Source organism: Tinamus guttatus, unplaced genomic scaffold (genome assembly GCF_059628265.1).
Source record: "Tinamus guttatus ecotype Peru unplaced genomic scaffold, ASM5962826v1 Tinamus_guttatus_pri_ptg000459l, whole genome shotgun sequence".
Lineage (NCBI taxonomy): Eukaryota > Metazoa > Chordata > Aves > Tinamiformes > Tinamidae > Tinamus > Tinamus guttatus.
This window is the reverse complement of record NW_028288993.1, coordinates 213,986-283,271: the sequence shown is the minus strand read 5'-3', so window position 1 is coordinate 283,271 and position 69,286 is coordinate 213,986. Positions and strand designations below refer to the sequence as shown.

Below are 69,286 nucleotides of genomic sequence, written 5' to 3'. Positions count from 1 at the left end.
GTCAAAGAATAAAAATATCCAACTGCTAGACAGGAGGCAGATAGATTTAACTCTCCTTATCAATTGTGTGCATTTAATGTCTGCTGTAAATCTGTTGCTGGCAGGAGCAGGGCCAGCAGAAAGAGAGCATGGGGTTGTCTTGCTGGAAGAGACCTGTAAAATTAATGTGGGAGCAGAACGTGCTGAAGTTTGAAGTTTTCTCTTCCTTTTCGGGAAAAAAAAAATTAAAAAAGTGGATATAGACCTCAAAAACGAACTTTCAGCTGTAACTTAAATTGGCAGGTCTGCAGCTCCTGCGACGGGACCTTCAGAACTGCCTGATGAGCCTCTTGATCACCAATATTTAATCTGTTGAGAAACCTTCATTTCTATCAATTCCAGAGAGCTTGCTTATATATGAAAACTGTGAGTGGTAGCTGTGGCTCAGCCAAGCAGGGTAAAGAGTTGGGACTGATACAGATGCAGCAGGCAAGGAATTAAAGGATTTAATGTAATTAATGCTACCCTAATGGGTGCCCCTTTCAAGCAAACGTAATTATTACTTTTTTTTTTAACACAGAATAACAAAACTGGTGGTTTTATTTACACCACACAAAATCCCCCTGCAATAACATGCCCACACAGAAAGGAAGGGATATATATATATTAATTTTATTTTAACTTGTCTACCTAATAGTGCTCAAAGAAAGGGTCAGCACTAAGTATAACCAAGGGAGCCCTCCTAAAATATTTTTTTCTAAAATTGCATCAGCAGGAAAAAAAAAGATTCAAAAAGACACTGTGAGTCTTGTTTTAGGAGGATAACATGGCAACACCGTAAATAATAGCACAGTGTTACCTGCAGAGCGTGTACAGCCGGGTCGAGCAGAACTGTGTCTGTTGCTATACAGGCCAGTGTAATAAAATTAGATCTGGCAGGAAAAAAAAAAATAGCCAGGTCCCCCTCCCATCTGCCCCCGCAGGATGCACATGACACAGGCAGATTTAAAAGCAAACCACCCCCACGAATGACTGACAAAACCTGACTTTTGAAAGAGCAGGGGGAGCCGGGTGTTTTACCAGGGTTGATGTTGCAAGGATTTTTCATAGCAATGTTTCTCCAAATTAAGTTTTTTTAAAAATATATATATCTATATAATATTACATACATTTTGGGGGATTCATGGAAACTAATCAGCCTACGTAGGATTCGTGGTAATTGCTCTAATTAAAAGGCATCCGAGCAGAGTATGTAGGTCATAGCGGTATAATGCCCGGTGCTGGGGCTCTGCGAAACGGCTTCTCGCAAGGGGATTTGGAGGTCGTGGGGCACGAACAGCGGAGCATGTGCTGCCTGAGAAGGTTAATGTGCTCCCGGGGTGCTAATCCTGCTACGGATGGGAGCAGGGCCGGGAAGGGAGCAGGGAAGAGAGCCCATGGATGGGGCCGAGCTCCGCAGATGCCTCTGCTTCATGGCGGAGGCTCTGTGAGGCTGCTGGGATGATCCATGTTTGTCCAGGAGGTTGAAGAAGGCGACGTTGTGCACTGGGAGTTCCCACAAAGATGATTCTACACAAGGGAAAAACCTTAAATTCAGAATGGAAAGAACAGCGGATTTTTTGCTGGGGGGAAAAAGCTGACACTTGGGAAGTGTTTACCTGGGCGGTGGTCATTTCTCCATCGTTGAAGCAATGGGGACACACAAGTGCATCAGCCCATGCCCTCCCCCTGACTGTAAGTCTCGCCCAGCCACAAGAATCACGAGGAAGGGGTGTCCCCGGCCAGGAGCAGGGGTAGCTGAAAGCAGCTGCTCCAGCGACCGTCCCTGAGGCCTTGGAGATGGGAGAGAGCAGCGCGGATTCCCGATCCCATCGCTTCCCAGCCCTGCGCTTCCAAACTGTCCTCCCACCCGGAGCTCCGTGCTGGAGGCAGCGCAGACAATCCGCAGGGCTCGTTTAAGGCTCGCTCCGAGTAATCCTCTTGTCATCCCGCATGATCCTCCCCTCCTCCTCCTCCTGCAAATGCCACCGGAGACTGGCAAGTGTGAGAACAGCCAGGCCTCTCCTGAGAGCGGGTTTTTATTTATCTCTCTCATCTGATCCTGCACAGCAGAGCCCCTTTCCCCAGCACCAAGGGGAAGCACCGGCAGGCGGACGGGCTGAGCCTGGATGTAATAACAAGGCTGGAATTTGGATTTTGCGAGTATTTTCACAGCCTGTTTCTCAGCAATCCCTGAAACGAGCCTGTTTGGCCCACAGCTCTGCTGTGTCTCACTGCCTGATGCAGATGTTTTCAAGGCAGCTTGTGTAAGTGTGTGATCCCAGTGACAGCAGAGGATCTTTCTCTGAGAGCAACCTGGACAGCCCTCAAATACATAGCTGCAAAAATAAAGAGAAGAAACATTCACCATGTGCATGAGAGAAACTACAGCCTTCCAGTGCCTGGAAACACTTCCCTGGACTGCCAACAGCCCTGCCTGGAAAGCTGCACCCGCTACCTCGGTATTCCCGAGGTCTGCAGGAGCAACCCGTGGGGAGCAGAGCCCGCATTAGGGATTGCTGCCGCCTCATGAGCCCTTTGCCTTCCTACCTGTATTTCCTCATCACACTGGAAGCGCTTGTAGCGAACAGCAGGCTCCGTGATGCAAAGGAGAGGAAAGTGTTCAAGAAAATTTGCACCTGGGAAAAAAGCCAAGAGTAGGAGCCATATTGCAGGACGTGAGGACACTTTCCACTTCAGCCCTGCCTCAGATGATGCTTGCTGGGGTCTCCTGGAGCTAGACCCTTTGCAATCACCACATGCTTTTTATGAAGAAATAGCCAGTGAGCTTCCCCAGAGCATTAATACTGATTTTCCAAAACCAGCTAGACTGATGGTTGCCTAAATTGCTCAGTTCGAGGGGACTGAAGGAAAACAAATCTGCCCAGCATTCAAACGGGAAGAGCAGGAGCAAGGAAGCTCAGGCTCTCAACCAGAAACTAATGAGCCAAAATGGGAGCTGCTTGAAAAGGAGAAAATATCCATGCTGATAAGTATATGGATGTGTGGTAAATGCTTTGCTTTTGCCCGGCCAGGATATATCGCACTGTCTTCCATGAAGCCTCCACGTGACAATTTTGTAAAGAAACTAAAAAGGAACACTATTTAAATAATCTAGAGGAAAAACTGGCTTAGTGCTGCAAATAGCTCTGCAAAGAGGGATTCATCAATAAACCTGCTTATGAGTTCCTCAAGGAGCAGTTCCCAACCTGAAACTAAACAAAACTGAGTTTGGGGGAAGGAGAAAGAGCGATGCAGCCTGGTAGCACCGCCAGGTAAACTGGGAATGGAGAGTGTTTCCATGCAACTGGAAACCAAACTGCAGTTTTTCCTGTCCTGTAACTGATCTTTTTGACCTACCCATCTAGTTTTTACATTCTTCTGTAGGTTAGCTAAATGGAGAGTGTAGAGTGAGAAGATGGCAAGACACTCTTCATCCGGCTACTTTGGGGATCCAGGGAACTGCATGAGAAACTTGCAGGTGTTTTTCCAGTCCTTCCTTCTCCGCATTAATCCTTAATAACTCTTTGTAGCAGGTGCCAAAGCGTAGCACGTCCTGTGGCTCCGTAATCCAAAACCTCCTGCCCTCCGCGTGGGCAGCCTGGCCGGCCGCTCCTGTGCCCTGGGAGACAACTGTCCTGAGCAGACCCAGCTCGTGCTGCTTCTCCAGAGCTCTCCTCATCAAACCTGCAAGATAATTCCAATAACATTCGACATATATTTATATATATCTCCCAGTTATACCACGCTGTCACACCCCAGTGCTCACCCGATAATTATAGTTCCCCAATGGTGCAACGCGCTTACCTCTGTCTCTCTCACACACACAAAAGCTGTATCTAACTCCAGTGAATAATGAATTGATGTGATAATGCCAATGTAAGTGGATCTTCTCTAGTTACACCAGCTGCTAAATAAGAAAGGACTTTGTGAATTAGTTTGTGCATTACCCACCTTGCTTGAATGCTTGAATGCTGTAAGGAAAAAATGAGAGTGAAGATGCTGGAGACGAATCGCTGAAGCTGACACTGGTTCTGACTGTGAACATCCGAAAATAATTTTCAGGAAGCTTAAAGAATTAACTGTCCCTCCTCTGCAAAGGCCTGGGGCAAGCAGAGCACTAACGTAGCTCTTGGAGCTGCGTTCTGCAGAGCCCCCTTCTTAATGCTGGGTATGCGGATGGGCCCGTCCTTGTGGGTGGCACTGTGAGCCCCGCCGCACCGCGGCCTCCTGGGACTGCACACATAAAAGCATGAACATCTCTACCATTTAGATACAGACTGAATTTTCCCAGTGCTGAAGCAACACCAGTGTAAACCTCACTCACTGAGCCCAAATACTGCAGAATAAATAAGGAAGTTTCGTGCTGACAGGTGTTTTATAGCACCTGACTCACTGAAACCTCTCGAGCAAAGAGGTAAGGGTTGACTCAGGTGTATTACAGAGCTGGGGCCTGTTCTCAGCTGTCCACACTGACCTTGTTCCCTGTGAACAGAATCCATCCTTCAGTGCAGCAACCAAAGCGCTTGATTTAGAGCCCTGTTCTGACCGTCTCCTAGCAGAGCCTGGGAGGCGCAGGCACAGAAACACAGGGTGCTGCAAGTAGCGCAAGGCACAACACGCGGGGCAGGGGCTCCCGTACCTCTGAGTACACCTGGGTGCTCCTTGAACTTACCTCAGGCTGCTTTGCCTGCAACCTCGACATTTTTTTAACGTATTGAAGTATTTAAATGCATTACTTAAGGGAAAAAAAAATCAGTGAGGGTGACAGAGCACTGGAACAGGCTGCCCAGAGAGGTTGTGGAGTCTCCTTCTCTGGAGATCTTCCAAACCCGCTTGGACGCAGTCCTGTGCCACGTGCTCTAGGTGACCCTCCGTGTGCAGGGGGCTGGACCAGACGAGCTCTAGAGGTCCCTTCCAACCTTAACGAGTCTGTAGCTCTGTGATTACTGCGCTTGCACGGAGCCAAGGGGCCGGCCATGGCGGCGACAGCCGCGACGAGCGGCCGCCCCCGGGGCGGAGCAGCGCGAGGGGAGGCCGGGGGCGGGGGCTGCTGGGCCGCGGCCGGTGCCGGTGCGGGCGCCATGCGGGCGGCGGGCCGGGCCTGCCGCGAGCTGCTGCACTACAAGACGGCCAAGTTCGCGCTCACGCGGAACCGGCGCGTGGGGCTGCTGCAGCGCGGGCTGCAGCTGGGCGCGCTGGGCTACGTGCTGGGGTAGGGGCGGCCGCGCGGGCGCCGCGGCTCGCGGCCCGTCCGGCCCGCTCGCCCACCCGCTCCGTGCCCCCCAGGTGGGCGCTGCTGCTGCGCAAGGGCTACCAGGAGCGCGACGCGGCGCCGCGCGCCGCCGTGGTCACCAAGCTCAAGGGGGTGTCGCTCGGCAGCCGCCTCTGGGACGTGGCCGACTACGTGAAGCCGCCGCAGGTAGGTGCCCCGCGGGGGTCCCCCTGCGCCCCGGCACCGCCCGGGGCCACTGTGGGGCCTCCGAGGGCTCCTCTGCCCCCGAGGCCCGTCCCCAGCTTGGACGGATCTGGCCCGTCCCCTGCGTCCCCTGGACGAGCCCCTGATGCCAAGTCACACAGCAGGGACCTGCGTCCCTCTCCCTGGGGTGGAGGTGGCTCCTGGACGCACAGGGCTCCTGAAACCAGCACGGAGTAAGGGGTCCCTTGCGCCCCATCTCCTGCCGGCCCAGAAGAGGCAAAGGGAGGTGCCCAGCAGTGCCCGCATCCGTTATGGAAGTGCCTAGCAGTGCCCATATCCTCTCTGGAAGTGCCCAGTGGTGCCCATATCCTTTATGGAAGTGCCCACATCCTTTATGGAAGTGCCCGTTGCCCTGCTCCCAGCCTCGCTCCGTGCCCCGCTGCCACCATCCCACTTGTGAACCGGGAGGCCGAGTCAGGCGCTCTGCCCGCCCTGCTGCTCCCTGGTGCTGCGGATGCTCCGGCTGGTTGTTCTTCCTCCCACAGGGGACAGTTTTCATGGGTACAACTTGCCGTTTAACCCACGTTTTGGTCAGTGGAATGACAAATTTTGTAGTAAACGAGTGAAGTTGCTTATAGCACTTTATGAAAGGAATTGTGACTGCTTCACTATCTCTACTGCCAAAAATAAGTACATAAATAAATAAAATCTAAAACAAAAGGAAATACAGACTGGGATTGAAGGTCAGTTTGTTCTGCTCCTGGGCGGGGGGGGAGGGAAATTACAGTGTAAATTAAAAACTAAAGTGTTTTGTTGTGTGTGTGTTTTTTTTTTTCCTGCCTCCTAGGGAGAAAATACATTTTTTCTGGTGACCAACTTCATTAGTACAATGAAGCAAACCCAAGGCACCTGTCCTGAGGTAAATAGTGCTGTGCTGTTTGTTAGCTCTGTTGTGATGGGATTAATTTTTTAAAGCATACTAATGTGCCTATTTTTGTAGCAGAATAGCAGCTGTGCAGCAAAACTCAGTGCAAGGCCAGGCAGAAGGGAGGAGAAATTTCTATTAAAAAAAAAAAAAGAAAAAAAGAAAAGAAAAAGAAGGAAAACAACTAGTTTCCCTCATTGTCATTGCTCCATGTGCAAGGCCTATGTGTCCAAGTGGAGTGGCCAGAATTGCCCGTGGTAGCCCGAAGGACAAGAGGCACTAGCTGTTGGGTCCTCCTCAAGTCTCTGGGGCTCTTGAGGGGTGGTAAAACTGCAGGATCGTTGGTGCTTTCCTAGTAGTTGGGGTTAAAGGCAGCTCAGGAGAGTTTGAGCTGTGTTGCCCTGTTGTTACACCCTGTGTTGTGGCCTTAGAGCCATCAGCAATCCCGTCTCCTCAGCACTTGCTATTGCCTTTCTGTTTATCTATATGCCATCTATATGCTATCTATATACTGTCTATATCTATGGTCTCTGAACTCACTGTACCATTCGCTTTCCTCTGTTTTGCCAATTTTCCTGTTGCTTTTTCACACACCCAGTTTCACCCAAGCTCTGTGGATGCCTGGGTCGCGTTTCCTTTCTCTCTCCTTCACGTAGGACTAGCACTCTCCGTCCTAGGGCCTCCTTTTAGGAGAAGCGAAGCAGGGTGTACGGGCAGCTTCCCGTCAGCAAACACTTAGTGGTACGTGTTTCCTGAGAGAAATCTCCCCACTGAGGCTGGATTCTGGCCAGCTGCCTGCCTGAGCTCCTGCAGACCGAGCACTGCTTGGCAAACAGCAGCAAATGGGTTTTAAGCTAAACCAATATTGGCCCCTGGTGCCAGAGCCAAGCACTGTTTGTCCTCATGGTCCCTCGGGCTTTCGGTGGTCCCGATGCCTTCTCCCAGCTTGCTGTTGTGCTGCAGGCTCCCAGGCTGGGCTGCTGCCTGAACACAGGCTGCAGCTGGGGGAAGAGGAGCAGTATTTGCTGCTCTGAGAAAATGATACAAATGGTCCTTCTTGAAATGTTCAGAATTCCTAAACCACTGGTACTGGCGTAAACACTCCCAGCAGAAAGAAAATGCCCCATAAAGCGTTTCAGGGCTGTGACACAGGCTGTCCCTGGCATCTCTGGGTGTTTGTTTTGCCTTTGAGGCAAGCTAAGAAGACAGAGAAATCAGACTATTTCCATCTCATTATAGTGCTATCGCATGTCTTGGGCCTTTGCTCAGTGCTGCTCCCCGGTAGCTGCTCCGTGCCTGGCTCTCGGGCACTAGCTGAAATGGCTGTTTGGGAAGTCTTGGAGGTTGAGCAGCACAGGCAGCTTTGATGTTCAGTTATCAGCGTGTTCTGTGCTGGGGACACCAGGCAGCGGTACTGGCTGGGTCTAGGGCAAGTTATACAAAAAGTTCCAATTCATCCATAAGCATCTGCCTGCACAAACATTCCTGGGTGATGTTGCAGTTGGCACTGTCCAAAGGGGACCATTAGGGTAGTGGCCCTGGTCTGAACATAACACAGGCCAGGTTGATTTAGCAGCTGCTGTCTGCCTTGAGCACAGATCTGTGGCACTGCTAAGGCAGCCCTCCTAGGAGGACGTTCAGTCTTGATTCTGAAGACTTTGAACAACTGAAAATCCCCTGTGTCTGTTTGCGAGGAGCCACGGAGGTTAGTGGAGATGATCCAAGGAGGATGAAGAGGTGGGAAGCGTTTGCCGGTCAGTGGGGCTCTGAGCAGATGCTGCCCGTGGGCCGCAGGGGACATTGCTCATAAATGACGGTCTCCAGCACATCCGTGTGTGCCCAGCCCGTTGGGACCAGCTGCTGCTGCTGGCAGTGAGTGTCGCTGCTGTCAGCCCCCAGCAACACAGGGCCCTGACCTTGGAGCATGGGCGGGTTTTGGATCTTGGGAGAAGCCTCATCCCTCCTTGCTCACAGGGTGATGCTCCCGATGTTTTTCTCCAAGTAGCCTTGCTTTGCTTCCCGGCTCTTCTAGCAGATGCTGAGAGCAAGTGGAACAGCTGAGGCTGCACAGCTGTTGAGAGCTAGAAATCAGCAACTGTTTCTGATAAGGTTTCAGAATAATCACCCTGCAAACACCCTCCTAAATGCCAGTGAACTCACAAATTTCCGTCCTGTCCCAAATCTGCAGTTCTTGCATCGGCTCCTAGAAAAATATGCTGCTCCTGCTTTTTTTCCAGATTCCTATACCCTTTCACAATGAAGACAGCTATGGGTTGGAGAGCTCTAGAAGCACAGATCCAGAGCCCTAAGATGCCTTTTAACTGAGTCTAATCTCTTTTGCCTCTCTCACGGTGGGTTCATGGCATGTGTGAACTAGCTCCAGTCATTTCTGTGGAGAATGTCATCACAGACAGATTTCCGAAGCGGATTCCAACTAAGGTAGTAGGGAGGCATGATGAAACCATCTTGACCAGGTTTAGGCTTCCTGCAGCACCATCACAGGATTCAAAACGAGGATTTGTCCATAGGTTTGCAGCTTGCATGCCCTGAACAGCAGGAGGTGTCTGTGCTGGAGAAGCAGCACTGCTACTCAGCGAGTTTCTTATTTTTTTTTTCCCCTTGGGAAGGGACTGCCGCACTTATCTGCAAATACCTGTTTTCAGGGTCCTTCTATAGGCTGAATCCTTGACGTGTGGATATGATGCAGGAAGAGGAAGTCTTCTCACAAATGAGTGTTTCTTCCAGCCCTCTGTGGGCCCTGCAAGCTGCACGTGGCCCGCAGCATGAGGGTGAAGTCTTTAATTTCTCCTTTCGAGCTTGTGTTACACTGTGTTTAGGCCTTTGCAGCCTTCTGCCAGGGGAACCCTGTGGTGCTTCCCAAGGTTGGCTGGGCTCCGCGTTGAGAGCTCCAGAACCCAAGTCGGGATTTTGCCAGTTCCAGCTAAAAGGGTTGTTCTGAGCCCGCAGCCGGGGCTTCCTCTGCTGCGGGCAGCACGGAGGGGAGCGGAGATGTGGGAGAGGGACTGCCCTGCGGAGGAGCCTCTCCCCGTGCCCGGAGGGTGCCCAGGATGCTGCTTTGGATGTGATGGATGCTGCAGTAAGTGACTGGGACGTGCAGATAGGAGCAGCCACACAGAAACGTGGGTAAATGACCTCGTGGCTTTTAAGGTGTTGTGCAGTCAAGTAACAGTGCTGCCCTCTCGCTCTCCTCTTCCTCGCCCTCTCGCTCTCCTCTTCCTCGCCCTCTCGCTCTCCTCTTCCTCGCCCTCTCTCCCTCTTGCTTTCTCATTGCTCTCTATTAGAGCCCCTCTGTTCTCGATGGGATTTGCAGAGAAGATGCAGACTGTCCCATGGGAAACCCAGTGGTTCATGGCAATGGTACTGGATGTTTTGCTAAGATAAATAACATTTTTATGTGCCCGTGCTTGCTAACAAACAGATGCACAGAGATGCTTAAACTGGCAGAATTCAGCATATTTGTAAGCGTGTGTTGAAGGGCTCTGCAGAGATTATTCTTGGCCAAAAACATAAAGCAACCTGTCACTGCAGGGAAAGTTGGTCCTAATGGCAAAAGCTCCTGTCAGCAGCAAATAAAGAGATTGGTTGTTTTTCATGTTGGTTGCTGAAATCCAAACCAATGTTCTTTGCGACTGGCAGGGTTTCCTTTTTTAATAAAACCTGCTTTATTTCACACTGATTAATATTAGAAAGGAGGAGCTTTAGAAGGTCGGTTGCCCAAGCTTGGCAGGCCGGATCCCTCCAGCTTGTGACATTCCCGGCCAGGGAGCGGGTGGCTTCAGCAGCAGGAGCTGCGGGGCTGCACAGGCGGGTGCTGAGCTGCCTGAGGGACCATGGCCACCAACAGCCCTTCGGTTTAGTAAAACAGCCTCTGCTGTTGGCCTTGGGGGAGGGCTTCCCAGAGGAGTTTTGGGGAGGGGAAAACCCTAAAGATGGTGTTTTGCGTTTCCTGAGAAGGCCGGAGCAGCAAGCAGGACCATGGCCAGGGCATTGTACAGGAGGGAGGTGACGGAGCAGCCCCGGAGGAGGTGCAATGTGTAAGTGAGATGCACTGTCCTCTTTTCCAGGGATAAAAACTGGGAAATGTGTGAAGTACAACACCAGCCATTCTACCTGCGAGATCTACAGCTGGTGTCCGGTGGAGAACGGCACCCTGCCCAGGTAAGGTCCAGGGTCGGGGGACAGCCGGTGTCTGAACAGGCTCTGAGGTTGTTGGTTCTCTGTGTGCAGTCGGTGTTCTTGTTCTGCTGGCCAGCAAGGAGTCAGTGGAGCTCAAAGAGGTCCTTCTCTTTGGTCTACTGCTCAGTTAAGCCCAGAGAACTTCAGGCAAGAGCATTTCTTGTAGATAACCGCAGTAGTTTAAGTCTCAGAGTCATGGAAAAGATTGCAAGGCAGGGGGCTATACCTTGGCCACTGTACAAATATTTGAGTTCATCAGTGATTGTTTTCCAGGAAACCTCTTCTGGCTGAGGCGGAGAATTTTACTCTTTTTATAAAAAATACTGTGAACTTCACCAAATTTAACTTCTCCAAGTAAGTATGAAGCTCCTTCTACTGGAACTGTGCATGCAGCCTGGTCCAGCATCTGTGCTGAGCTTGTCTGCCCTGATGCTGAGTGGCCTAGATGTCCAAGAATCAGGATCCCATCAAGGAGAGTCTTGGCTCTCAGTTAAGATTTCAGTGATGCATTCAGGGAGAATGTGGCCTTTCTGACTATGTCTGTAGTGGTAAAAGTGTTGGGACTGTGAAATCCCCAGCGAGGATGATTGCTGTGTTTCCACATGTCCAGAGTACTGTAAACTCATGGTTTGAGTCCTGTTAATTGAGCTGCTTTCCTCTGTCGGGGACCTCAACTCCCCTAGAGCAGTAACTCTGGAGCGGGGTCATGTCTCACAGCAGTGACTGATGCTGTGGGGAGGAGGTGCAGGAAGGAAAAGGATGACACCCAAATGCAGAGGAATTGGGAGAGAAAGGAGCATGGCAGGCTGTGCTGGGAGGTGTTGGAAAGGGTGACGACTCCATCTGTGGGCCAACTTCCCTCCACCCTCCTGCAACGTGAGGACCAGAGGACGCTTGTATTAAATGCATGTCCTTGGGCTGATGGGTGTCCCAGGATGGAGGAGACTGGGAAAGGAGGGATAGACCAAGCCCTGATGCAGGCAGTTCTAGAAGGAGGTGACCAGACCTAGAGACAGCCCCGGGCTCTCTGCAGCCCGTGTGGTCCCGCTCTGTAGCGACATGAGGAGAGGCAACGAGGGGCCTTTCTCAGCAGGAGCAGTAGCGGCCCTGCTGCTTTGGGATCGCGGGAGCAGCAGGAGGTTGTCCTATTGCACCATGCAGCAGTGTCCTGTGACCTCCCACATTCCCAGTTCTTGTGACAGTAGTTGCTGTCTCTTGTTCCAGGGACAACACTCTGCAAACCAATGATTCCACCTATTTCAAGAGCTGCAGGTATGATCCGTTTACCAACCCATCCTGCCCAGTCTTCCGCATCCGCGACATGGTGGAGGCAGCTGGAGAGACCTTTGGCAATCTGGCGTTGCTGGTATTTGCTTTTCCTTTTGAAATGTGAAGGTGACTGGAACTTCCCCTAGGGCATGGGCAGGGACAAGGTGGGATTGTCCCCTGAACTACTAAGGGAATAACCCAATCTATCTACATCAGTAGCTGTGAACGCTTGAACAGCAAAGAACCTAACAAATGTCCAGTCCTTTGCTTCTCCTTGAACGAAACGTGTGTTGATGTGCTGCAGGGGGGCTGCATTGGAGTTGACATCAAGTGGGACTGTGACCTGGACCACCCTGCTGCCCAGTGCCAGCCTCAGTACTCCTTCCAGCTGCAGGACAGGAACTACAATTTCAGGTGCGGACCCCAACCGGGCTGGGAGAGCAGCCACACAGCTCCCTGGAACAGGCACTCGCACAGGGATCGTTGGAGATCTCGGCGCTCCTAAAGGGAAGATGATGCAAGGAGCAGAGGCCCTGCTGCTGCCACCCAGCATGTGCATCGTCCTTGTCCCTGCCTGCTGGAGGAAACCGAGTGTGCACAGGCACCTGGTGTCCACGGCAGCCAGGGACACTGACAGGCCTTGTCCATCACCGTGAATCTTTCTGAGCCTTGTCCTTTGTGTCTTCCTTAGAACTGCCACCTACTACTGGGATCCCCAAAAAAGGCACTACCGGAGCCTGCTGAAGCTCTATGGAATCCGCTTTGACATCTCTGTGCATGGCGAGGTACTGTGTCCCATGAGGTCCCCAAACACATGGTCCCATCTCCCTTCTCATCAGAACTTGTTCCTCACTGCTCTGCTGTCTCCTGAGGCTCCTTTGCCTTCTTCAGGCATTTTTCCTTCATACCCTGAAGAGCTCCTCACCTCTTTCCAGAGCTTTGCTTTCCTCAGAGCAGATTGGGGCGCCATAGAGAGCAGGAAGAAATAGTCTGTCCCATTTGAAATGGAAGTTCTTGGCAATGGCCTGAGGCTTCCTCTGTTTGTCGAGCATCTGACATGGTCACATACCATGAGATGTCTGGTCAGAGTGGCTTAGGGCACCTCTGAGCGACCAGTGTTGGCTGGGAATATACTGAAGAGCAACCTGAACACCTCTGAACTCGAACAATTAATCCTTTCTTTAGTAATTGCATCTCTGGGGAGGAAGGCATGAGCATAATCATGGCAGATGCTACTGTGTGCAGCATCACTAAATACTGTGCAAGATGGGGCCTGCACGGAGAGGACTCGCTGCCCCAAGAGATATTCCATAGCTGGGCTTTCCATAACTGGTCTTTTCACCTGAAGGAAGACAAGCTTGAAAAGCAGGACAGGGTACACACCAGGATGAGGGAGGCATAGAGCAGGAGAAAGCAGCACCAAAAGATCCTTCTCTCTCCACCAGACTCATTTGGGTAGCAAAGAAGGCGTATCACAACAGAAAGGTGTTTGCTGTACTGTAGGGTGTAATTCCATGGAGCTTTCCAAAGCTCCATCTGGAGCTTTGAGGTGGGACGGAGTCTCCAGCCATGCCGTAGAAGTAGGAGGTGGCTCCTCTGCCGCTGAGCTATGAGCTGCCCGATTTCCCTCTTTGAACGTGAGAACAGCCAAGTGCCTAAAACTGAGCATGAAGAAATGACCCTTGTTCCATCCAGCGCTTAACCTTTGCCCAGGACAGCAAACCTTAGGCAAGCTGCACTTTCTGTCACAACCCTCTCACTGCTCGTACCTGCTCTCTGTCCTTCCTCTTCCCCCTCTGTTTTTCAGCAGGCTGGGAAATTCGGCATCGTTCCCCTTGCCGTGAGCCTCGGCACTGGTGTCGCGCTCTTGGGTGCTGTGAGTGCTTTCAGATGTGCCCTTTTCCTCTGATCCATGTGCTGGGGCTTGCCACTTACCTAGTGCCAGCTGGGGACTTGCCAGGAGACTGGCACGAGCGTTAGCTCCTGTTTGTGATCATGAGCAGTGACCACACGACCAGAGCAAGGATCTGGAGAGGTGTCAGGGTCAGGACTTGCCATGGAAGCCACGTGTCTTCGTCTGCCCTGCGGGTGCCACACATTTGCTCTGTAGCCAGGCGGGACAAGTGAGCACTGTCAAGGTGCTGCTGGTTGCTCTGTTTCCCTAGCAGAAGAGGACACATCCCCTAATGTCCTTTTTCTTCCCTGGCTTTTCAAACAGACATGGCATTCCAGGTCGCTGCTCACCCTGCTGCCTGGTGAGGCTGTGACAGCAGTGCTGCAGGCCACCAGCCTGCACCCTCGGTCCCTGCTCTGCAGCTCAGATGGTCACAACTAACTTCTCGAGCTGCACATGGGCCTCAGAGGGCCTGTGGGGCTGCCTGGAGGGCAGGAAAGGGTGGAAAGCTCCCCCTTAGCTCTAACCAGATGGTGGAGTTGAGCTCCAGGACGGGGTGGACTTGGGATGCTGGGCTGGGCAGCTTGGATGGGTGCTGCGGGCTGAGGTCTTGGCTCTCGTGCACGCAGTCTCACCGCCGACGGAGCTACTCCTGACTGCTGTGCTGCATGTGTCCCTGTCTAGGTCACCGTGGTGTGTGACCTGGTTCTGCTCTACCTGGATGCAAAGGCTGACTTCTATTGGAAAGAGAAGTTTGAGGAGGTAAGGAGAAGCTGCAGGGCCAGTTCAGAGAGCTGAGGTTGCAGGGCACTTCTGTGGGGTGATCTGGCTATTCTGCCTTTTGTTTAAAACACATTTCCCAAGACCTCTCATCTGGGGATGCCCAAGCAGAGTGAATCTTTCCTCCCTCTAACATCATTGACCAACTTCACTGGACCTGACATAGAAATTAAACTCTCATAAGTTTAGTCAACAAATGAGTGAGTGAAAGAGAGTGAACCAGATGTGGTCCAGTTTGAGGGAAAAGCCACCTGATTTCAGTTTTCCTTTATACAACAGGGAGCTCGAAAGGAGAGAGCCCCTTGAGCTCAAACTGAAAAGGAATGAAGCTTCCCTGAGTCTCCTGCTTAGGGAAACTCCCTATTTTAAACCTTTCTTGCCTGTACCAACTTCACAATAAAACTCACTCTCTTAGGACTGAATCTGGCCAGACCTGGGTCAAAAAAAAAAAAAAAAGCATCTGTTTTAGATGGTGTATTGGAACCTTGTCAGTGTTCATATCCTAGATCAGCAGTGTGTTTTGCTGGCCTGTGTGATACTAGTCAGTGTGATACTGCCAAGCCCAGGTGTCACAGTCATAGCCGTGTATGTTGGGTGGCCCTTTCAGAGGTCCTTCATGCAGCCTTCCCGTAAGAGCAGGATTCCTGGGACTCAGCAGAGCTGAGCACACGGGGCTGCAAATATTGCCTGGTCATCATGGCCCACCTGACCACGCCATCTATCCAAGTCTCTAGCATGCTAAACAGAGTAACCAGTGACCCTCTGCATTTTGCAGGCAAAACCCCCAAAAGATAAGGCAGAGGTCACAGCAGAGCCATGATGGCTTGGCCAGAGCAGCGGGGTTTTTCAGTGCTAGACCCTCTTCCATGGAGGAAGATGTGGTGGAAGCAACGTGAGCTGCAGCTGGAGGCGACCACTAGCCCTGTGGGCCTGCATGTGCACTGCCGGGCTCTGCCCTGCCTGGAGGAACACCCGCAGCAACAGCAGGTCCTGGCGAAAGCGGCACGGAGCCGGCCCGCTGCAGCCCAGCGCCAGCAGTGCAGAGCGCTGCAGCCGCCCGCCCAGAGCGGCCAGGCCCCGGGGCAGGTCCTGCAGTGCTGCTGCGGCGGCTGCTGTCGCTGGCAGCACGGCTGGTCTGTGAGCAATGCAAAAGGCTTAAAGCGCTTTGCGCTGCTTCGCTGTCTAGTTTGTCCTGGAGGCTTGATTTCACGTTGGCAAGTAACAAAATGCAATAAAGCTGCTCAGACAGTGGGAGGTAGCTCTGCTTTGTCTCTAGCCCTTCGCGGAGCTGTGCTGAGGTTTTGCGGCACTGCTCTTTTCTTGGGGACCTTGTGTCCTTTGCCCCATACAGGGAGGGCAGCTGATTCCAAGAGTCAGGAAGGTACTGAGGTGCCCACCCCATATTGTGCCATCCTGCTGCTCCCATCCCTCCAGGGCCAGAGCCACTTGTAACCACGGCCCAGGGCAGGGCACAGCCTCCAGGTGGGATCCCAGTGCTTTGCAGAGCTTCGTGGGAGCTTCCGAACACCTTGTTCTGCAGCATGGAACATCCCTGCAACAATCCAAAGTGTTTCCTTCTCCCCAGCAAGGGGACACAAGGTTCCCCCATGGTGTCATGGGTGCTGGGACACAGGACTTGCTGCAGTTACTGCAGCCAGTCTGGCTGACTGTGGGGCTGCCCCGCAGTTGCACATCTCAGGAGGCTGCTCTTGCTCAGGAGGGGTGTCTGGCCAGTTTTCCTTCAACATCACGTGCACCCCTTGCTTTTGCTTGCAACACTGCGTGTGTTGCAGCATTGGCTGCGCAGCCCCCACGTCTGAGCCTCTGCTCAGGCTTTGAGAGCTGGGCCTAAGGTGGTGGCCCAGGGCACCCACCTTGCCTGGTCCCTGCACGCAGAGGGCATCCCAGTGGGTCCTACCCTGGCTTGGCTCCTCCATCCTGTCAGGATTCTCATTCCTCAAAGACAAGCGCAGGTCCCAGGAGAGCTCGAGCACCGTGGAGCCCCGTAACCCCCTGACCCCGTTGGGGTTCTGCCGCAGGGAGCCAGCTGAGCTGCCCCGCACGTGGAGCGCCCCGTGGGCACCCACTGTTAATCCAGCCTGTGCTCAGGGAATCCTGCAGGCCCCAGCGTGGCCCTGCTGCGACAAACACGACATGGGGCTGCACCTGAGATCTCGGCACTCTTTAATGTGCCTTGCTCTTGGGAGGGCCCTCAGCAAGGTGATTCCGCCCCATCCCACGGAAGGACTGTTCCTAGAGCATCATCTGCCCTTGGACTCCTGCCTCTTGCTGCCTCGGGTGCCATGGCCTGTCCCCGGCCGTGAACTGCTGCAGATGGAACTCTATGGCGAGCTGCTTGGTCATCGTCCTCAGCGCAAGGAAGGCCGCCGGGATCTCGGAGGCCAGGAATGCCAGGAACAGGATGTGCACGGCCATCTCCAGGGGCAGCCGGATGATGTTGTTGTCCATGAGCAGGAAGAGCAGGAGGGGGAGCTGGATGAGGACTGAGAGCAGGAGGAACCCCGCGAGCTCAGGCACCTGTGGAAGCAGGAGATGGGACCCAAATGGCCTCTCTAGGCACCACCCCAGGGACCCTGGCTCAGGAAATGGAAGCGTGAGGCACGTGCAGAGCCCTGTCCGGAGGATGGGACATGGGGGGGTTTCAGCAGTGTGACCAAGCCCTGTTCCTCCCAGACCTCCTTGGGGGTCTCTTTTCCAACCCAACTAGCTGGGAAACCGTCCCCAGACATTGGCCTATGCAGTCAAGTATCCCGCAACACCCTGTTCCTCATTGGCGAGCTCCAGGCGGGTTCCAAGGAGGCACTGGAGGTGACAGCAGTGTAAGCACAGGCAAAGGGGCCATCTGGAGGGGCCCTGGCTCTCCCTGCACAACCCACTGCCCGTCATGCGGAGTGACGCGGAGCTGCGCTGACCTTCTCCTGCAGGTTCCCTATGTAGCCGAGGAAGAGGCGGAGGCCTTCACCTAGCGAGAGGAGGAGGAAGGCGGCGAGCAGCAGCAGCTGGTAGTAGTGGGGCAGCAGGGTGAACTGCAGCAGGGTGGCCCGTGAGTGCGGGCACGCCACCGCCTGCAGCGCCTACTCACGCGCAGGGACCTGCAACCTCCCCGCGCTGGAAAGGGGGTGTTGTGCTCATCATGGTGAGTGCAGGAATCTGTCCCTTTCAGAGCCTTCCCCTCAGCCCTCCCTTGGTCCAGCCCCTCTGCCCTGCCCAGCCAGGCCGCACAGGCCCGCTCAGCCCGGTACCTTCTGCAGCAGCATCGTCCCCTCGGCCACGCACCAGAGCGGGAAGTAGAGGACGTTGAAGTAGAGCAGCATCTGCAGGGGCAGGCTGGCCAGCACCTCGCGCGCTGGGCAGCGCCCGGGTGGGACGGTCAACCCCAAGGCTGCCTCGTCCCCAGGGCGCCCACGCAGCCCTGGCCGCGCTGGCGAGCTCTGGGGGAGCCCTGGCCACGAGGGCCAAGCCAGACAGCCCCGAGCCCTCCTCCAGTGCCATACCTGGGCGGTAGGTGCGGGCAGAGCCGCTGTCCTGGGTCTTGTTGTTGGCGAACAGGGAGCTGCTGAGGGCGGCCAGGCCCCAGCGGATGTTGTGGGGCAGAGGGGTGTGCGCAGCCATGGCCGGCGCGGTGCTCCGCTCGCTGCCTGCCCGGCTCCCGTGGGATTAGCCACAAGGTGATTAAGTAAATGACAAGAAGGGCTAATGCCTGGGGCCACCCGGCCATTGGCTCCAAGGGGACAAGGCTGGGGCTGGGACATCAAGCTCTTGCTGCCAGGGCACATCTGGCTGCTCCGCGGGGCAGCGTCCACCCTGGTCACCCCTCTTGGTCTAGTTGGTTCTGCAGCCGCAGGCCAAGCCAGCCAGCACTGTCCCCCTCTCCTAACGTCCCTGTGGGCTCAGGGGAGGTGCAGGGCACCAAGCTGCGCTCTGTAAGAAGCGATGGGTTTTGGTTGTGGGGATTTCTGCAGTTCCCCCCAGATGCTGGGGCTGATGGACCCAGAAGTGACAGCTGCTCAGCCTCAGGGGCTCAGTGCATGGTCCTTTCCCTGGCTTCTCCATGCACAGCCTCTTGGTGGCAGCATTGCACCTTGTCCTGCCTTGTAGCCAGGTCTTCACTCGCTCAGCATCCCTAGCCGAGATCCCCTTCACACCGGATCCAGGCTGATCCCCTCCCCCCACCTCCATCAGGAAAGCAGCCGTACACAGGGTTTGGGCGAGGGACGGAGCAGGGAGGGAAGCGCAGCACTGCCTGGTTGGCCAAGTGGCCTTTATTGCCAAGGCGAGAGCTGCTGCGAGGTGCCCCCACCGCGCGACACCGCCCGGGCGTTATTGCTCACTGGAAACAGCCCCGCTGGGGCGCAGAGGTCCCACCGTGCCCAATGACCGCTCTCCACCCACCAAGGCTGCTTGGAGGGTGTGAGCGGGGCAGGACACGCAGGTGGGACAAGCCGGGCCTCGCTGCGGGGCCGGGAGGGCACCCACCGTCCGCAGGGCCTCACGCGCTCCTGGGGACCAGGAGTCCCACGAGGCCAACAGAGCCCCCCTGGGCTGCTCTGCAGAAAGACCGTCCTGATGCGGCAAGGCTGGCTGTGGTTTAGGGGATGCACGTTTTCCGTGGCCAGCTGTTTTAGCGGTGACATTGAGGTGACAAAGGCAGACACAGGACATCTCAGCGCTCCCAGACGCAGCGCGTTTCAAACTCCAGCGCTCTCCACCATGAGCTTCCCACCTGCCAGGCCCAGTCCCACTCCAGGACGCACAGGTGCCCACGCAGCTCAGCTCAGCACCACCACGCGGCACCCTCGGGACTGTCCCGCTGGGCCAGGTGACACTGGAGAGGCCTCTGTGTGCGAGGAGGTGACTGAGCTGGAAGGGAACTCCAGGCAAAGACCCTCTCTGGTCGCCACAGCTGGTCCTACTCAGTGGGCAGCTCCTCAACATCCTCAAATGCCAACTCTGCCTCGGAGAAGACATCCAGGCAGAGCCGCTGCTGAGGTCCCCTTTGTCCAGGCCTTCTGCAACAAATACTGGGAAAGCGTGGACCATAAAACGTGGACCATAAGGGCCTAGGACTGTCCAGTGGTATGAGAAGAAAAGGAGAAGCCTTCTTTGTGATAAAAGCCAAAAGGAAGCTGTGGAGTTCACTGCCACAGGCAGCTGAGACATTGGAGGGGCTCAAAAAGCCTTTAGTTCAATTAATGATGAGGCTACATCCATCAAGGGCTTCTCTGCACAAACAGAGCACCTGTGTCTCAAGACAGAGCTAAGCTGGGTGATGCTAACAATGATGTGGCCTGTTTCTGAGATGCTTCCCTGAGCATTTGCACTTGGTCAGTACTGATGGTACCACAGCATGGCCCTGGACCCAGCTCAGAACAGCCTCCCTCCTGCTCGAACCTCATCAGTGAAATAAAACAAATAAATAATAATTAAAAAAAATGTTGAGCAAATTTCACAGGACATCTAAGCAGGTATGGAAAAATACTGCTTGCTGTAAGTATTGCTCTGTTATTGGATAAGGACGGAAGGATGCTGAGCTAATTAAGGATAATGGAATAGCAGGAAGGGCCACTAGGTCCTTCTAGTCTATATTTAGGGATGTCTCAACAGTACATCCAGAGATTGCACTGGCAAGGAATGAATCATTATTGCGTTAGAGATGGTATTCAACAACAAGCAGCAACGCCAACCACCTCAAAACCTCAGAACTGGCACCAAAAACCCTCTTGTCTGGAGCCGGCTGCTCAGTGCAGGCCAATGCTTTAAAAAGCAGCGCTCAGCTAAGCAACATGCTAGCAACGAAACCGAAAGCACCTGGCTAAAACCTGGGCACCTTGGCTAAAGCTAGACTCAGTGCGGCAAAACATCCAGGCAAGGTTGTTTCTTCAGGAATGAGGCATTTTTGAGGGTCCGGTCACAGGTCAGGGATGGACTCGGAACACATATACATGGCAGAAGAACTCGGTTATGGCAGGAGGATCTCTAAGAAGCCGTTAGGTGCCTCAAAAAGGTTTAACTTGAGGCTAATGCTCACTGCCAACAGGGTAGGCTGTGGAAGACACTAGCTCGTCACAGATTAAGCAGCAAGTTACGGTAGGCAATAAAGAGAAGCAGCCTTTAGCTCATGTAAAGCAGTCAAGAGCAAATGGAGTGGGTCACTCCCAGAGCACAGTTTTGGGAAGGCTGGAACACAGCAATTGGAGCTGCTAAGGATAACATTAAATGCTGTTGGCTGGCCAAGAGCAGAGAAAAATAAAAGGGTCTTAGAAGGATTTAAGCAGCATGATGGTAAAGGAAGCTGATGATGACAAGTCAGAGCAAGGAATTACTCAAATGATGCTTGCAGGCTTTGTGCTAACTGGAGGATGGGCCTAGGTCCATCTCTGCCCAGGGAAAACAGAGGGCCTGCAGGAGGGCTGCAGGGGACAGGGACATCTACATTTGCACCTTGGGGGCTAAAGCAAGTTTGTGACTCTTTGTGGGTTCAGCACTCACTGAAATGCCACAGACCACAAGAAAGACCCTGTGTCACCATGCAGAGCACAGAGCAGAGCTCGCACGGGCACGCGGCGAGCCCAGCCCCATCGCTGCCTGCCAGCGCTGCCGGCTGCACCGCCTGGGAAAAGCCCTGCGCTGCGGAGGGAAGAGCCCGCGGGAGGCCGAACAAACGCCTGGTGACACCGCCAGCCATGCAAACGTCACGACGGCTGGGAAGGAATAGGGACAGGCTGGAGAGAGGACACGAACAGACACCCTGCACAGAGGAGGCACAGGCATCACATGGGCCTCCTTGCCGAAATGCATTACCACTGCCCTACACTGGGTAATAAAATAACTGATAAGGACCAAACTTGGGGGTGCCATCCAAGGGGGTTCTCCTACTGCTGCCAGCCCTGCTGGCTGGCAGAGACAGCGTCTGGCACCGGCCAGACCCTCTTCTGGGCTAGTGGCAAGGCCTTTCTTCCAGGGAGGGACAGAAAACGTGACAGCAGGGCACTGACATGGAAAACCAGCGTGAGAAATGTGGACTTGTCACTGGATGACAGGAAGAGTAAATGACGAATGACAGCAGACAGCCAGAAATACTCCTCCAGTCACCACACTGCTATTTTTTTCTTGAGCAACATTTCAGCAGCCTGGTTGATTATTCAGTAATCTTTTAGGAAGACAGCAATTAGGAGGCTGATTTGAAGGACAGGCGCCAGCCTCCCGAGCTGCAGTCCTGCCTGACAACCCTCCTCCTTGGCTCCGCTGCCTCTGCAGTGATGCTCGAGGTCCCGGGGCACTGGCAGGGCTGCTGCGTTGTCAAGAGCAGCAAGACACAAGCTGGAAATGCACAAGCACAAATGAGGGGCCAGAGAGAACTGGGAGCCTGACAACTGCTGGTGTGCCTAAGCAACATGAGATGGTGTGGCTGGGACCAAGCCCTGGAGAGGGCTCTGGGGTGGTGACACAGAGCCATGAAGAGGCCACAAGATGAACTGCTGGAGTCCTTGCCTTGAGCAGGGAGTCATCTGCACTGGGAGACCATGCAAGTGAGATGAGAAGAGCAATCCCGAGCAGCCTTTTCCATTGGTCCCCTTCAAAAACATGGCAAAGCCTCTACAAATCCTGGGAGGGAATTCTGGAGTGTGTTGGCACGAAGCATGGTGGGACGTACTGGAGGACGGACATACTTTGGGAAGGAGATAACATGCTTGGGAGCACAGGCTGGACACGGGCAGCAATGAAAGGCACTAGTGCTGCTCATGGGATCAGCAGATGTGCTTGGGCTAGAGGCTCTCACCATGCCACCCGGAACATCTCCCCTGCCTGCTTTCACAGGGCCTTCCCAGGCAGGGCAGCATGGAAGCAGGTACCTGCCTCCTTCCCTGGTGTCCCGCAGCCTGAGGAGGTCACAGCAGCCCCTCAGCAGCCATGCAGCACACATGCAGCACGCACGTCGAAGCCCGTTGTCTCTACGGTCCTGCTTTCTCGTGTTCCCACGGGCATGCCAAGGGCAGAGCCCCGGCCCGGGTGGCCGCCGGGACGGAGGAGCCGGAGGCTCTCTGCGTGCAGACAGGAATTGCTGGGAAGGTAACTGCTCAGTGAAAGACACTGGGTTCATCTGAGTCTGAGCAAGGCAACGGCCCAGCTGCATTATCGGCGAGTTGGGGTGAGCCCCAAGTCCTCAAGGGCGACTGCAGCATCCGCAGAGAGCAGCGACATCCCGCACTAGGAGCCTTTTCCAGTCAGCCAAGACATATCTCCGGTTCTAGTGGAAAGACAAAACCAGAACTACTGTGAGACGTTTCCCAGCTTCCTCACAGTGGGATTAACCAACGCTATTGGGTGCTTTAGGATCTGCCACCATCACTAGTCTCAGCCAGCATCAAGTTCAGATAGGCAAAGTGCGTCAGCAACCACCACTCCATTAGTCTCCAACATGTTACTAAAATAGGGAAAAGCATGTATGTGGACATTGGATTCCGTTTAAAACTGAGCTCCAACAGTATTCATTAACTTAAATCAACCCCTCCCAGCATACAGCTTCCATGTGGGAATTGGAGGCATTGCCCAAATGCCTTTGGACAGGGAGAAGAAGGGCCATTATCCCTGTACTCCCAGCCACATGCGCAGACCCCAGACTAGAACGTACTTGCCATGACGGACAAACAGCCTATGAGGTGCCAGTGCAGCAGAAGGAGAGAAAGAGAAGAGGTCAGGGTTAGGTGGCCGTGCTCTGAGTCAGGAGCTGATGTTATCGTAGGAGATAGGGGATCCTAGGGGAATGTCCCTTATGGGTTTCATGCATCCATGGTACTTTCTTGGGCACTGCATGTGGAGCCTGTTTGGTACCAGTGCTTGTGACAGCACAGAGGCCCTGCAGATGGGCAAGCCAAGTCCAGCCCCACTGCACTGGGGCTGTTCAGGAAGCTGGACAGGAAAAAAATAACTTTTGCAAAAGCTTATAAACTAAATGGGCTGAGAAGGTGCAAGAGAAATGAAGGATCATTAGCTCAGTTTAGAGTTGATGTTTAGCCTCCCTGAGCTCCTGCTAATCCCTGTTTGGGAAAGCGGGTCAATGTGTTTTATTTGTGATCGCTTGTCACCTTGTTTTCACAAGCTGGGAAGTACCAGATGAAACAGCAACAAGAGCAACTCGCTGAAACGCACCAGTACCAGGATTTTCACACCCATAGACCACATCTGCCCTCGTGGCATGGAGCAGGTCGCTGTGCACAGGGCTCCGGGCTTGCACAGAGTGCAGTGAACAGAAGAGATCTGGGTCTCCATGACAGTGTTGAAGACCTCCTTTCTTTGCAAATCGTGTGTGCAAATACAAGGGCCAGCAAACCGGGAAGGGGCTGGGGGACACAAGTGGGATGGAGCAGAGCAGGCAAAGGACAGGAAGGGAGGATGCACACAGTGCACAGAGTGGGGAGCAGTGGCAAGGAGCTGCCCAGAGCCCTGGGGGCCCTTGGCTCGCTACAACGTGCCTACTTACTCTACATCACGCTTTCGGATGGTCCTGCCGGCCGCCAGGACCTCGGCCACCTTGGACACGATGGGGTCATAGTTCATGCTGGCCACAGCCACCACCTCGTCGCTCCTAGGACCAGGCAGAGCAGAGCAGTTAGGGTAGCCCCAGGTGGCCACTTCTCCCTCATCCAAAAAGCAACATGCTGGAGAGAAGTGGGAAGCAGAGGAAAAGAGCACTGCTCCAGGGACAGGACCCACACTGAGGTGACACTAGTGGCGTGGGACAAGGGATGGGAGAGGGCCCTGAGCCATCGTTCTGGACAGGCCCCGTTGTGTTCTCACTGCAGAGCCTGTGTCCACAAACAACCGCACGTGGGGTCCTGCATCCCAGGCAGCCAGGACCTCCTGGCTAGACACAGTTTCTGCAACCACCACGATGACGAGGCAGGTGGCACCAGGCTCTTGCCATCCTCAGCCTACAATCTCACAGGGATTTCAGCAGTAGCAGGGTGTCCCCGTCCAGCTCAGCATCATCCTCCAGGATCCTGGCGCTGACAGCAAAAGAGAAGGACAAGGGCTGAATGGGAAACAAGTGGAGCAGAAGGAAAGGAGATGTAAAAGTGCTGGAGGAGCTTTGGAAAAAGGTCATGAGGCACAAGGCAAAAATGAGAAGGGCATCTCCACTTTGAGCTTGTTCCCACACAGTAACAACAGGGATCAGGAGCCTGTGCTGTTTTAGCCCAGCTTTGTCTGGAAATACACTTAGATCCAAGAGTATCTTCAGAAAAATAAACACCCCCCAGGTGCAGATGCAGTTTCCTGTGACATGCCCTGAACCTGTGGAGCTAGGGGACTTGCACACCGAGACACACTGCTTGAGTCAACTTGAGCATCAATCTTCAAAGACCGAACTTATGAGATGACTCATAATTAGATAACTGAACAGATAAACAATTTAAAGATCAGAAGTGTTTGAGAAAGATAATAAATACTGGTGATATCGTTGAGTAACTTGAAGAGTAGCAGCACCCACCGACAAGAACAAATTATATTCTATCCACTCTCAAAGAGCCTTGTGAGCAATGCAGTCAAGAGCCGCATGGAGAAACAAGGCTCTGATTCCCAAGGGGGTAAGAGCAGAAGCCAGGAACCGCATTGGCTGGAAAGTCATCTCTCCTGATTGTCCCATGAAAACGCACAGCGACAACATCACAGAAGGCTACTTACTCCTGAAGTCTTATGTTCTTAAATAAGCCCACCACAAATAAGTCAGAGCAAGTCTGAATGTGCCAGTCTCTGGCCCAAAGGGGAGCATAAAAGTGTAGTGAGGATCCCAGAATCTGGCATTCCTGAATCTGTACATCCAGCCGTATTGCAAGAGTCTCCTGGCTCTGCTTTCTGGGAAGCAGCAATGAGAAGACACGAGATAGCTCTGCCCCATGCCTCTGGAGTACCTCCTTCTCCACAGACACTATAGTTCTTCCAGAACTTGGTCAAAACCAACCAGGCCAGTCCCTTCCTGGAGAGGGACCAACACCAGCCACGTCCCTGCAGAGGCTGGTCCTGCAGGACCTGTGACGCTGCAATGCTTGATGCCCTCTCTCTGACACAAATGAGGTCCTTGACCTCTCCCCAGACACTACAGCCTTTCCAAGTTGTCTTCTTATTCCACAGGGCCTCACTCTTGATTAATTCCAAGTTAGGAGTTGAGGACTTCCGAGCGCCCCTGCACTAGCTCCCTTCCACATCACACATTCTTGAAGCATCTGCATTCTCCCTCCTGTGTAATTTCCTGTATGCACCATCTCTGTGGACACTAATGCTGTGAACTGACCTGCTGACAGTTCTGGCTGACAAGCCCAGCCAGAATGACTTATGCAGCCAAAAAACTTTTTTTCACTTGAATTCATCGGCAAGACAAGGGTCAGTTGGTCCTTTTGTGGAATAACTTGCACGGTAAAGATCAGCAGGAGCATCCTACATCACCAATGGCTTTTGAACATCTTTTCTGACAGAGAGAAGCTTGGGGATATTTCTTAAAAGAGACATCGAGAGGTACCATTTCTAACATGGGGATTTGGAGCAAATGAAAATCGTGGCCCAACATTTCAGGGAAGATGAAATGCTGTGGGTGAGCACCATGTCTATAGGGTATTCCCTTCCTCTGCAGGGCTAAATGCAATGGGAGGGGGCAGCTGCAAGAAAGGCGGCCACAGCAATCCACTGGATCTGCCAGTATCTCCAAGGTCTCAGGGACTGGAGTGACTTTGGTTCTGAGCTGGTGAAGTGACCTCAGCAGCCCACGGGGACAACTGCAAGGAGCACTCTGTCCTGTGGCCCTCCTTGCTATGGCACAGCGCTGACCCCTCAATAGCTCACGTCAGGCTCTGAGTGGGCATAAGTGAGCACCTTCTGCCTCGAATGCTGAGGGAAAAAAGAGAGTTTTATTGTGAAAGTGAATGCGAAGAGCAGAGCCCAGGAATGAGAACCACCAGCATCTCATGCAGCAACTGAGACAGCACATACCAGAAGAAAAAGAGGCCCTTCCAAATTACCATTGGGTATGGCCTCCCCAGTGGCCAAGGAAGACAGAAGAAGATGGCCAATTTGGGATAGCATCCTCAGTTCCAAAGCATCAAGATAAAACCACAGAATTATCACCAAAATGAAAAGAAATGATCCCAGACGCCTCTCAGAGATGCAAAGATTGGTCCTTGATTGCAACTGCAAAGCAGCAGGTAAGAAGGCAACGTGCATCCTCAGGCACCATCCCGGAGAGCCGGCGCCTCCCGACGTTACCTCAGGGTCTCCGCGCAGGATGTCATCCTGTCGCACCAGAGCCATCTCCCGGAGGCCCTCCTGGGAGGCAGAGCAACACAGAGCTGAGGCCCAGCCCTGCCACCGCGGGCACCGGCACCGCTCCCCTGCGGCAGCCACCGGGCCAGCGCGGGCCACCGCGCGAGGCCTCGCTCCCCCAGCACGCCGTGGATTATCCGTGTTACTCACGGCTTCATTTTGAAAGGGCTTCACAGATGTTTAATTGAAAGGACTTGATACTTCCTTTCTAATTAGCATTGGGATAAGCATGTAAATCTGTTCTGCTCTTTTATTGGATAGGAAGAATTGGAAGATGCTTCTACGAAGATTTTATGCTAGAAAAACACGTGGGGCAGTGCAGCTCTCCCATACCCAGCCCCATAATGCTGCATTTGCTGCAGGCACTGACTGCCAGCAAGCGCAGGGGACCTGCAGCAGGGCAGCACCACAGTGCAGAGCAGCGTAGGAGGGGACACGTGGAACAGACATTGGCTGTAAACAGCTAAAGCAAATGCAACTCTGCAAACCACCAAAACAAAACTGTTGAAAATGGTTTTTAATCTTCCTCTGACTCCTCACATCGCTGAGAAAACAGCTTTGCATTTTTAAATGTTACTTAAGCAGTTACATGATTTAAATGTTCTTCAAAATATCAGGTGGGGACCACAGCCTCATGGCTATGTCCATAGAGAGGCAAATATCCCTACACATCACCTCTCTCATCCACAGGTTTCTGTCTTGGTACAACCCCATCTTTCCTTCCTGATATTTGTACTGGCTTTTGCCCAACCATTGATGCCAGGCACCACGAGCCTCTTCCTCTGCCTTCCCTGGTTTCACTCTGTTTGTCTTTAATATTGGAAAACACTTGAAAAAAAATCCCCCATTCTCCAGGTATTAGAAGGTTCCTTGGTCCTGGTTTCAAAGCAGTGCAGAAGGAAGACAAGAAAATATTATACAGCACCAAGTATTTTGGAAATAAATAAATGGCGAGTAGTCGTGAGTAGTCTTGGACAGTTAGGTGGGATCAGGAATAGATCTCAGGAAAAACATGGCACCTTGTCTGCTACCCTAAGAGGAAATCTTTTTTTTCCACTATACATATAAACAAAAGGTCCCGAAATCTTGCTAGCCTTTGTATTTTGTGAAGAGACAGAAGAGTTTGCAGAGTTCAATTTGTCAAACCAGAAATGGAAAAAAAAGTGATGCCTGACCTCACAGACCAGCCCCAGTCACAAACCATTAACACAGTGATCGGTTGGGTAGGAAATCTTTGATGAGAATTGCAAACAGCTTAATAGATGCTATTATTTGCTCTCAGACAAAAAATGAACAATGTGACTGCATCTGGCAGAGATATTATGTCCAAAGAATAGTTTAGTTTCCTTTACACTTAGCACATCCTTTCTCATCTATCCTTTTCCCTTTCCCCCTTGCATTCAAATATTACTTAATTTAATGATTATTAAATGAATGAAAAGCATTTGAAGTATTTTCCTGGAGCTCCTTCAACAATTTGTGGCAGGGAACCACATCATCAAACCATCGCCATTACCCGTAAGAGCAGCCTAGCGGAACGAATCTGGGTGAATGTGCATCTGGGGATGTGCAGGAAACAAAAACTTACTTGGTATAAAACGCCACAAACTTCAGTTCATCCAAATCTCCTTGAATGACGACATCATCGAATCCTTCTCCGTGGCCTGAAAGACAGAAAGCCAAGGAATGGGGCCTACGCCCACCCATGCACATGCAGAGCAGGAGGACTTGTTCGCACTCTCGTCTGCTGTCCCACGGTTGTTATTACATGGACTGCTCACATAGCAGGTTCAGATTGTGACCTTTCTGCCAGTACTTTGCCACCTGGCTCCTTTCCTTGTGTGGCACCATCAGGTGAAACCACCAGCCTGCTTCAGTGCAACCCCAGGGGAAAAGACAAGGCCACAAAACCTTCAGTACATTCGATCTCAGCAGAGGATAAAGCCAAAAGGGATGAATTCACAAGATTACAAGAAAATTGCAAAGAAGGCCTTAATTTCCATAGCAAATATCTTGTTCTAATTAAGTATGCTTATGACATAGTCCACGCGAAGAAAAAAAGCTTGGGTTCTTTTCTTTGCTTCGGATTTATCTCTTGCCTAAGAGTGTTTGATACAGAACTACATGAAGAGCAAGTCACTATGCATTCAGTAAGAGATTAGCATTGGAAGAAACGGGTTTTGTCCTGACATTTGTGACATTTATTTTCCCATCTAGAGGTCTGGAATGATCCAGGATTTCTCCCTCTGCATTTTTTTTTTTTCTGCTGAGATGTTTTGCCTTGGACTAAGGAACACAAATGTGGCCAGCTGTGACCTCCCCTATTCCTCAAAATACGAAGAACCAAAAAGCAGAAAGCAGAGCTCCATCCCATCTGCCGTTAGGATGAAATGTGGTGCAATTGCTCCGGTGAAACATGACATTAAATGCAAATGCTGCTCTGTTTGGAGGAAAGGTGCAGGCCAGCAGACAGCCTCCGACAGCAACAGGGGAGGGATCCCGACAGAGCAGTGAAGTCAGAACTCAGGGAAGGAGCGTTCTTGCCTACAGTAGCCTTGTGAAACAAACCAACAAAAAAGGGTATTTTTCAAGGTCTTTCTGTGCCATTTGATATGCCTGGAACAACAGGCACTGGAAAGTTGACCCATGCTTGTAAGTCTCAGAGAAGATACCAAAACTATCAAGTGTTTGCAAGGAAAGCAGATTGGAGACAAAGGTTGGCTCAGACAGGTCACAGCAGACGGAGCTGTGACTTCTGCATCCCAGGACAACATCTCCAGCAATACAAACTCTGCAGCACATTTGGGGAGACCTATTCCACACTACAGCTGTAAATGGCCTCTTCCCTTGCTGTGGGTTGTGAGAGCAGAGAAACATCTGCAAGGCCCTTTGAGGCAAATCTAGACCCCCTTCATTTCCCACTGATGCCATGGGTAAGTCCCATGTCAGTCCCTCCGCTTGACTTGGAGCCAGCTCTCCCAGCTGCAGTTCAAGCTCTACCTGCTCTCCCAGAGGTGAAGTTCAACCCTCACTGCTCTACCTGACTAGAGCCAGCCCCTCTGCAGCTTCCAGGTTCACCTGTGCTCCCGATCCCTGCATCGTTTAGGCATCTCATCCTACACACGGTGCACTGGCTCCTCAAAGAAGCCTTGGGAAGGAGCTGTCAGAGCACAAGTGACTGTAAGGGCCTCTCGGATTCAAAATGCCACTTGCTCTTACAACTCACATTACCCATCTCTTACCTGCATATCGAATGCTCTTTCCAAACATAGCAGTCCATAGATATGGCACTGTGCTGATTTCCATGCCGTGGGCCAGCATGTTCAGAGCTGCTATCCTGCCTGGATAAAGTCAGAATAAAGAGAATGAATGAGGACGCTCTGAGCAAGCACTATGGTCTGCACCGCACACTCAGAACACTTCAGGCGCCTCGGGATCCGTTCCCTTGTCCCAGTGTACATAGAAAACAAAATCTCTTGCTTAGTCTAGAAAACAGGAAACACAACAAGCATCTCTGACAAGGAAGTGTGCCTCATTCTCCAAGCCTGGACTTAGAGGAAAAGAATGCAGCTCTTACTGACTTGTCAGCTTCATTTGCAAGAAACCTTCATTATCAAGAACAACTTTATGAGCCCATCTCAGCTTAGCTTTTGCAATGGTGGCAAGGCTACAGCTTGCTGGACTCCTACCACAAAGTGGGATGGGATGGATAAATCCTGTTCGGAGGCATAGAAACCACTATGATACAGAGTCATTGGGACCCCAGATTAATGTTGACGACTAGGCACATGATGAGCCACTCCATATGAAAACAGCATGACATGCACAAGGCTGTGGGAATGAGCTCTTATTTGAGGTCCTCACATGTACTGATCTTGTGTTTTGTTGTTCTAGTTATAAATACATAATTAAACCAGTATTCAGCTGAGTCACGTGTTTCAAGGGCAAGTCAACTTGGACGTGCGGTTCCAAACCTTGCACCCAGGACACCTGTAAACGGCTGCCACCATCCCAGTGTTGGGGACTTGGAAGGCTCCAGGGCAGCCTTCCACACCAGCATCCCCAGGCTCGGTGTTGTAAAGGGCGGAGAGGTCTTGAGTCGGCTGCAACAGGCGCCTTGGTCATGGCCACAGTTCTGGGCATTTCACGTCCCCAGCACTGGGCACGTGTTGGGGAAGGCACCTGTGTGTCTCTAGCAAGTGATCGTTAGCCAAGGCGCAAAGGCTCTGCACATCAAGAAGTCTGCCAAGGGAAGTGTAGATGGACAGGATAAAATAGACACTACAAGATGTTTTGTATAAATTCCCAGTTTCCCTATTCTCAAATCTTCTCTTGTTGAAGAGGCTTGAAATTTCCTGAAGGTTTGGAAACGGCTCTTGCCCCTAAGTGATTTCCTGCTGTGAACCTGAAGGGACAGAAAAGCACCTACCATGCATATGGGCCATCTGCCAGTGAGGGACGTTCACTTTCTTATTATTCCGAAGGGCCAAAGGGAATGTGACAGCGTCACCTGCAGCAAAGACCCCTGGGATGTTGGTCTGCATCATCTGCAGGAGGGAAGGAGAAGGACACATGGGTGGACATCTGCTGCCTTGGGCTCTCCTGGAGCAGTGGGACGTTCCTCCTGCATGTCCTCATGTTGGGTGTTTCCCACCACGCGGCCCCAGCAGGGCTGCCTGCAGCTCCGGGCACGCCACCCAGCTCACCTTGTTGACAACGATGAAGCCTTTGGAGTCAATGTTGATGCCACTCTGCTTGAGAAACCCTGTCGCTGGGACTGCCCCTGCGGGAGAAGGCCAAGGGGATGGTGTGAGCAATACCTCGGAAGCCCAGCGTTGTGTCAGCAATCAGCGTGGATTACAGCAGGATGAGGAGCTGCCTCCAAGCCCACATCCTGCCTCATAAAGCAAAAAGCAAAGGTCTTCTTCCAAAATTACTGCTCTGGGCCTACAGGGGTGCTATTGAGGATGCATTTGTTCAGCTAATTTAACGATTTTCATTTCAGTTCCAGTAGAGCTAATGTGGCCAAACACCTGTTTTCCTGCTACTATGAAGGGTAAGGTTTGAGCTGCTAGTTTGGCCAGGGTCCAACTTGTGAGGGTACCTGCGGTAGCCTCTCCGGCCATGCCCTGCCTCCACGCTGGGTGTGTTTGCAGCTCCTGACATTGGAGGGTCTCCTTCACGCTCTATCCTCTGCATAATCACCTGAGTAAGGACCAACAAACCTCTAGGATCCATTAATGTACAGATTGCACATCCCAGACAACGAACCTTGCTGCTCTTGAAGTTACATATATGTCCGCATAATCTGCCCATCACATCTTTCTAATGCTTAAGAGTAATTTTAAAACCATTACTCTTTCCTAGATATTTTGGAAAAAAATAAATCAAATTAGTCCCCTTGTTTTCAAAGGCCTCTCCCCTTATTCTCATCTTTCTCCATTTGCATTTCTTTTCTTTAGCTTTCAAAAATCCTTCTGCTTTGGAACAGTCAATAAAAGAACAGAAGGAGAACAGAAGTATTATTCGGTGGTTCTTCCAAAGTTTGCAATGTTCTTCAAAGTAACACTGAAAAGGGGATTTTTTTTTCCCTCCCGAAGCGTAAAGGAAAAAACTAACATATTCTACAGCAGTAGCAGCACTAAAATAAAAAGGGGAAATACTCCAAAATTTCAATTTGAGAGATCTTTAAAAAAAAAATAGAGAGAGAGAGGTTGAAATTGCTTCATTATTTTCCTGGAAAAAAAAAGAAAAAAGGCAGCATTTTTTGGTCTTTCTACACAAACACAATCATATCATGAAAACTGATGGCAGCTAGCACATCTCCACTGGCTTTTTTCAATGACCCTGGAGGGCGGATGAATCATTAGTAACAAGTCTCCGTTTTTATTTATTTATATTTTCATCTTTTACTAGTTTTGGTGGCAAAGAAGAGCAGGCACCAGCAGTGCCGCCCCAACTGGAGTTAGTGTCCCACTTGCCCATGTCAGCCCCACGGGTCCCCTTACCGATGCCGACGACACAGACATCCGCACGCAGAACCTTCCCGCTCTTCAGGACAACCTCCTTCAGCTTTACGGGAGAGAAGTGAAAATAACATTTATTTTAAGGACAAAAAAAGAGGAAAAGAACCTCTACGCTCCCACCTGGTCACAAGTTCTGTCCCGGGACTGTACCTTGCCCTCCTGCTCCCGCAGCTCCGACACCTCCGTTTGCATGTAGAACTTCACCCTGTTGTTCTCGAACATCTTGGGAGGGTACAGAGGAGAGGACATCACAGACCAAAACGACCTGACCTGGGGCCTCTGACCTGCTCCTGGTCTCTGCGATGCCATTCCCACCCTTTGGATTCATTTCCACTCCCATTGGGAAGAGGCTTTTCATGCACCTCACAGAAAGGAGTTTGTTTATAGCAAGCAGGCCACAAGAGGGAAGACACAGCCCGTCTTTTCTTTCTAGTGATAATTTTTGTGGAGCACCTTCACAGCTTCATTAGTAAATCAACTCATCAAATAAGCACATCTATAAATGCCATAAATCAAACATGCACAAGCCACACAGCCTCTTGTCTGTCACCAGAACCACCCCTGGCACAGGAACGCGAAGTCACCTTCATGACAGCACGGCCAACCCTCTCCCCAAAGAACTTCTTGAAGGGAACTTCCTCCAGCTCCACCACGGACACGGAATGGGCCCGCTCTGTGAGATAGGCGGCCACCTCCATCCCTGGGGAACAGAAGTACATCCGAGTGGCCATGTGCCTCTCCCAGCACTGGCCCAGGGACTGGCGAGGGCCAAGCCAGTAACGGGAGAACATCCCTTTGCTCTCTCTTGGCCCGAGAAGCTGGAGTTGCTCTATTGGGACAGCTAGAATGTAAGCAGAGTGAAGTGAAGAGAACCAAACTCACTCACTGTGCACGGCTTGGAGGTGGCAGCTTCAAACAGGGCAATGGCAGACTGGGAAGGGTTCTGGGAAAAACTGCAATAACGTGTGGAAATCTGGAAAGCTTTCTTCAGAGTGGAAGGTCACAGGAACCATTAAAAATGAAAATTTATATTGTCTAGGCTTGCATTCTGCCAACCTCATTATACCCCGAAATGTGCCCACTTTCCACTTGCTAGGGGTGAGCTGCATCCGAGCAAACACAGGCACAGATGCACAGACCCCGTCACCGTCAGTTTGTGTCTAATCCATGCCCAGTGCCCATCTCCCCTCAGTGACCAGAAGGGCTACCTAGCGTAGTGGCACTTGGAGATGCCTAGGCTACACCCAGGGAAGTTCAGAAGACAGAAAAGCCCCCATAGGATACTCCAGCTGACTCATATTTTAACTCTGTCAGATAAACTACATAGGTTGTGTGACATGAAGACAAATAAAAACGAAGCAGTATTGCAGATGTCTCCAGTGCCCACTCTGTGATCCTTCACTCCCACTGTAATGGACAATGTCATTATTTCTGTTGATTTTTTTTTCTGATCATTTCTTAATTTTAAAATCCTTTTAGAGGAGCAGATGCTAGAATAGGGCTAAGATATCAGAGGTGATTTTACTAGTGCCTTTTAAGGAGAAGTGGTATTAAGTCTGTATCTTATTCAGGATACCTGTGACCATAACAGCTTTGCCTATTGCTCTGGTGCAGTATGTGGTTGTACTCCAGAAATTCATCATCTTCCACCACGACTAAGAATCACTAATATTGAGAGGCTAGTACACAGCCAGACAGGACACAATATCACCGGTACTTTTCCGTTATAGGAAATCATATTGTTGCATCAAAGGAAAGACATCACAAACACTCCTTGCATTTGTGAACTTGCAGCATATTAGAGTGACCTACAGTTGATTACTCTGATCAAACTCAGATCACGTCACCAGCCAAGATGTGATGACCACATTTTACATTCCACAAGAAGTGCCGTAGTCTGTCCCCTTGAATGCTATACAGAACCCAAAGACAGGCCCATAATTTCTGTTTCAGCTTGGACAGATCTTGTGGAGAGGTGTTTGAAAGAGAATTCCCTTCCTATGGCTGTATCTGCCTGAAGCATCTAAGTTAAGCAGTGAGACTCGCTCCTGAGTCAACAGCACCCGCTGCCATCCCCAGCAGCTGGGGGAGCATCTAGGGCAGGGGGACGAGCCACCCTCCAGAGCCACTTGCCCCTTATGGCAGAGGACAAAGCCCAGCTCAGGTTACAGGGCTGCCTGGTGCACTGCTATGCCAGGGAAGGTGGTTTCCACCCTGCAGTTTGAAGGAGAGGGAGAGGGACCTGCTGCATCTTCAGGTAAAGTTTCCAACCCCGCTAACTATGCAACCATAAGGAAGCCAAGTCTGGAAGGAGAGCCATGCCTGAAGGACCTGCGTGGGATGCAGGCAGAACCAAGGCAAAAGGAGAGCTCACCAAGGAAGGAGGCTCCCACTATAACTACGTTCTTGCTCGTGGCGAGTTTCACCACGCGGTTGGCATCTTCAGGAGTTCGGATGTTAAAGACGTTTTCCACTTCTTTGCCCTTACAGCTGAGAGCCTTTGGCCTGAAAAAAAGCGAATCAAAAAAAAAAAAGAAAAAGAAAAAACACACCCACAAATTAAAGGAAACTCAGCTCAGCACCCATTTTCTCCACCCAAGCCCTTCCTTGGGCCAAGCACCGCAGCGAGTTCTGCAGAGCAGCACCCGAGGTCCTGCCTCGGCGGCTGCCTCTGCCGAGCCGCAGCCAGCAGTGCCCAAGGGGGGAGGCTCCTCCTGGGGACCAGCTGCTGCTCCAAGGCAGGAGGTTGGGCCCTTTCAAGGATCTCTTTTTCCTCTGTCTTTCAGCAGAAGCTTTGGAGTCAGATTTTCCGAGATATATATATATATGTATGTATGTATATGCATATATATGTCTGTAGATATACATATATTTAGGCCTCTGAAGAGGTAGGTTCTGCTCTGCATTTCTTGAGGCACTTGGCTATAATATTCACTGTCACTGTAACATTTTCATCTTGTCCTTCCCATGCATTTACTGTATTTATCTATCTTTAAATAACTAGTCTCTCCTTACCCAACTTGCATCTGAAAGAAAACTCCTCAGTAATTTAGGTTCCACTAAGAACATTTACTCAGTGTTGCTGGAGCTTGTGCATAAGGATTTTGAGAGTATTTCTAGAGGTTTTGGTCCTCTTTTGAATCCTATTAGGTAGCTGGTACACACAGCATTTTGCTGCAGTGTTCCACATCCCCAGGCACGGGCCTTGGAGCACATGATGCTGTGATTGCTGCTGAGGATGTGTTGTGTAACAGGGGAGCTGCTCTGATCATCTTGCAAGGCTGTCCCAGGCTTCTGCACACTTCGTCTAATTAATTCAGGCATCAGCCCCAAAAAGGGAGCAGCATCAGGCATTCAAAAGGAGCAGGGCAAATGCTCAGCTATTTGCATCTCTTTGTAGCAATGACCTTGGGGAAAACATTTTCAGGAACACAATAAAAGTCTGGAGAATCCGGTCTTAGAGTCCATGCGCGTCACCCCTCCTGCCGCCATGGCCAGGCGTGGGCTGGAGAGCTCCTGTCCTTTAGCACGACTGTCACGGTGCCCGTCAGGAAGATCCGAGCGGGCTGCCGCGCTCTCAGCGTGCGTTACCTCATCTCAGTGACACAGAGGGGCTGCTCTGAGGATTGAAGCAACCCTTGTGGTCTCCACAGCTCCTGGTGCCCGACAACATGGTGCTGCTGCTGCTTGGAGACCAGAGGGATGCAAGGAAAGCGGCCGGCAAGCCCAGGGGTAGTGGGCTCTGCGCTCTGCATCTGCAGCAGCATCCTTCTCCCGGGTACAGCTGCTCATGAGCTGGACTTGGGAGAGACTTACAGGCAAAATTGAAATAGTGGGAACATTCAAACAGCAGTCAGGTTCAAAGGCATTGCTGTAGAAATGCTCAGTTGAATGCAAACATTTGACATTTTCTGCGAAAATGTAATATTCAGAGTGGACTGCTATGAGTGATTTCATTAAAGAAGATCAGGAGATGCCACCAATGCCAACATTTTCCCATTAAAATGGCAATTTTGACAAAAACTCCTATTAAAAAGAAACTAACAAAGCAACCAATCATTTTCAAGACAGTAGGAATGGTGCTAATCTCAAAAATTAGCTGCCTGGCTAAACTCAAAAGAAAACACTTATAACCCTACAAGCAGGAGCAGCAGCTTGTGCAAAGCAGGGTAGATAACCCGACACGCCACCTTGGCAGACAGGAATCCTGCCCTTCAACTGCTTTATCTGACAGAGCGTTACAGTTCATTTGTAATATTTGCAGCTATTTCCGGACAGAAGGGTTAAATGAGTTCAAGTCATTTGACTCTTTTTTTCCTCATGTTTTCAGGAGACACACACAGCACCTTGTCTCTGCTAACTGCCCCACGGCCAAAACGCTTCCCCTCCTTCTCTTGTTCATTTATATTTTTCTCAGAAAACACCATGACACACACTCTGTGCCAGAGAGATGGTTGCCTGAAAAGCTGCTGCTATTTTTTGTGAACGAATCAAGTTTTAGTCTTGAAAACTTCACTCTTATGACTAATTCTCACCAAACAGATTCTGTCGTGTTGCTGTAAGAGCAACATCTAACTACAACAGAGGAGCATTAAGCTCTGATTTTCATGGAAAAACTTAATGTTGGCAAGAAATGAAAGATGGAGATTATGGCAGATGCATTATCTCACTTTCAGCGTTGTTTACTATTGAGGGACAAAAAGAAAAACAATATGCTAAAAATGACCACTAAAAACATTCAAGATATCTTAATTTTGGAGGCTTTTCTTATAAGAAAATATACTCAAGGTTCTGGGCATTAATTTTTTCTCTCCCCACATTCTAAACAGGCTTTGAGGACAGATCCTTCGTTCCTGTTTGCATTCTGAAAGATCTCAAAGGGAATTTTCCCTGTGTCCTTTTCAGATTTCCTAGCCAGTCCCGGGGGACAGAGCATTAGGGAGCTTGCTAGCCAATTATTCTACTTTTAAGAATTTTTTCCATCAGTTTCTTTAGGATCGAGTAAGTCATAAACCCAAACTGTTTCTGTAGGCAATTTTTGTTAACACTGTTTTGACCTTCACTCTGATCATGAAACCTTCCAGACTCAGCCAGCCCCTCGTGCCTGCTGGTGACTTCCTTTCTGGGTGATTCTTGGGTGACACAAAGGATTTTCAGCCTTGGCTGAGCAAATATATCCAGCACAAACTGTGCAAACACATCCACCTGGGATCCTTGCTTTTTCCACAAACACTCTTGCAAAGAAAAAGTTCCTGCTCCAAATTCGGTCACTGGGTTTGATCCCTCATCCCTAGGCACAAGCTCCTTGCTTTCTAAGACCACTTCTCAGGAGCTTTAAAAGGTCTGCTTGCAGCTTACGTGTTTCCAGTCGCTATCAGCAGTTTGTTATACTCCATCTTAAATCCATCCTTGAACACCGCTGTCTTGTTCTTGATATCCACAGCTGCAACCTGAAATCATTTCTAAATGATGTTAAGGGCGGAAATCGCAGGTGCATATTGAGATACCATACAGTGAGCCAGAAGTTGACTTCCTCCATGGGCACTATAGTTATGACAGGGCTCACCTAAGAGCTCCCCAAGTTCCTCCCCTTGGCTTCCATACCCTGGCTTGCTAATCAGGGAAGTGCATGCAAATACTTAATTATTATTTTCTAAATGTGAATTGCTTTCTTATTAACAGCATCTTCTAAAGCTTGGAAATTGTGTCCCCCTGCCTGCACTGGGAACGGGCACACCAAGAGCCACACTCCCTAGGCCATCATTCCCCCTTCTTGCCCATGGTGACTGCAATCTGGTTGGCACCCAAATGTCCTGGAGTCAGGAGGGACACATGCAGATGATCAGACTCCTGCTCCTGTCACTAATGCTGCTCTGTTCCTACTCATTTACTTTTTATGGTAAGGACAAGGACAAGTCTGCCATCTGCCCTACTGTCAACATTTCTCTCAAGGCACCCAAAATGACACCTTTTGGCCAACTGTGTGGCAGGCACTCTTGGTGCTCCTCTTTCAAGCAAGTCCCAGATTTTCTAAACCAGCCTTCCTCCTCCTCCACCTCTCCCTGACATCAGGTTGACAAACCCAAGTGTTTACAAACGACGAGGTCTGACTGCTCATGAAAGGAGACTGGTTTTCACATGTTCATGGCAAGAGCGTGTCCATCTCCTGGCATGTCTGCCCTGGTGGCGGCAGCTAGAAGGATGAGGTGTCAATACCAGCTGGCTACGGACCCAAGAAAGCCTCATCAGGGCACGGGAGGATTTTGTGCAACGGCAACCTCCATGTGACAGGGCATGTGCATTTAAGTCCATCCATGACTAGGATTCTGTCCTGCAGCAGGACAACTCAATGTTTGAGGTAGCAATTCAAATAAGCAGTGCATGAACTTAGATTGCCCTTTGCCACAGGCTGAATCCATAGGCCTGAGCAGAGACAACTGGACATCTCAGAGGGTCCCACAGTCAAACTCTGCTTTAGAGCTGAGGAGTACAAGCCTCATCTTTAAGCACAGTGCAAAATATTGGCAGATCTTTGCCTTGAACAGTGCGGAGTGATGAACAGGAAATGCTGACTTGGCTGCCAGGTGGGAACTGAGATGTGAGCTTTTTGTGGCACTATCTGCACCTTTTATCTCCTTTTACCTCCTCCTCACATCACCCCTGCGAAGTGGGATCGCAGCAGCAGGGTACATGCTCTCAGTGTATCTGCCTCGCACACTGATATCAGTAATAGCAATACGAGCCCAAAACAGACACAACACAGGGGGTTCATCTCACTCTTCTTTAGACGTCACAAATTTTTGAAGAACTCCCAGTATAAGGAAAATAATGGCGAGAGATGTTTAAACAGTTATCTGGATAAGGGGCCAGGTGGTCAACACAAACCCACATGTGAACACTCAATAAATGGCAGGTGAGAAGTCACCATCACAGCAGAGTTTGCGCAGGATGTTTTTCCTGCCAGACGACCAGTTGTGTTCGTGGTTTTGAACCCCCTTAAGCAACATAAGCTCCTTAGCATAAGTGAAAAGGGGAACTGAAGGAGGCATCTAACATCTCTGCAAAGGGAATCAGTACATCGAGAACAGAGACAGCGGCTACATTTTCTAAACACCAAGTCTTTATGCACTAGAACTTGCAAAACACACTCTGCAGGCACAGCAAAACATAGTCTGCAGGCACACTGACAAGGTGCCCTGCAGGAATGCTGCTCTCCTTACCTGCATTTCAGTCAAGACTTCGATGTCGTACGTGCGGAAGAATTCTTTAGGGCGCAAGGCAATCTGCTCAGGGTGGGAGTCCATTGACTGCAGAAAAATCAGTTTTCCAGTTGAAAAGGAGAGTGGTGAAATGCCTGTTACATGCTAGCAATAGTCTGAAGTTAGTCCTAGCAGCAACTGTTAAGAGATTCACTTTATAGAGACTAGAATCAAAGCTTGTTCAAACAAAAGTCCTCATGAACCACTGGGTTAGGTCCCAACTGCTTTTCCGATAACTCAGTGCAGCAGTGGCACTGACCAGCTAAAGAAGAACAGAAGTGAGTGCTGCTGAATAACTGTAAAGAACCCGTTTTATAGAGAAGCAACATTTCACAGGGCTTTCAGCAGGATCATCTACCCACTCAGGCAGGAGATCTGGGGTTGGCCCATGAAAGAGCAGGCCTGCAGGAATCAAGGGTTTCACCATCTGGCTCCAACTTGCTTTGGAAGCAGCCAGACAGCAGGGGCTGAAGTGCTAGTCCCTTGTCCCTGGGCATGGCTTGGTAAGGGACTAGGTGGGAGGCAAGCAGTGAATGCCCCTAATGTAACTTCAGATAACACTGAAGAGGGCAGTCTCTTAGGACCTGATTTCAGTTGGTGCAGGATTACAGAGGTTTTACTGCAAATTCTTTCGACACCCAGTGTTTAGCAAGAGAGGAACTTTCACCCCTGTGGCGCGGTGGATCTCATGCCGGTGCGCAGCGAGGGCAGGACACAGCAACACACAACTTGTGCGGGTTCCACCACATTCCACCGCCCAGCAATGGCAGCAAAGGAGTCGGCACGCCGGGGAGCAGGTCATGGTCCAAAGGGCTCCAAGAGCAACACTGTCCTGGGGGACCTTGGGATGAGCTGATAGCAGATGTTCAGCAAAGCAGAGGAAAGGCAATGCTGCAAGACCAGAAATCCACCGGCTGCAGCTTTACATATTCCCCTTTTACTGACTCTTTCTAGGGTTAGTCCAACTCACACTAGAATTAAGAAAAATACACTCTTTTTTTTTCCTATTCGAGAAATATCTACCATTATTTTTACAAAGACTGTACACACCTTCTAGAAGCAACTGCAGCCTGAGGTGTTTAGTGAGGTGCTTAACAAGTTATTCACCTGTTGTGTGAGATGTTTTCACTGTTTAAGGGAGAACAGAACAGATATTTTAACAGCCATAACAGGGGAAGAAGAGTTTCAGAGGGTTGCCTGGCTGGGACCATGATTGCAGCCTTCTCAGAGCTCCCCTGCGCAACTGTGGTGAACCCTCAACTCCGACTGAATCAGCGGTTCTTCATCCCAAGCGTATCTCAATAGCTTGAACGCTCTCAAAAAGCCATGTGCATATTTGCATTCCTTTGACAATCCCTTTGCCTTGGGGCTTGAAGCAGGGTTAAATGCTCTAGCTATAGAGCACCAGCCCTATGGAGAAGCATCCCTGCCTTAAGGGGGAATACACAAACTACCTCTTCTGATGTTATCTCCATACTTCAAGGACAAATGCTGCTGTTCAACATGAGTTACTGCCTGATATCAGGAAAGGTCCAGAAAGCAGTAAGGAAAATGGTATTAGAAGAGCATTCTGTCTCTGCAAATTTACACACAAAAAGGGATGTATGCTGGAGAAACCCCTGTAATGCAATCAAGATGTGATGATAGCCAACAGTGTGAATACATGTAACAACGCTGCACAGCAAAAACCATATGCTAATATGAACTGGGGTAGACAATACAGTTCTTTTTGTTTAAGAACTGAGATTTACAAGCCCCATTACATTGCCCTAGAAATTTTGTTCTAGAAACATAAGAGAAGTCAACTGATCCATCCAGGCACGAGGTGGCTGTGTTAGCTGATATTGGACCTGTGCAAAATGTCCTTGTTTCTGTCCTTGGTGAGCTCTTCGCTAATTTGTACAATTCCTCTCTTGAGCTTCATCTTTCAGTCACCAACAGAACATTCAAGGGAACGAATGAAGAAAAAGAAACATGTTGGCGCAATGAATAATGGTTGCATAAGGTCCTAGAGCAAATTTTAAAAAATCAGAAAGAAAGTGAAACACTGAAGGTGCTACAAACCTTGCTGAGCTTCGGTCTGTCGTAGGGCAAGTGTCTGTCCATCGTGCACATTACGATCCTGTCCGAGAAACCCTCCTGGCGCAAGGTCTCCGCACAGACTAACCCAGCAGCACCTAAGAGGAGACCAGTGTTAGCTGTGAATGCTGTATTTGACAGACAGAAATACCCAAGCACTGAGAACAGTGATGCTGACACAGTTTGGTGACAGGAAAGATGTCATTCTGGGTCTGAAACAGAGCTTGATCAGCTTAGAAAAATAGAAGATAAGGCACTGCACCTGCAGAGATCTAGAGCCAGCAGTGTTGCTGGACCTGTGTCCTGTGTGTCCATGGGTCTGAATCCTTCACTCCCTATGCCTAGGATCCCACACAGAGGCCATTTCAAAAATCACTGCTTCTGTAAGTTTTGGCCCTACTTTATGGCTCTTCCTAAGTCAATGGCACATGGCTGCTTCTAAAGAAGGGACACAGCCCTTGAGACTGTATCTCCATGTCCAAGGCAGGAAGAGGAATCCTCTGTCCATGTAAATGTTATATTAATTATCTACGGGACTTCTTGAGCAGATGTTCAAACTATTACATTCCTCTTGTTTGAGAGGAGTCATTCACCTGCAGTCTTTTCCTCTGCACCTTAGCAGTCCTTGTCCCTCAGCTTGAGCATAAAGCCACATCTCTACAACGTGGCAGAACCAAGAGACAAAACAAAATCGTCCCTAGTTCTTCCAGAACTTTTTTTTTTCCAAAAATAATTTGTTGACCGAGTTCCTGATAAGCCAAATACCAGAGCACAAAGTTCTGCAATAGCTTCAGTGGCAAAGGGCAAGCAGGTGACTCTCGATTGCTTCTGTTTTACATATTTTACTATCCCCAAAATGGGCCCAGACTTTCCAGAGCCTCCATGATGGCAGTGCTGATCACATACCTTCCTATAGAGGATTTTGTATGCAATTGCTTGCCAGTGGGGAGGGAGGTTGTCATTAAACATAGGAAAAAAAGGTGAGATGCGAGTCTGACCTCTAACACTGAGAGGTGTGAGACAGAGGATGATAATGGGAAGGTGCCATTCAACTAAGTGGCTACCTGAGAGTGCCGTCCCACCTGCAACCCAGCAGCCTGACATGGCACAGTCCTTCTTCCTTGGCCAAACACATGAGATCTGAAAGGCCAAGTTAGTCTCTTTTCAGCCTACAAAGCCTTGTTCAACATCAAAGATTTAAAAAGTCACAGTTCTGGTGATACCAACAAAGAGAACATGAAGTTGGACACTCTCACCTGGTTTGGTTTGTCAACAACTTGCTCCTACTGTTGAAATCAACAAATGGTGAGAGAAGAGAAAACAGGGTACTTGTCTTGTGCATGTTGCCTGGAGGACATGCTGAGCAAGGACTTACTCTGAACTGATTTCAATATTGAATCTCTAATGAACCCCTCTTGTCCACTCAAATTTTTGACAGTAAGGAACTCAGAATCCAAATGGATTTGGAATCCTAATCACTGCAGTGATGCAGTTGATATCTTTGAGCAGCCTAAGCCAGTGAGCTGCTGCTTGAGCTGCCAGTTGTCAGCTCTTCTGGGCATGGTTACAGCTCACTGCATTCTCATCACTTAGTCCTCATGCACCCAGGTTTGAAATCTTCTTTCATGTCATCCAGAATTAGATACTGGTTCTTCAAAGAGTTGAAAATTCAGCTATTCAAGCCTGAGAAAGCTCTTTCAATTACTGTTATCATTATCTTTTGGGTAACTTTGCTTAAGATTCCGATGGCTGGTCTCACTTGGCCACCTCTCTGCCATGAAAGGCTCACTGACCTCAGAGAGCACAAGTATCAGGCCTCAACTTTTATTGAACAAGGACCAGGATCACAAGAAGATAAAAATGTTGCCCAGTAGCAAGGGAAAAGCAGGCCAGACTAGTTCTTCCTGCCTCTATTCAGGCTGCGGGGTGTGACTGAGTTATGCTTTGCATTTCCACAGCTTGGATTTGGTAGTTTGGGGGCCGTAATCTAGTGAGAATAATCCACATGCTTGGAGTAGCTGTTTCCTTGCAGCTCCAGGTCTATCAGGGGACAGCTTGTTTCCTCCCAGCCCTTTGCACTTCACTAAGTGCCATTTCACTAAGGCAAACGATCCAGCTTAGTGCTCAACCAGCTCCAGAAACAGGTGGACTCTAATTGGGATTTACTCCGTAAGTCTATCCAGGAGGACTGCATTGTGTAGTGCTGCCAGGTTGCATGGAATTATTTCCAGCTTTAGGCAAAGCAATTGTCACACGTTACACTTGCAGTGTTGTCAGGGAATCTGCATAAGTCTGCATGGCAGACGTGCTGGAGATGGCAGCCCCACATTGACTCTCAGGTCCCTGGACAAAAACATTGAAACTCCCAGAATTTGCTCACTGCACATTGGTTCAACATCCTGGTTTGCAACCTGTGTACTTTACAAAAAAATACCATATTCACACAAGCCCATGGTGTCCCTCCAGGCTCCCCTCTCCCAAGCTCCCCTCTCAAATTTGGAGCTCCAGATTGGACCTCCAGATTTGGTTACATAAGGAGAACTCCACAAAATATTTCCACTATTAATAACATCCCATTCCTTGCATAGTATTTGTTAAATGCAAACTCCAGAGCTGATATAAGCACAGCGCTGGTTGCACAAGCTCTCAGCAGGGGACAAGGACCGAGTGCCTCTGAGGAATACAGAAGACAGACGCTCCCAAAGCCTAGTCCCCGAGCTCCATACACCTGGATTGCACCAAAGTGGTGAAAGAGCCAAGTTTTATTGACAGTGCATTGGGACAGCGTGACTGCAATTTCAGAAGGAGCTGGGAGAAGAGCTAGATAAAAAGAAGGCCTGGCAACTTTGCTATTCCATTCAGGGATTTGGTGTTTACTGGGAAGACGGAAGAAGTGATCTTCAGAGAAGCAGCTTGAAGTAAGAGCTTTGGAGCAGGCAGCTGTGATGGGATTAGAGGTGTGCAGGCTCCAAAAGGTAAACATGTATTCACATTCACATTTGAGAGGACTTTAAATGCATGAATTGCAGAAATCAGGGGTTAGTAATGTATCTAGAGAGTGTGTAGAGGGAATAGTTAAGTGTGCCCATCATGACGAGCTCTGAGAAGGAGGTACAAAGCTCCACAGACCGGGAGCACAGGGACATTTTCAAAGGTCTATCAGTGTCCAGGTGAGAAAGCCCCAGGAAGTTGCTCTGGTCTAATCTTTTGCCAGGCCAGGAAGGGAGAAAGCGAATGGCACGCGGATACCAGGGCAGCCACCACGTTCTCTGCACCCTCTGTGAGACCTTCTGGTCTTTCAGCACCCACCACTCCATACCTGCTCCGATGATCAGCACGTTGGTGCTGCTCAGGTTATAGTTGCTCAAGGAGATGCACTTCGCCATCATCTTTGTCCTCCTCTGTGTCTGAAGAGCCTGTGCCACGATCAGGCAGAACAGTCATTATCCATTCACAACTTTCTTCTGTAGCAAGGTAGGAATGGGGACAACTACCAGGGTTGTTACAAAAGAGCTTGAGCAGAAGGAGCAACCAAATCCTTGTTGTTCAAGGAGGTCTCCATGCTCAGTCAAATATTTTTCATTACTCAGTGCACTATTCCCTTCCTCAGTACAAAAGAAAACTAGATCTACTGTCTTCTGCAGATTCATCCAGGGATAAAACACTGGGAAAGAACACAAGAAAAGCAGCACAGGTATGTCACTGTGCAATTCTCCAATCAATGGGTGAAATGGAAGTGCAGAAGTCCCACCAAGAGCTATATTTATCCTTCACCTGAGCACATCTGATATATCTTCGAATATCAAAGAAGCTTATGTAAAGTAGAGTTATGGACTCATCCAACACACCTCATCCCACTATTGACCAGTATCAACTGAGACAGAAGTGCTGCCACGCAAGTAACCCCATACGTGATACTGTGCATCAGATTAGGCCATAGGTTTAAGCTGCTAGATTTACACATATGTAAATGGAAATGTAAATCCGTATTAGACTCTTCATAGAAAGGGAGAGGAGGACACTTGTAGGAATAAGAAGAAAGGTTGGCCAGGAACGAAAATAATGATCTGGTTACTTGATCTGATTACTTGATGGATTAAAGGATTTTCTGAGGCCAACCATTAGATGTTAACAAGGATCACCTGGTGAAGGTAAAGAGCTGTGGGGGATATAAGAATCACCTGGGAGGGGGATACCCTGGATGGAGAAGAGGTTGTGGGGTCTCTTGGATGTTGCCTGCTCCTCTGTGATTCCCCACAGGCACTGGCCTAAGTGCACTTCACTCTGGATCACCTGCAGCCACCCCAGCTTCCTCTAGAGCACACAGAGCTGCAGCGTGTGCTCAGGAGGGGACAGGTGACCCCTGTCATCTCTGTGCTCCATTCACACCCAGCAGACCTGGCCCAAAGGCTGGGGAGAGAGGTTTCCTCTCTCCTCAGGTTTCCACGGGCCAGCTAAGCTAAAAGTTGCTGCGAGCTCAAGTGAAGACAGGACATGTCCACGGCAGAATTCTCCACTAAGCCTTCCTGAATGCACAAATAGCCCAAACAGCTCAGGTGCTGCAGAGCTAGGGTATCTGGAGGCTGGGAGGGAGAAGGACATCAGGCACGACCAGAGCTAGTTCTCTAGCCTTGTATGGGCTTTTGGCGGTCTAGATGTTATACTGGGCTAGGTGGACCTTAGCTCGACCCGGTTTGGATGCTCTCACATCCTTCTGTTTAAGCACTTCTTTGCCTGCCAGAGGGCCCAGAGTGAAGCGTCCCCCCAGGACGCACCCAGAGCAAGTCACAGGCCTCGTGCTTGGGACACCGCGGCAGCTCTGCCTCTCACCTGCTTGCTCGCTCGGATGTACACCTTCTCCTTCTCAATCTTCACCTGGGGGCGACACAACAGCAGCCGTTTGTAGCACAGTGAGTGTCTCTGGTTTGAAGAGCATTACTTTTCCTTCTGTGCAAAAACTATTGGAAAGAGCAGTGGTCCCATCAGCTGAGCCACCCCGCATGCCTGCATGAGAGCTGGAGAGGCCAGCACAAGACTCGCTTCAGCTCAAGACCTTGGCAAGTTTCCTGTCAAATAATATCACCGACACAATGTTTTTTAATACAGGATACACCTTTCTTTACCAAATATCTACCTCAGGCTCACAGCTGATTTCTCAGCACCCCTGTATTTCTCCACAAGAAACCTCCTAGGCAGAACTTCCACCCTCAGCTTCCCAGGAACTGCCTGATGCCCACGGATGGATGCAGGAGGAATGCAAATGGAAGCTGCAGGGATGGGTGATACGCTCACCGTTGGCCATCTCACCGTGTGCTTAGGAAATGTTTGCTCCATTTCATCAAAGCTTGTTCAGGTCAATGCGAACAGTCATTCCCTTTGCTGCAAGAAAGAAGCCCTCACCTGGAATCTGGGTAGGCTGTCCAAGCCGGGAAAGTCCTCTATATCACCAGTGCTGATGTTGAAGCAAGCCCCATGCCAGGGACAGCGGACTCTTCCTTTGGACAAAACCCCTGCATGAAATACAGTAGAGCAGAGTTAGCACCTCCCTGTGCCTGCCTATCCCCGTACCTGCCTCCTGCCCTCCCTGGAACCCTCCTGAGATCAGCTGTGATGAGCTGGCCAGGCCGTGGGAGCAGAGGTGAGGTCTCTCCTGCTGTCGCAGTGCTGGAGCGCTCCAGGGCTTCTTCCCAACCCGAGTGCAGCTGCTGGTCTAGTCCGACCACTCCAAGGCTGTGCTACTCCACTTCGGGAGCAACAGGATCACCCTGAGCTAACAGCTGCCTCAACTAAGGCATAAATTAATCGGCACAAGAGTATTTCAGAACAGATCCTGACCTAGCGGAGTCTGTGCCCCACTGAGAAAGCGGAGGTCACGTCCGAAAGTCTGGCTCGTTGCAAATGCCTCCAAGTGTTTGCTCAGAGGCTGCTACTTTGGAATTTGTGCCTGACAGTTCTTCCAGGCAGAGTGAACTTCTCCAATCCTGCCAGGCTGGACATGTCCTGAGTTTGCACCTTTGTTTGCTGAGGTACAACATTGCCAAACCTCTTCACTCAGCACACTCGGGGATGCAGGGGAAGCTCCTGTACTTACTTTTGCAGCATTCTCTAGACTCCCCAGAGAGATTCCTGAACAAGTGGCACTATTTCAGGGATCAACCTGCAGGACTCAGGCAGGCCAGAAGGTTCTCATCTCTTTTTGCCCCAGGAAAAGCAGTGTGGGGATCGTCTATCCTTGTCATCTGGCTGCTACCCCCAGAGTTGTCCAGCATTCCTGCTAGGAGGGCTGTGCAAGGAGGGGATCCAGAAGGATGCACTGGTCTAGAAAGTGGTCCGCTTGTCCCTACTCAGTAGGGGATATGTGTAAATCAAGAGACAAAAAAACACTACCTTCTGAAAAGCTGAGGGATTTGTCCTGTCGGTCTTCTCCAGTGAAGGCCACTTTCTGTTTCCCAGCAGCTTTTTCTCTACCTCAGATCCTGATTGTATGAGACAGCTTGGCCAGCCTGGACATGTTCCACACCTGGCTGAATGCCACCTGGAGTTGCCAACACCACTAGTTCTTGCTTTACACAGATGAGAAACTCTTCAACCAGCAGATCAGATTCCCAAAGAGCAAGCTCCTCAAAGCAGAAGGCACCTGCACCCCTTGGTGATTGAAGAGCTTCTCTGCTAAAGACCACAGTTACGCTTCAGCAAAGTACCACAGTTTTAGTGAGGCACTTGTCATGCACACAGCCAGGTTGACACCGCCTGCTCCTGTTCCTCAGGGTTTTGGCTAGTAGCCTATTTGGCCTGAAGCACATGAAGGCCATGGAAAAGTGCCACAATGCATATTCCTAAGTGACAAGATGGTAAACCACTGTATACTACCCCACTCTGCTCAGTAAACCAGAGACATTTCTCTTTGTTACTGAAAATATCCCATCAGTCCAAAGAGCTTCCTCCTTCCTCTGTGAGCAGGATTTCGTTTATAGCGGATTGTGGGTTTGTGTTTAAGACTGAGCAGCCTGAAAAACTATAAAACCCAGAAGGTGATTCTTTTAAAGCAAATTTTTAACTTCTGTGGAAGAGAATCAATAAAGAAAACAATATGTAAATCCTCATAAAAAACAGCTTTTCTTGGAGACAGTTTGCTGGGGCTGTTTCACGCTCCTTGTGTTTCACACAAGGTTCCACTCCCACCTGAAGACACAAATGGAAGGCAGCTGTAATTACACTGGTGCAGTTGTTCTCTTCACAGTTACTCAAGGAAACTTTAGCCCTGCTATTAAGGAGGGACAAATTGGTGTCGTCAGCAAGCCAACCTTGAGGCAAAACACTTTCAGGAAGCCTCTGCGCTCTCAGCTTTATGAACATGTGTTTCCCTCACCAAGAAGACGCCTGCCCAAAGCTGGCCCGTGCCTTGGCAGCTCCACTGGATGAACACAGGGTTGTCTTTTGCAGATGTTTTCATTCCTGTTCTTAATCTCATACCAAGTGACACAGACTGACCTTTCACCAGTGGTGCCCCATAGTGAGGACATTTGTGTCCCGTTGCGTAGAATTCGCCGTTCTCCTTTATCAGCAGAGCCTTCCCGCAGCCCAGGTCCACCTCTCGCATCCTGCGGAGAAAGAGCAAGGAAACCCATGGGACAGTGGGCAGCTGGCAGACGTTCTTCCTCCTGCTCTGCGCCACAGCCTTGTTCAGTGCTCCGGCCAGTGTCTGCTTCCCATTGCCTCAGGTCCTGGTCACTCCCGTTCCAGAGTTGATTCAGAAAGTTGATCAGGGCTGCTCCCAACTTAGGCTTGATCCAAAGCTGGCTCACTCAGTGACAGCTTCTCCACCTTATAGTGTGTATATATATATTTTCATAAATATTTTTAATATAAAAATATATTTTTAATACATATATATATATTATAGTATGTTTCTTCCCCTCAGCACTCTCCTGGAAGGCAGCTCCAGAGCCCCTGCTCAGCTGGTTAGGAGGTAGCTGCTGGGTTCCCATAGGAGCTGGAAACTAAAACTGTTTTTAGGGTGGCATCACATCTCTTCGTGGTGCCAGCAGGCAGGGCATGGGCTGCGGTAGCTCAGCAAACCCCTATCACGCCTCCGTTCACCAAGACAGCCAACGCAGACATCATTTCTGAAATCAGGTAGAGCCCCAGAGAGGGATCTCAGGCTCCTTTCCCTGCTTTGGGTATGTCAGAGCCTTCCTCTTGCTGTTTTCTGCCCACTGGCAAAGCATGGGCTGCCCCTCTAACACACAGGAGGAGATGCCAAGTTAAAAGGTTAAGACTAAGCATCAGGTTGCTGAAATCTTAGTGCTTTACCGAGTTAAACAAAGGTGACCCTGGTTCTGACCACATCACAGTGTCAACAAAGGGAGTCACATTTTTTTCTGTTAAAAATCTGAGGACAGCAAATACCTACACTTGATCCCATTGATATCACTGCAATTTTTGCTCTTTAGGGCTCACAAAATAACCTCCTTTCCTGCTACAGCTTTGCTGGCTCTTGCGTAGCATTACAGCTGGGGCTTTCTCTTCATGCAGAGCCACCACACTCGCACACGAGTGAACTTCACCAGCACAGTTCCCCAGGACACAGCCAGGTGCTCTTGGAAAGTCTGATGTTCATCTGGAAATCCTGACTATTCCCATAGCACTAATTGGATCATCAGTACAGCAGGCATAGCATACATGATGCACTGTAGACATCTCTGCTGTAGACACAAAAATATTGTGCTCAGGAAACCTATTAGAAGTGCACAAACCATGAATACTCCACACAAATGCTAAGTCTCTAGGTCTCAAAGTGGACTCACCTTGATTGTGCAATAGAGCAACGTCATTTCTGTTTGGGTAACATGGTGATTTGTTACCTGCACCCAGGCTACAGAGGCACCTCTCTCCACTGTCTCCTTCAGGAACTTGAAGGTGAAAACAGCAGTCAGCCTACATGGCCACCCGGATCATCCAAACCTACCCCAAGCAGGTCTTCAAGCATGCACCTGCTTTACCTACATGAATTGTCCCACTACAGTAAAGGCAAATGCTTAAATTCTTTGCTACCTCAAGCCAAGACAACAGCACAGTTCATCAGACTTGTCCTTGGGAGCAATTTTTGTTCAAGCGAATTGCCCTGGAACCTCTATTCCCAGCAGTGCAGCTCTTCTCTCTCCCTGTGCAGGATCCTTGGCACCAAGACATCCTTCAGTCAGCACAATGGGAATAAACCACTACGAGTCCTACTGCATTCCTCAGCTGTGCAGTATTTCAATAAAACCTGTGGTTCTCGTTAAATGACAACCACAGTCTTATAGAAAGATAAGTGAAAGAATTTACAACTTACCTAAGGAACTGCATGATCTGAGAGAGCCAAAAACAGGACCTGGCACCGTGAAAGCAATAGAAAGCAAGACACCTCATGACATGCTAATTCTGAAAGTGAGTGAGACAGCAATTTATACTGAAGTGTTCCCAGCTGAGCTATTTATTCGCTTGAGAAGCCATCCTGCTGTCCTGCTCCAGTTTCCACTTGGGAAGCACTAGCTAAAACTCAGCCATAACCTGTGCAAGACCTCTGCAAATGAGGTGAGGGAACACAGAGCTTTCTGTGTGCACCTGGTGCTCCTCCTGTCTGGCCCACCGCTTACACAAGCCACAGGATCTTCTTGCAGTTTCCTCTCTTTTGGACAAGCTTGAATCTATTAGAAAAAGAGCTAATCCCAATTGTGAATTGCCCACTGATGGAAAATCCACTGTAGTACTTGGTAAATTTTTCAATGGTTAACTGCATGCAGGATTACAGTGTGAATCCCTTTTCCAGACTGCTCGAGCTGCTAGCTCTTGCTTTTGCTTTGGCCTGCTATAAGAGGTGCTTTCTCTTACAGCCTTCTGCAGGTATATACTTATATACTACAGTCAAATCACTCTTCGTCTTCTCTCTGAGCAGCAGTGTAGACGAGGCTCTTTTAATCTACTATACTGTGGACTTTTGATTAATAACTCAATGTATTTATCTAAGCCCTAGTTTTCCAACACCCTTGCACAGAAGCAACAAAGCAGAACATGCTCTTTTAGTAACCAGGATCAAACACAAAGTCAGCAGAACCTGCACCCAAGAAAACTTGGTTCCTCCTCATTGCAGTGATCAGAGACATTTGGCTCCATCCTGCCACTGGAAATTGGGTACAGCAGATAAACCTTCAGGACTTGCATTATGCAATTAGTATTTCCCAGGACAGTCTCCCTCTTTTTTGTTTCATTCCAGCTATGAGGCAGTCCCAGTGCGTGAGGTTATGCTCCCTTACCTTGGTATTACCGCCCACTTGAGCAGTAAATGGAGGGTCACCTCTAATTTCCCCAGCACTGTCCTACATCCACTGTGTTCTCCCTGAAGTTCACACCTGGGCTGGCTCCTCACCTTGGCCTCTCACGCAGACCCTGTCAGTCACCACCGCTTGCTGGATCACCACCACTTCCCTCTGGGCTGCAGCAGAGACTGCACAAAGGCTGTTAAAATTCTTTTTGAAGATTTAAACCAATATAGACTCCAATGCATCCCTATGTAGAACATTCTAATGCTTAAATTTCCATCACAATTAAAAATTCCCAGGTAAAATTATTGAACAAGAATAATTTATAAGCCCAGAAGCTCCTTAAATTTGGTACAAAGTAGCTTGTATTACATGGGGGATTCTAGAATGTATTTAAACAACCTAGTTTAATCTAAAGCAAATAGTTCCCAGAATCCTACCATTTCCCACATATCTGATATCAGTCAAAGCTCTTTGGAGTAAAAGGTTATTTCCAGCTATGCTTTATTTCATGCAGCGACAGTGCCTGCTTGTATGTTGGATTAGATCAATAGAACTAGCTATGGAAAAGGCACATCTATCCCAAGCAAAAACACTTGCCTGCAAAACACAGTGACTTAGCTATACATTTCGGAGACTTAAAAGAACCCTTAAATCAGGGTAGTGAAGTTGGACACAGCTGAAGTGCGATTCCATGAGCAAAAGAATTGGAACATTCCATTCTCAAGTAACAAAGAAGTTGAAAAAAATGAGTTCAACTAGAAAAACAAGCACAGAACAACTTCACTGCTGTACCTGATTTCCTCCTACAGCTTGACGAATAGTTGCTCTGCTTATGCTGTTTTGTAAAGACACTAAGTCTAGAACGCTAAATTTAAATCAATCAAGGGGATTGTCTACGGCAAGCTAGACAGACACTGCTGAGAAGGAATGAACACTGCAGACCAGCCACGCTTCCTACCAAGCGCCCCAGAGCACCCAAGCAGGCTGCAAAATAACAGTAGTCATTCTGGTATAAAACAGAAGCTGTCGCTCATCCATCATGATATTTTATTAATATGAGGGAAAAAAATACTCTCCTAAATTAAACCACCATTACCAGAAGATGTAAGGAACAAGATAATGGGTTCAGCTTGGGTTTTACGGCCTCCAGAGGTTTTACGGGTTTCCGGTAAAGATTTTAGGCACTTACTGTCCATTCTCGAGGTCCTTCACGTGGCACACAGATGCTTCCACCACATCCTTTGGGTTGTGGTAGGGATTGCTGGCAATGGGATGTTCCTCAAGATGATAATGCCGGGCAGTCCCGTTGACTTTGTAAACAAGCGGGCTGGCTTTCCCGTTGGGTGACATCTCTTCCTTGCTTCTCTCCTTCTCAGGTATCACAACTTCTATCTTCACTTCAACTGCAGGAACAAACAGAAATCTTCATTAAAATGAAGCAAGAGGATTTGCTGTCATTCTGCTTCTCCTGGCTTCCTTGAACTTCTAAAGGGGCTGACACATGCCAGGAGAACTGACATTTTTGTTGGCTTGCTTGGGAATTTAATCTCAAACTTGACTTGATTACAAAGTCCATTATCCCACAGTTCTTCCTCTGTCAGGCACCTTTGCATGCATAAAGTACATATTCTTGCAAGTAGGCATTAGTAAGTGGTGGAAAACAACCCATCAGTCAAAACTCCTGTCTTTTTTAATGGAAATATTGCTTTTGACAGTCAAATGCCAGCAGTGCCTAAGCCTGTAGGGTTCAAATAGACTTCAAAAAATTCTTGTATTGCTTGTAAACAACATTCACCAAAAGAGCCAAAGATGTATGATGAGGGCTATGTACACGTCAATTAATAAGAAATTACTTTTAAAATGTTCTACATTATTACTGTGTGAGGTTTTCAGTTTAGAATGAATCTTTAGCATGAAGTGGAAGAAGCAAGAACTGTCCTTGACAGCCTGGAACGTTCCTCCCCTCTCCTGGCAAGAGACGTGTGCTGAAGGCATGGCAGCCTCTGCTTGGGCAGCCCTTCCAAGGGTTGGACACGCAGGAATTGCTGCAGCAGGCACTGCTGGAGCAGGGGACATTCAACCTCCCCATGTACATGCCCTGGAGGGAAGCCTGAACCTACGTCCTGCGCCTCTTGCACAGTGACGGATGGCACAGACTGGATGAAGAGGGAGATGGTCCACACAAGGTCTCATCTCAGTTCTTGCAGAATCTGGAAAACTTGCATCAAATGACGAGGCTAATGCAGCACAAGAAAGGACAGTTTCACACTAATAAAAGTTGCCCCAGAGACCCAGACTTTCGCCCAATTGCTTCTATCTGAGGCTAAACAATTTACTTGCAAAAGTCCAGAACTGTCCTTAGCGGTCCTGCTCATCAACAGTTTCCTTGGAGACTGACTGGATACCCTGAGTCTGAGCACAGCCTGGGTGGCCCCAAACACCATGGGAGCTGGTGGACAGTAACACCACACACCAGGGCTTTGGAAAAATCCAGGTCTAGCATCTAAAAACAGGCATGCAGGATGACAGATTTGACTTTGAACACTATATTTTGGGTCCACATCTATAAAACCAGGATAAAAGACTTCATGAAACTAAACTTATTAATATTTATAATAAACACCAGGGAGTTTTATAGTGAGTCAGAAGGTAATTACCAAGAGCTTGAAGAAGCATCCCAAGCAAATAGGATATTATTTAGCTTTGCCAGCCTTGTAAATGTCATGAAGAGGAAAAGCTAGGCAGGAGATGAAAATTAAATCCCACAAAAGAAATGGGTTAAAAAAAGCAAGGAGAAGGGAATAGTGTGATCCAAAAGAGCATGAGGAGCCCTGCTCACCATGTTGCCACCTCAGGAGCGAGGCTCAAAGCATTTTCAGCTTTGCCTATTGCAGCACAACATTTATTTCAAGTCCTAAGATGCTGGTTGCTTGGAAAAGAATCAAGAGGACAATAAACGCAAAGGACAGAGAAGAAAAGTCACTGCAGAGCAGGAGCAGATGACTCACGCAGCCCGACAGGTCTGTGAGAGGGCACCACGGCAGCAAGCCCTCGAGCCAGCAAAGACAGGGAAAGATCTTTGGCTGGGAGACAGAAATGTAAGCGGAAAAGTGCGGCCCACTGGAGGAAAGACAGTGCCTCCTCCTTAATCCGAGCATGGAAGCCAACCCGCAGGATCTGCTGGGGAAATGGGACAAAATTTTTGTGAGCAGAAGCCACTAAGTTTCACTGCTGCATTTTTTAGTTGACTTTCTGCTTCCACAGAAAGGTATCAGTAACTGTTGCCTAAACTAGTCCCGATCCTCCTCATCTTTAGGCTTTGTCCAGCAATAACCACAATCTCTGCACAAACTGGCACTCATGACACTGTTCTGTGGAAACAGGGATATTTTCACTAAGCATAATCCTCAGGAATAGGGGGTCCACGCTCCCACTTTCTGCCTAAGCTGGTTTGGAAGCAGCTCACGTCTGGCAGCAGTGGGGAGGCATCTCCCCTTGCGGACACGACGCTATGGGCACTTAGCAAGCAGCTTGCTGCAAACTGGGCACATCCCCATCCCTGCTCTTGGGACTCCTCCATCCCTCCATCCTTCCAGATCCGTCATAGCCAGGCACAGCCTTCAAGACGTGCAACCCAATACATGAGTCAAGCTCCCCAAAGGGAGATCTCCCAGCACCAGAGGAGGACTCCGAGGCAACGTGAAGGCTGGCAGAGGAGAACAGGTCAACCACACAACACCCTGCCCTTTCTCCTGAGCCAAAGGCTGGTGCCTCACCCCAGGATTTTCCTGCCTTCTGATGCACTTGGGTGAGGATTCGCTGCTGGTGCGTGAGCCCGTCTGCCTCCAAAACCCTGCAGATGACTCCAGGGAAAGCAGAATGGCAGCAGAAAGGCGTTCCGGCCGAAAGGTTACCCTGCGAGAGGCAGGAGCAGGGAGGAGCTCTGCGGGATGAGCCCCGTGCCCAGGAGGTGGCATCTGGAGCAGGACACTGCAAGGCCGTGACACCCTGCAGGGCGGGAGGAGGAGAAGGACACGCGAGGGTGGATGGGGAGCCTTCCTCCGCCATGGAGGGGTCTGCTGCCTCCCAGGGACCAGAGCGGGCAGGGGACCGGTGATGATGCCGACAAACATAGAGGATGGAAAAAGAAATAAATGAGTGCAGAGTGGGCATAAAGGTACCAAAACGTTTGCCTGTGGGCCCGGGGGTTCCTGGGCAGCACCCGGTGGCTCCCAGCGTGGCGGCAGCGCGATGCCCTCGGCCCCAGCACGGCGCCCGCTGCCCAACGCGCTGCCAAGAGAGGCCAGAGCCGAGGGCTGCAATTTGCTTTAAAAACAGATTTCACTTGACAGTAACATTTTTAATCATGCCTGATTAGACCAGGCAAATCAAACCTCCCAGGCATGTACCTGGGCTCCTGCAGAGCTGCAGAAGCAACTTCCCTCCTCTGGAGAGCCTGGCAGAAGGGACGGCTTTTGCTGAAGCACCAAATCCCAGCAATCAGGCAGAGGCGGGATGCGCTCTGATGCAGTGAAGCAAATTTCTGTGCGCCCATCATCACGAGTACACATGGGTGCACCAAGGGAAGGGTCAGAAAACATGAGTGTCTGCTGCGTTATTGCGTCGGACACCTGCAGCACATACTGCAAACGTGCCCAGCTCTACACACTGAAAAAAAACCCTTTGCTGTGAGCAAGTGTCTTCCTTGCGCTCTACTGAAGCCCCAGTGATGCAACACGGCTCTCAGAGGGTGGCCAGCAAAGAGGCTGTTCTTAATAAGCAATGTTTTCCTAAAACATCTGGAATCCAGCCATGGATTTTCCAAGACACAATTATGGAATATAATCAACATAAATTTATGCCATTTCCAGTCAAAGAAACATGAGAATCATCTGACGTGATTACATGCTTGATTGGTGAGCGACCCAAAGGCAGCCTTAAGGAAATGCCACCCCATTAGGAGCAGATTGCAGACCCCTTGCGACACAGGCGGGCCTGGCAGTGCTGAAAGCCACCATCGAAATGGTGCCTCCTGGCCTGCATGAAAACGAAGCACTTCGGAGCAGCACCTTCATCTGAGCCTGCCCAAGACGCCGCCAGGTCAAGGTGTCACCGTTACAGGACAGCATTGCACTGGAAGGGACCAGGCTGGGACTGACAAACCCAGCGGCTACAAGCCCTGGTAATGATGTTAAGGCTGTGTGTATGGAACAAACATCCACAGCTGTCACTTGGATTGTTCTTCTCAACAGTTTTCAAACTACACTTGAATCAGGTGATTCCCACCCATGGGTGTAGGAGCCTCCATGAACAAAGATGAAAAAGAAAAAAAAAAAAGTCATAAATTCTTCTCCCTCCTCCCTCAGGCACTACTTGCCACTCGTTGTCTCCGCTCAGGGCAGCTCCTGCTCCTCTCCCCAACCCTCTGTCACTGCCCGGGGCTCCTGGCTTCACTCAGCGCCACCAGCATCCCCTGCCTCCTCCTCCTCCTTCTCCTCCTCGCAGCGTGGGGTGGCTCTCTAATATGGAGCTGCATTCCCATGTGCTGATCCCTTCTGGAATCCAGGGCTCAGTGCACCTGACTTTATCCAGGAAACTGTCTCTATTTGGATCAGGGAAAATGACGCTCGCATGAAAGGCATTTATAAAAACAAGCTTAACTTTCCAGGTCGCCTGGCGTTACGCAGCTGCGCTCAACCTGCTCCTTTGTCACTCTCTCTAAAACCCACTAGAAAAGGTTTCATAGCTTAAAAAGTGAATTGCTTGGGGCATATTAGGCACATTTATAAAAATCTGTTGCTGTCTGTGTGTGTATAGGTGTGCATTTAGGCACATACACATACAGAAGCACATTAGCAGCAGGCCAGGAGTGTATTTTATAAGAATATGCAAAAACAGGCTGGGTTATTTTATTTGCAGGTGCTAACACTGTACAGCAAAGTGCATCTCACGCAGACCTGCCAACCTTTAGTCATGGGAAATCCCGAGTCAGGTCTCTAAAATCATAGAATAGCCCATGGTGCTGGGCTACCTGGACACACATCCAGGAACCTCATCCCAGCACTGGGCAGCCCCTTTTGTAACAAAATTGACTCTTTTTTTCCCTTTCATGCTGCAAACATGATGTGTTTTCTCCTACAGCTGGTAATCACTAAAACCTGGGGGCTGGTCATTAAAACTCCATTATACCTCAAGCAAATTATTTCATTCTTAAACATTACTCCTTTCAATCCCTTGCCTGGGACAATCCAAAGCCCCTTTTAGCCCTGTGCTCGAGCCATGAGGTTGCAACCTAGTGTGTGGGAGCAGCTGTGAGCAACCACCCAGCCTGGTGCACAGGGATGTTCACGGACAGGAAGGTGTCTGGGTGCCCAGTCCCGCTCCAGGGACCTCTGTGTTTTGCATCCAAGATGGGTTTCATGCCAAACTCCTAACTCGAGCCTCAGGAAGCAACTGGGACAAGCAAACAAAATCAAAGGAGACTCAATTCCAATATAAACATATTCCAACATAAAATTATTTATTGCACCCAACGTAGGAAAAAAAATTGTCACTGTGGGTCATGTTTGGGATCTCTCCCTTTTCCCTGCCAGGATCGCACAGTCCTGACATCTTTCAGGCCCTCCCAAGGTGCATGACCCATGAGAGACCCCTCAGTAATCCCATAACACTCACTGACACGGAAAACTAAATGACAACTACTTTTAGTGGCCTGAAAGAGACTTTTTCCTATTAAAAAAAAATGTATAAAAACGGTGAAGTTGATGAAAGAGAACTGGAGGTCAAATGTACCTGCTTATACCCTGTCTTTCCAGATGCCGATTTCAGCAAAAAAATCACTCATAAAAAAACAGGAGCTGGATGGCCACGGGGTCTGCCACCCCGGTCACGACTGGGAGGCACCCACAGACCTCCACAGGCAACAGATAACAGCGAGGAAAGCACCCACGTTACCTGCCCAGAGCCACACACATTCTCATGCTCGGGTACATTCGGATAAGCCATCCTGCCCATAGACCGCTGTCGACCCTGCCTGGTGGTCAAACTCTAACCCTACAGAAAAGTGCAAGGGAAAATAATTGGAAAATAATTAAATATATTTTACAAGCACGTCTTCTAATTCTGGGATTTGCACTGCAGTATTTACACTGCATTCCTGTAGAGCATAACTCTCCATTTGCAGGTTTTCCAAGGTTCCAAATTTCACCAAATTTTACATTCTGGAAGGATAACAGATGCTACAGACAACCTCGACTACACCGTAATGAGGAGTGTGGTAATGAATCGTCTGTGAACTGCCCTGAACAACCTCGAGAAAAAAGGTCAATACTGAAAGAAGTTGCAGAAAAGCCACCAAGCAATCACAGCAGCTAACACAGAAGAGGCTTCTGTGGAGGTGCTGGTGCTCGATGAGCCCCTTTACCTCAAAGCTTGGCGTGCGATGCCTCTCCTGGTGGAGTGGGAGCTGTGATCCCAACACAGATTGCCAGCTGGCAATGCAGAGTTCTTTACATATGCATCATGCACCCTGTCGAAAACGGGGAAAAAATTATGCACAGACTGAGAATGAGGCCTTCAGAATAGCTCCTGGACTCGTGATTGCACCACCACAGAGAACAAAAGATGACGCCAGTACTTGAATATCAGCTTTTAACTAAACACTTAAATATCAGAACAGGGTTGGGTTCTGCAGCAGCAGTCACACTGTAGTGGTTATCTGTTCAGCAGAAGGTCCTTCTAGAATACAGTAACGTGTGCAATTTCAAGGTTACCTTGAGAAATGCAGAGGATATTCGGAAAGACCGAGGGTCTCTCTTGGAACAACAAGATGGAAGCAGATAAGAACCTCACATCTTTCAAACATAAGTGAATAAGTTAAGTCCTACTGACCTCGGGGTGGCATCTAAAATATTCCCTTCATGTCAAGACATTGTTGGGAGAGAAGATGGCTCCATTTGGTCCCTGCGGGTCCTTCTCATTTGTACGGGGGGATAGAAGGATTTTAAGAAATAGCCATGTCTACTATTTAGCTTTACAGTTTACTCTTCCTGCAAGAAAAGTAAACGGCAAATATTATAAAAACTTTGTGAAACCTCTTGGCCAGAACAGGCAGTAGCTGCAAATGCATCTCTGTTTATCTTCCTGCATTTGGAGGTTTTATAATCACGGAGAGGAAGCACTTGCAGTCAATGGTGTGCAAACAAGGGGCTGGGGAAAGGCTTGCCAAAAGCTTCGGAAAAGCGCTAATCAAAACCAGAGTTACAGAGAGGGTGTTATATTGCAGGAGGGCATTTTCAGTCATTTGCCCTGCTCTGCAAACACAGCTCTACATGAAAACAGGCGCTCCAGGGAATGTGCCTGCAGAGCTCTTACTCCTGCACCGCTCTAAGATAAAACAGAATTTTGCTGACAGTATACAAAGCAAAAAGGAACTGCCAGGGGAGTTTGGTACAGGTTTAGGCAGTGGTGACATTTATTCCTGGATATGTTTTCACTCCCTAAATATTTCAAGCAAGGACATAAAACACTGTGGCTTTTCCACAATGAAAAACTTACAGTTGAGGTATTTGACCACAGTGCCCAATGTACTGGGGTGCTACAATGACTAGTAAAATAATCTCAGGATAGGTGGATATCCCAGAGCCTGACTTTCCTTTGCTCTTTGCTCCTCAGAAACCGCCCTGTGTCGCAGTCTCGAGCCAGCATGGGGGCCAGCCCTTGCCAAAAGGGACAGTGCAACAGAGCACCCTGTTTGGTGGATTCCGGATGCCCTGCAAATCGGAGCTGGATTGCACCACCAGACTTTGTCCTGCAGCTCCCAAGAGCACATGCCCAGAGGAGGAGCACAGAGCGGAGCAGGGAGCCCCTACAGCAGAGCTGCAGACAGGGGATGCCCAAAGTCCAGTGCAGGGGTCTGCAGGAGGAAGCACCCTTGAGATCCAGCTGCCCAAGGCCAAGGAAATCAGGTGGATGGTCTTCCTCCCTTCCAACAGGGGCAAAATTCATGCTTGTCAGTGAGTGGCAAAGTCACAGCATGAAGAAGCCTCTTGAGAAAGAGTCACTAGCACCTGCACCGGGCAGATACTGCACAGACTCGTGTCAGAGCATGAGGGGACCAGTTATGTCCCTGTGAATCGAGAAGAGGCAGAAAGTGGCACTCCCAAGGAAGCACAGAAGCAGGAAAGGTCCAGGTCCAGGAAAGGAAATTAAGTGGATGAAGCCGCAGGCCAGAAGCTGTACGGGAGGTAGAAGAGGCTCAGGCATGGGGGAGAGTGCAGCAAGGATTGCAGGGAGGCTGGGGAAGATCATGCACTGCTGCTCTGGATGGGGCTGCAAAGCAGCGCAGGGAATCACAGCACATGAGACTGCGAGGACAAGTTAAGTGGGAAACATGCTTACAATCTTGGATTTGCCTTTGAGCTCGAGACGGCTCTGAACAGAACGCTTGCCCTTGACTCATACCATGACCAACTGCCCTGCTCAGCTTGCTTTCCTCCCCGTGCGCTGCGGCTCCAGCTCATCAAGAGCTGCCCCAAAGCCCTTGCCCAATTCCTTGCATGTGAGTGAAAGTGCAAAGGAACTCTGGGGGGATTAACAGGGCCCTAATCCTCCCCGCAGGAGAGAGAATTAACATTCCCCAGAGCCAGCTCCCGCGGAGGCTGCTGCGCGGCCGACCTACTTTAACCTGCAGCCGCCGTGCAGCGGGAGCAGAGTGCTGCGGACGGTCACCTGGTTTGGGCTTGGAGAAGCATCCTCCCATGGCGAGCCAAGCAGCCGGAGCGGCGCGGGGACGCGGGGACAGGGAGCAGCCGGGAGGCACCACGCGCCACAGGCCGGGCCAGCGGGTCACAGAGGGTGCAGGCACGTCCCCTCCGGATCAGCTGCCAGATCATGCCATGCCGGGCGCTCCGGGAGGTCTTCCGTCACAACCTGGAGGTGACAGAAAGCTGTGTGAGAATTCCTATCTGTGCATTACAAAGCGGGTTGGGAAACCCAACAACGTGGCTGTTGTTTCTCCAAACCGCCACACATGTGAGCTGAGGAACAGCATCCCTGAAGGAGCAGGGAGCCCCGGGACGAGGTAGAGCCAGTTCACAGGATCACAGAACGGCTGGGCTCGGCAGAGACCTCTGGGGTGAGCTGGTCTAACCCTCCTGCTCTAGCAGGGTTAGCGACAGCACCATGTCCAGCTGGGGTTTGAGTATCTCCAAGGACGGAAACTCCGCAGCTTCAGGAGCGCCAGCTCCTCTGCAACGCTGCTTCCCAGCTGCTTGACCTGGTGCACGGGGTTGTTCCTCCACACGTGCAGGACTGCAGGACGTTGCACTTTCCTTTGATTCCTCTCCACTCAATTCTCCAGCCTGTTGAGGTCCCTTTGAATATCAGCACAACCACCTGGGGCACTCTTCCTCCAATGCCTCCAACTCTAAGTCTACAAGTATCAGGCATCTGTCTGCAAATTATTTAATTCACTGGGAGCCCTGGAGTCCTCAGTTTCAAGAGAAATGATGAATGAAATGATCCTTCTCACACTATGGATGAGGTTCTCTCCTGCAACTCCTGCCTGTATCTCGCCACAATGTGACCCCAGCCTGAGATGCGGTTCCAGGTGATCATACCCAGCAGCTAAAGCCTCGTGGTACTGCCAGCGCCCAGCACCGCTCCTGCTTTCCCATCCTTGCTTTCCAAGAGAGGCAGGTTTCCACCTGCCCAGGTGACAGGAACAGGCCCCTTGGAGCCGCTTCTCCAGACACAGGCAGGGCAGCAGCTAGAGAAGCAGCAGCTCTCTCGGTTCCCGCTCAGCGCAGACAACACCAGCGCGCAGGACAGAGGAACAGGGCAATAGATCAAAGGGTGACCCCCGAGTGTCACCTAAAAGCACCATGCCAAGGTCGCAGTTCACAGAGCTGCTGGGAAATGCAATTATAATCCTAAACATTTAAAATTACAAAACTCGTATCATCCTCGTCCAGATTTAATAACGTTCCACAGCTTTGCCTTTGGGAGTTAAATCTTTAAGCACTTGGGCCTCAGTCCAAATACAATGATGAAACCATAAATACATTATTTCAGAGAGGGGTTTTGGGGAGGAGTGGTTTGTTTGGTTGTTGGGGTTTTTTTTAGTATTAAATGACAGGGAAAAAGCTACTTCACTTTATGTTCCTCAAAGTTCTTCTTCTACTAACACCCCTGCAGAAATCCCATTCATTTTGGAATGACTGTTCATTCAAGAAAAGGTTTTCAGCATTGGGTCATTTGCATCAAAAACCAGTATTTCATATTATTGAGTCAAGATCTTTTAATTTTAAGTTGGCTGGGCAAATGCTGCACATCAACCCAAATTCATGTCATCAGCTTTGAATGACGTTGGTCTCAGATTTTGGTACAGACAAAGACCTATGATAAGCCTCAAAATAGCACCAATTTCTGCTGATGCACCCAATTACCAGTAAAAAAAATAGATCATTCAATATGACTTCAAACATTTCAAAAGGGAGATATTACCCATTTACACCTGTCCTTGAACTCATGTACCATGGTTTTGCTGTGTACTTTTCCACAAAGGCTTCCAGTGCGGGACAGGAAGGTAAAATTGCTTTTCAAAGAGCATCTTTATGTAGGTATGTAATACTTTAGTTTCAATCACAGAAGTGTCTAAAGACCTTTCAAATAAGAAGCAAATAAAGGAAAAACAAGAATTGCACTGCAACTTCTCCCTGAAGAATGAATACTTCGGAATGTTATGAAACAAAAATAAATAAATAAATAATCAGCCATTTGGCAGAGATGGGCCTGTCTGTGATAAGGAAGGCTGTTGAGATTAACAAACTCCAAACACGTGTTTGAATAGGCGACACGTCAGAGACAAGTGCCCTTCTTATCACCCAGCTAAGCAATTTGCACAGTTAATCTCTGTGAGATAAGGCAATAAAGGAGCACCCTGCAGGACATGCCCTGCCAGGGGGGTTTGCAGCCTCCTGCACCCTCGCTGCACCCAGGTGAACAGCAAGAGCCGTAAGGAAGTGCCCGGTACCGCTGCCATCGTGGTGCCCACCCCGGCACCGCTGCCATCGTGGTGCCCGTCCTGGCACTGCTGCCATCGTGGCGCCCGTCCCGGTACCGCTGCCCACCGCGGCACCCATCCCAGTACCACTGCCCACTGCGGTGCCCATCCTGGTACCGCTGCCACCACAGTCTCCTGAGCGAGCTTCATCCGGCATCGAGTAGGGCTGGAGCTTCTCTGCACATCCTGCTGAGGCCTCGGTGGACACGGTCACCTCCGCCCTGCACAATGCACAGTGATCCGCAGTCTGAGCAAGACCCTACGTCATCTTTACTGCTAGACTTCCTCCAAACACCACAAGCCCATCCTTTAGTTAAGCAGGGATGTACATACCAGGCACGGCTGTCCTGGTTAAGCTCCATCCCTCCAAAACGTACATCCCTGCACACCTGCTAACCTGCCTTCGTCTATGTGTTCTGCTGTGCATCTCCGGGATATTTGGCCTGACCCAGACATGCTTCAGGAGTGACTTCCATGCCTAGAACGTGAGGAATGTGTAATGGAGCCTGCAGGGAAGCAGGAGATAAATACGCTGCCAAATGGCGCAAAGCAGATTTGTGCCATCATCAGAGATATACTAGCCTGAAATATTAACAGGACTTAAAAAAAAAAAAAAAAACCCACAGGCTTCTGTGTGAGAACTTGCAGCTTTCACAGGGCTAACAGACCTGGGCAGACCTACCCATCACACACGCCGGCAAAGGCAGAATGTGGAGTGGAGCAGGGAAGAGGCAGGTCCCTCCGGAGCAGGGATGAGCACATCCAAGGAAAGCAGCACCCAGTATTTGTGCAAGAGCAAACGCGAACGATGCCAGGCTGGGAGGTGTGTGAATGCAAGGTAAGATGTGCAGATATGGGGGGAAAATGTCATAGAGGAGTCACACAGGAAACTCGGCCTTTGCTGAACTGTGTGGGAAGAAAGGGGAAAACAATTCGTGTCACAAGCAAAATGAGTCTGAGCCATCAAGTTATCAGGGATACAGGACAGTAATTTAATGTGAAACCCTACAAATATATATCACATAAAGACTGGCAAAGAAGGAGGCAGGAAGCAAGTGCCAAGGGAAGCAGCAGCTGCCAGCCAGCGTGGGAGCCGTCGTGCTGCGGGGCCTCTGCACTCAGGAAGGCCCGGAGGGAGCAACACGGGACCGGGCACGCTGGGTGATGCCCGGCACAACTGTGGGGCCTGCGTTTGCCTGGGTGCAGCTCCCCTCCAGCACGACGGCCCTGGTCCTTGTTTCCAGCATACGCAGGTGCTGCCTGAGCTCCTGGCCACCAGCACCAGCCGTTTGCCTGACGGGACTTGTTCATTTGGTAACGTGGCCATATAGAACCTCAGGTCCACTGCCCTTTCGAATTCACCCACCGAGCAGGTAAGAAAACATGCAGCTCCCCACAGCCTCGGACCCAGCGAGCACACATAAATGCTTCAAAAAATCACTTGAAACTGAGCTCATTGTGGACATGTTTCAGCCTGCTACACAAGACCAACCAACAAGACATATAGAGATCACATCACCACTAGTGATGCTCAGAAGTATAGATCTGGAATCAGCATGATGCAATCCTGCAGGAAATCATGGCCATAACCTCCTCTCTATTAGAAAAAGGGAAATAAACTCACATGAAACATGATGAAACTGTAACTCAGTGCAGGCTCAGCCATGAAACCTTGGTAACTTTTGAATGGCAAGAAAAGACGAAGCAGCAGATACTCTTGCGTCAGTAACCACTTCTAAACCACTCACTGAACAAAACCAGGAGTTTTGATACAAGAGCGATAGAAGCCACTGCTCTGTCAGTGGGTTGAGCTGCAGAAAGACCGCTGATCCTGGTTCCTCTCTGCCTGGGGCTCCTCCAAAGCCATGGCGGGCAAGCCCAAGCGACAGCAGTGACAGAGTTCTCACTTCAGAGACCCAGAGGAAGGTCAACAACTTCTAGTTCTAGGTCTCCTCTAAGTCCTGTCTGCCGAGCTGACCTAGAGCAGGCCTAAGGGCTGGCTCGTGTACCTGCTCCGTGCCCCTGGGCTCTGCTGGCCCATGCATGGCTCCTGGGGGAAGGGGACACCTCCTGCCACTGCCATATCGCTGCGAGCAGAGACCAGAGGGAGGCCCGGGCTTTTCCTGATGGCATGACCATGAGCTGACTCTCATACCTGAGACCGCAAAGCAGTGTTATTGTGTAGCCATGGGGTCATGGATGAATTTAGGATTGAAGAAACTTCTGGGGACTGCGTGATGCTGTTCCTAACCCAAGCAGGGTGAAATTCAAAGCACAATCCAGCCTAAATCCTGCTTTAGGCTTTGAAGAATGGACCCAATGCCTTGGTGAGATGAAAAGACACATACGGAGGTCCCAAAAGGTGCCGAGACTTTTCAGAAGGCTATCGGTGGCAGAAGCTGAGACTCAATGCCCTGCAAAGAGCAAGCAAATCTATTTTCAGCAGTTCAACACTTACTCAGAGCTCCCATCCACATCATTTCCAAAGCTAAATGCTGCACCACTAAGAAATGGGATGTGAACATATTCAAAATGGGTATCAGTGTCATATGGCTTATCCAGCACTTGGGAACACTCAGTAGTTCCCTGCAGGGCTCAGGAAGGATTTTTCCCCCAGGTATATCAAGTCTGTGGGTTTTTTTGTTTTGTTTTGCTGCTCTCTGAAGTCCCTAAGGTGGCAGGGAGACAGGTCTTGCTCACATGTGCAGGGAATGGCCAGTCACCAGGTTTGGGGTCAGGCCAATATTCCCCTGGGACAGACTGGCCCCAGTCCGCGGGGAGTTTTCGCTGGCCTCTGCAGCCCTGAGCAAGGCTTCCTCATGAGGCTCCTTGGGGCCATTTCAGGTCAGTGATTCCCTGCGCAGCAGAACCAAGAATCCAGCTGTGCCCTTGATCTCTCCATCTCTCTTCCCTCTGGCAGCTTTGTTTTTTTAGCTTTCAGTCATTTGTAGCATAAGTCTTCTACTGAATGTCCTAGAGCTTCATGCTCAACAGGAGCTGCTATTTTTTAACTGTCCCCGCATATAATTATATTTTCTTTTTATCATATCTTGCTTCCCTTGTTTTTGTTATGCACACGCCTGTTTTACTCTCAGTGACTTTGTCCCTCAAGGCAGGATCAGTGACTTTACATAATTTTCAGACTCACGCTGAAGAACTCAGCACTTTCTTCCAGGCTTATCCTTCTCGGATGTTTCCAAAAAGTCCAAATCAGAAGCTGCCAGAGTCCCTTCCTTCCTGCTCAGCATAAGTCTGTCTAAACCAGGTCTCATCAACACAGCGTGTTGATCTGCATATTTGGATCTCGTCAGTCACACTGGCGCTCTGGGTATCTCGTCTTGGAGCCACAATGCACCATGCAGCTCTGAGAAGGCCCTATGCTTGAGAAAGAAAGTCAGTGGAGACACCTTCATCCCCGGAATACCTTCCCAGCAGATATTCAGACTTTTAGGGAGAAGAGATTCTGGCCTTCAGGCAACAACATGCAGCAGAGACTTGAGAGCAGGCCAGTTGGAAGAAAATATCTCGATCTGTTCTGCCTCCTTGGACAGTCATGACAGGCTCAGTGGATGATGTTGTATTGCCTCTAGCTCTCACACAGATGCTCTAGCTAAGCCTAGATCTTAGAGCCAGGATGCCTCAGAACCGGCTTTGAGAGACAGCAGAATAAAGGCAAAAGCATGAACTCAAGCTGCTGGCTCCTGTGCAAACACGTCTGTATGTGGTGTGTTCTACAGTTCTCCTCACAACCTCCTCTTAAGGCCCACGACATGGTTCACGAGGCAGCTACCACAGACTACATCATCTCCTGGCCATGCCTTTCATGTAGCCACGGTGCCTTCAGTCCTGTCTCCTCATGTGTCCTGGGCTTCCTGTAATCACATGGGGACACACATGGCCACCTTCCTTCTGAGCTCTTTACTCAGAATAGAAACCTATTCAAAAATAAGGCACGACATCCTGCTTATTTATAACCCTGCACACATGTTGCCCTGTGCTCCTCAGCTCCATGCTGCATGCTCCTGCACCCACATCACTCACGGAAAGCAGCAGAGGACACACAGCAGCTCCGTGTTTCCTATACACCCTGCTCCACTGCAATTGCCTTTACCATTTTAATGACTCTGTTTGCTGCATTTGCCAGCTCAAACCTTAGGCTCTATCCTTCCTGGGGAGCCCTACCTTGGACATGGTTTCTCTTTCCCTTTCTGAAGATGGGAATCCAGCGCTGAGTTGACTTGTGTCCCAATAACCTTCTCCGCTCTGCAAAGGAAAGGCAACCCCGTGCCCCAGAAGAGTTGCGTAGCAAGAGACAGAGATAGGGCTTTGAAGCTGAGGCTTCTGAGCAGAGAAGCAAGAGGAGCAGGATTCTTTAGGCTCAAAAGCATCTGACTGCATTCTGGTGGCAGTGTTTGTACAAGCAGGAAAGTGCTGGCTCTGACTCCGGCTCCTGCTGCGGAAAAAAACCAACCCTTGATCCTAAACCATACCATATCTACTGCAGAGATGCCTCTCTGACAGTTCTCGCTCCGTGCACAATATTGTCTCTAAAGCGGGACACAGCGGGAACCGCTGAGCACTTTCAGGAAGGGATGGGCTTGGGGCACACCCCGCAAGAGGATCTGGCCACGGCCCGCACGGATGGCGCGAGGTCTCCTGGGAGCGCCCGTGGCGCCGCGCACGCAGCCCCGGCGCCCTCCTCGCGGCAGACCCGCTCCA

General features: G+C 50.1%; 3 protein-coding genes across 4 annotated transcripts; 1 reads left to right on the top strand and 2 right to left on the bottom strand.

Moving 5' to 3' along the window:
• The first annotated feature begins 5,102 nt into the window (after positions 1-5,102).
• P2RX6 (purinergic receptor P2X 6) lies at positions 5,103-15,322 on the top strand. The gene is made up of 12 exons (XM_088532251.1): positions 5,103-5,233; positions 5,308-5,440; positions 6,285-6,356; positions 9,665-9,740; positions 10,448-10,541; positions 10,833-10,913; positions 11,784-11,925; positions 12,133-12,242; positions 12,520-12,613; positions 13,636-13,704; positions 14,407-14,484; positions 15,278-15,322. Exons 1-12 carry the CDS (start codon positions 5,103-5,105, stop codon positions 15,320-15,322), a joined length of 1,125 nt encoding a protein of 374 aa, XP_088388377.1.
• Positions 15,323-16,755: 1,433 nt separating this feature from the next.
• On the bottom strand, positions 16,756-18,135 carry LOC104568210 (transmembrane protein 17B). Its single transcript, XM_088532250.1, has 4 exons — positions 18,018-18,135; positions 17,766-17,869; positions 17,436-17,549; positions 16,756-17,040 (listed from the first exon to the last, which is right to left on the bottom strand). The coding sequence occupies exons 1-4, from the start codon at positions 18,133-18,135 to the stop codon at positions 16,756-16,758; spliced, it is 621 nt and encodes a 206-aa protein (XP_088388376.1).
• Positions 18,136-22,675: 4,540 nt separating this feature from the next.
• Positions 22,676-62,271, bottom strand: AIFM3 (AIF family member 3). 2 transcript variants are annotated; one of them, XM_010215089.2, is made up of 20 exons: positions 62,233-62,271; positions 53,693-53,906; positions 49,691-49,800; positions 47,600-47,709; positions 47,030-47,074; positions 45,519-45,615; positions 42,185-42,297; positions 40,082-40,168; positions 38,220-38,311; positions 35,236-35,366; positions 33,446-33,561; positions 33,012-33,083; positions 32,844-32,907; positions 31,542-31,618; positions 31,265-31,382; positions 30,078-30,176; positions 28,424-28,499; positions 24,005-24,109; positions 23,156-23,176; positions 22,676-22,771 (listed from the first exon to the last, which is right to left on the bottom strand). In XM_010215089.2, the coding sequence occupies exons 1-20, from the start codon at positions 62,261-62,263 to the stop codon at positions 22,732-22,734; spliced, it is 1,818 nt and encodes a 605-aa protein (XP_010213391.1). In that variant the 5' UTR covers positions 62,264-62,271; the 3' UTR covers positions 22,676-22,731. The 2 variants fall into 2 exon arrangements, with proteins under 2 accessions (XP_010213391.1, XP_010213392.1); XM_010215090.2 differs by lacking the exon at positions 23,156-23,176.
• Positions 62,272-69,286: the final 7,015 nt, after the last annotated feature.

Excerpts from the sequence above, each read along its gene's own strand:
- AIFM3 (XM_010215089.2), bottom strand. The coding sequence starts at position 62,263 with ATGGGAGGATGCTTCTCCAAGCCCAAACCAG. Across the intron at positions 49,801-53,692 it reads AAGGACCTCGAGAATGGACA|GATGCGAGAGGTGGACCTGG; the intron begins GTAAGTGCCTAA and ends CTTTCTCCGCAG. Across the intron at positions 24,110-28,423 it reads TTTGTGGCGTTTTATACCAA|GAGCGACGAGGTGGTGGCTG; the intron begins GTAAGTTTTTGT and ends GCCTGGTCCTAG.
- LOC104568210 (XM_088532250.1), bottom strand. The coding sequence starts at position 18,135 with ATGGCTGCGCACACCCCTCTGCCCCACAACATCCGCTGGGGCCTGGCC. Across the intron at positions 17,870-18,017 it reads TGCCCGCACCTACCGCCCAG|CGCGCGAGGTGCTGGCCAGC; the intron begins GTATGGCACTGG and ends GGCGCTGCCCAG. Across the intron at positions 17,550-17,765 it reads GGACGATGCTGCTGCAGAAG|TTCACCCTGCTGCCCCACTA; the intron begins GTACCGGGCTGA and ends ACCCTGCTGCAG.
- P2RX6 (XM_088532251.1), top strand. The coding sequence starts at position 5,103 with ATGCGGGCGGCGGGCCGGGCCTGCCGCGAGCTGCTGCACTACAAGACG. Across the intron at positions 12,243-12,519 it reads GACAGGAACTACAATTTCAG|AACTGCCACCTACTACTGGG; the intron begins GTGCGGACCCCA and ends TGTCTTCCTTAG. Across the intron at positions 12,614-13,635 it reads ACATCTCTGTGCATGGCGAG|CAGGCTGGGAAATTCGGCAT; the intron begins GTACTGTGTCCC and ends TCTGTTTTTCAG.